The 72,089-nt window shown below is 35.2% G+C and overlaps 3 protein-coding genes across 12 annotated transcripts; 2 read left to right on the top strand and 1 right to left on the bottom strand.

The window, feature by feature from the left end:
- Window positions 1-28,188: 28,188 nt before the first annotated feature.
- Window positions 28,189-32,231, top strand: LOC112284275 (uncharacterized). Of its 7 annotated transcripts, none has more exons than XR_012217783.2 (3): window positions 28,189-28,751; window positions 31,129-31,214; window positions 31,342-32,231. XR_012217783.2 is itself a non-coding variant. In XM_024523951.3 (3 exons), the coding sequence occupies exons 1-3, from the start codon at window positions 28,788-28,790 to the stop codon at window positions 31,410-31,412; spliced, it is 306 nt and encodes a 101-aa protein (XP_024379719.1). In that variant the 5' UTR covers window positions 28,758-28,787; the 3' UTR covers window positions 31,413-32,231. The 7 variants fall into 7 exon arrangements, 1 of the variants encoding a protein (XP_024379719.1); XM_024523951.3 differs by lacking the exon at window positions 28,189-28,751 and adding an exon at window positions 28,758-28,936; XR_002970362.3 differs by lacking the exon at window positions 28,189-28,751 and adding an exon at window positions 28,943-29,463.
- A 1,519-nt stretch (window positions 32,232-33,750) lies between these two features.
- LOC141045650 (protein DOG1-like 3) lies at window positions 33,751-36,824 on the top strand. 4 transcript variants are annotated; one of them, XM_073535496.2, is made up of 4 exons: window positions 33,751-34,359; window positions 34,682-34,898; window positions 35,121-36,340; window positions 36,513-36,824. In XM_073535496.2, exons 2-3 carry the CDS (start codon window positions 34,715-34,717, stop codon window positions 35,408-35,410), a joined length of 474 nt encoding a protein of 157 aa, XP_073391597.1. In that variant the 5' UTR covers window positions 33,751-34,359; window positions 34,682-34,714; the 3' UTR covers window positions 35,411-36,340; window positions 36,513-36,824. The 4 variants fall into 4 exon arrangements, with proteins under 4 accessions (XP_073391597.1, XP_090108194.1, XP_090108195.1 ...); XM_090252068.1 differs by having other exon boundaries at window positions 33,752-34,025; window positions 34,183-34,898; XM_090252069.1 differs by having other exon boundaries at window positions 33,752-34,898; window positions 35,121-35,883; window positions 36,279-36,340.
- A 350-nt stretch (window positions 36,825-37,174) lies between these two features.
- On the bottom strand, window positions 37,175-40,511 carry LOC112284886 (uncharacterized). The gene is made up of 6 exons (XM_024525226.3): window positions 40,063-40,511; window positions 39,710-39,893; window positions 38,962-39,568; window positions 38,374-38,734; window positions 38,095-38,255; window positions 37,175-37,737 (listed from the first exon to the last, which is right to left on the bottom strand). Exons 1-6 carry the CDS (start codon window positions 40,232-40,234, stop codon window positions 37,357-37,359), a joined length of 1,866 nt encoding a protein of 621 aa, XP_024380994.1. The 5' UTR covers window positions 40,235-40,511; the 3' UTR covers window positions 37,175-37,356.
- Window positions 40,512-72,089: the final 31,578 nt, after the last annotated feature.

Here is a 72,089-nt window from a genome sequence, read left to right as displayed (position 1 = left end):
ACAACCCAATCTGTTAATCTCTGATACCGCTTTATACTCACAATCTTGTATCCACTGACTATCTTGTTAGATTAACCCAATAAATTTTATTCACTCCGCATATTTAATCCTATAGACACCTTTTTAATTCTTCAATCACAGACATAACTTTGATTTCACAAAATAGTCAAGAGCAATCAAACCCACTTCATTAAAAATCCCGATTCACCATTACAACACTTCGACTATTCAGTAACAATTGCCTCAGTCTTTCCAAAATCCTATGAAGAAAAAAAACCCAATTCTCTGTCTTTTTTTCCCTCCCGAAGCATAAAGCTCGCTCTCTGATCCTTATTCTCTCAAAACCTCATTCTCTCTGCTCAAAACCTCATTCTCCTCCCCTCAAGACCTTAACCTATCCTCTCCTTTAATCCTAATTCTTCCCTCTCTCAAACCCTAGCCTCTGAATTTCTTCAATCTTCCGTCTTGGATTCGAAATTGGTTCTCACCATCAGAGCTTTCTCCTCTATTTTTACCTTTAAGAGATCCTTTTACCGAAAACAACGTTCCCTGAAACGGCACAGAGAACAGGACAGCTTGAAACAGAATCGAAACCCCGTAATCGGGACCACATTGAGTCGCCCGACCAATTCAAGTCTCATATTGGCTAAGAGGCCCGTAGTAAGACCTGGATGTTCTTGCAATTGGATCGCATTGGGTTGCCCGGCCAATTCAGGTCTCATATTGGGTAAGACCTAGATTGGATGTCTTGAAATTGGATCGCATTGGGTTGCTTGACCAAGTCAAGTCTCATATTGGGTAAGAAGACTTGGATTGGATGTCTTGAAATTAGATCCAATTTGCTCTTTGAACCAGGCTCACCCGTCGTTGAATTAGTCCTTCCCCTTTCTACTGACTCCCGTTATTGGAATCGAACGGAGCATTTCAGTATGCCCCGGCTGACTGTAACGGGGTGACTGAACCTGGCCACTCAGTATTTGCACAGGAATTGGTCATTGCTCCCAATATTCGAAGTAACTGAATATTAATAAAAGTCCCCTTTCTTTATATTTTCATGGTATACTCGTGTTACAACACGACAACGGGCCTCTTAGCCAATATGAGACCTGAATTGGTCGTGCAACTCAATGTGGTCCCGATTACGGGGCTCCGATTCCGTTTCAAGCTGTTCCGTCCTTTGTGCCGTTTCAAGAACGTTCTTTTGATAAAAAGATCTCTTAAAGGTAAAAATGGAGGAAAAAGCTCTAACGTCGGAGCCAATTCCAGATCCAAGATGGAAGATTGAAGAAATTCAGAGGCTAGGGTTTGAAAGAGGGGAGAATTAGAATAAAAGGGGAGGATAGGTTAAGAAATGAAAGGGAGAGAATAAGTTTTTAGAAAGGTCTGAGAGTAAGCTTCATGCTTAAGGGGAGGGGGGAAAAAAGACAGAGATTTGGGGTTTTTTTTCTTCACAGGATTTTGAGAAGAATGAGGCAATCGTTGCTGAATAGTCGATGTATTGTACTGGTGAATTGGGGTTTTAATGAAGTGGGTATGATTACTCTTGACTGTTTTGTGAAATCGAAGTTACGTCTATGATTGAAGGATTAAAAGGGTGTCTATAGGATTGAGTGTGCGGAGTGAATGAAATTTATTGGGTTAATCTAACAAGACAGTCAGTGGATACAAGGTCGTGAGTATAAAGCGGTATCGGAGATTAGCAGATCGGGTTGTTCAGGGTTCTCTGTAACGTCTAGAGACCTACGGACTAAGGCTAAAAGGACTTCGGCGAGTAGTCGAAGGACATCCGTATAGATTTATAGTATATTCTTACAATCTTTTATATTCCAACAGTCAAAAACCAATAGACTGCTTGAATATAAGCGAATCTCCATACTACCTTCTACAGCCAGACGCCCGACGCATTCTTGAGTAGGAAAGCATGTAATATAATACAAGTGGTAAACCCGACATGAAAGCTTGAGGAAGAAGGTATTGGATTTCGTTTGATTTTATTTTTATTTTTATGGAGAACGAAAATAAAAATTTTGAAGGATTTTTGGGAGGAGTTTCTGATGGGGGTTCTTTTAAAGGACAAGGTATGCACATAGATCCATCTATTGCTAGTATGTTTCAAGCCTTCTCATTATCAATGCAGCAACAACAAAGCAATGATCGAAAGGAAGCTTTGGCAACCAAAGCATTGCAAGCAGTGGTCAATAAAATTGATCAATTTGATGGAAGGAATATTTCAAGGTATTTAAGATGTTATGTTCGTGAAATGGAATTAAATCGGATTTCAAGGAAGAAAATGGTTGAGTTATTTGGACTTGCCATGATACCGGAGATAAGAGACCATATTACATCGATTACGAATCATTATGGGAATTCATGGGAGGTTTTTTCACATGCATTGAAAGACAAATATTTCTTGGAAGATGCTGATCGCATTACTAAGAAGCTGTTTCTGGAATGGATTGAACAGCCTAATAAGAATTTGTAAGCAACAGAGCTATTAAGGGAATTTGAGAGGCAGTACTCTCAATTTCCGAAGGTAGAAAAATTGACATTGAAGTCGAACAAAGTTGATCTATTTCTTCAAGCTGCTGATGGAGAATTGCAAGGGAAATTAAAACTCCATCTTGAAGACAAAAAAGAAGATGAAGGATTGACAACAAAGTAGAAGAACGTTAAAGATGCGGTGGGGTTGCTTACAAAAAGAGAAAGGAAGAAGGATAGGAGCAATATTCTGAAAACAATACAAGCACCCAAAGCTCTAGTACGTACAACACCACTAACAATGCCTATAGTTCAACCTTCGACATCCTTATCAAAAAAAGCAGATATAGGGATGGAAGAAATTATATGAGGAATGCAAGATCTTCAAATCAAATTGGCAAGACTTGAAGAGAATACTTCTACAAACAATTTGAAGAATGTTTCAAAACAAGGATATGTACAAAGATGCATTTGGTGTGATGACGCTTGAGACACTATGAAAGATTGTTATGAATTTAATAATATGAAACGACAAGGAATTATTTGCTTAAAAGATGGAAAGATAGCATTAAAAGATAGGGAGGATCTTCTTCAAACCAATTTTGGCAAGGAAAGAATGAGAGCATTGGTTCAAGATTACTTAAAAGAGCATGAAACAGCAGCACGAGAAAGTACAAGTTATGGTGCTAGAGTAGATGATGACCTTGGTGGAAGTACGGAAACTAGTGAGTTTTAGGCTTCTACCATTTCTACAATGCAAGAAGGGAAATTACCTTGAGAAGCGTTATAGAGGACTGCAGGTACAATACGAGGTGCAACAGGTTGGGAGGATCCTGTTGAGTCTCTTTCAGTTCATGCATATATTGCTAAGAGTCCATATGAAGCTTTGATGGAAGAGAAGAGATGAGGAAATTTTGATGATACGAGAGAAAGAAATTCTTCTAAGAGGCAAATTCGAGGAGACAAGGCTCGGGAGGCAGCTTCACAAGAATTGCCTGTAAAGGATACCTCAGCATCATTGGGAGAAAAAACAACGGAGACAAAAGATAAGGGCAAATCAATTGCTTATAAGCTACTTTTTGACATTGAAGTGGCAAAAAATTTGAAAGGGGTGTTGGAAGAATGTATATTAAACGCTAAGGTGGAATTCACATTGAAAGAAGTTTTTGGAATTGCAAAGAAGGAGTTTCATGATGTTATCATTGACAGCATTAAGCGAAAGAGACAATTAATGGGCGAAACTAGATTGAGTCATGCTATTGATGCAAGAATATATAAAAATGAAGAAGAGGTTGATATTGGTTACAAGCAACCAACATATAAAAAGAATGGATATAATCAACGAGTACATTTCGAAGATTATAGTGATAAGGAAATGGAAACTTTGAGCCATTATACTGGAAAGCATTGGGCAAGCACAACTACTGAGGTATTGGTGAAAGTAGGAGATATAAAAGAACCAATTATTGCTTTAGTCGACCATGGTTCTGAAATAAATCTTATGTCTAAAGATCTTTATAAGAAGCAAAAATGGCCAATTGATATGGAACATGGATGGGCAATACAAGCAGCTAATAACACACGAGGCGAATTATATGGAGCTTGTCCAGATGTCAAAATTCGCATTGGAGATGAACAGGACAGCCTGAAACAGAATCGAACCCCGTAATCGGGACCACATTGAGTCGCCCGACCAATTCAGGTCCTATATTGGTAAAGATGCCCGTAGTAACCTGGATGTTTCCGTAATTGGGTCAAATTGGTCCTCGCGTCAGATTGGCTAAGACCCGTAGTAAGACCTGGATTTCCCTTAATTAGACCACATTGGGTTGACCGGACAATTCAGGTCTCATATTGGATAAGAAGACCTGGATTGGATTATCGAAATTGGATCCAATTGGCTCCTTGAACCTGTCTTGTGAATTGGTCCTTCTCTTCCTGCTGACTCCCGTTATTGGGATCGAATGAAGCATTTCAGTATGCCCCGGCTGACTGTAACGGAGTGACTGAACCCGACCACTCAGTATTTGTACTGGAGTTGGTCGATGCTCCCAATATTCGAGGTAACTGAATATTAATAAAATTCCCCTTTCTTTTTATTTTCATTGTATACTCGTGTTACAACACGACATCCACCCCCTCTGAACCTGTGCATCCTCCGGTATGCACCAATTTACCCAATTGCTGTTTGATTCAGAATATATCCCCTACGTCTTTGTCTAGTTCGTCGTCGTCACCTTCATTATCCAAATCACTTTCATCTTCTTGCTGCTGAATCTCTGTACCTTCATTAAGGTCTTCCATATTCATCTCTTCGTGTCTTCGTTTAAATATTTTTACTCGCTTCCCTGCAATTGGTATTTTCAATTTTGTACCATCTAACTCCCGTAATGAGTAAGTCGCATTATCATGAACAGTTGTTACAACATATGGTCCAAACCAACGTTTTGAAAATTTCCGCAAAGTACTATGTTGATTATCTAGACTATTGTCATAAACAAGTACCCAGTCACCTTCCTCGATTGTTTTTGGTCTCAATCGATGTTGCTTATCGAATCGCGCCTTGTTTTGTAACCTTGCTCTTTTTAACCTTTCCAATGCTATCTGGACATCTTCCGTTCTTTGCTCCAATTGTCGAATCCTAATAGCCAGAAGTTCTTCTCTTGTCAATCCATCTTCCCATGGTAGCATAATCCAAGTAAGTACCTTTTCTTCAATCGGCATAATTGGTTTTTGACCTGTCATAAGTTCTACTGGCATATATCCTGTCACCGAACTATGTGTTATTCGATCAGCCCATAATGCAAATGACAAAAGCCGTGGCCACTCTTTAACCTCCCCATTACAAGCTTTAACCAATGCTTTCACAATCGGCGGGTGACCGCGTTCGCTTTTCGCATTCCCTTCCGGATTATAAGCAGTAGTCAGTGATAGTTTAACTCCACATCTTTCAAAGAACTTACGAGCTTCTTGTGCATTTAATTCTCCACGATCTGCAGTGATTTTTCCTATGCACCCGTAATGGCAAATGACATCTTCAAGCAAAAACCTACAAATCCCCTCTATAGATTTTGTCCTCAATGCTCTTCCTTCTACTTGATTTGATAAATCTTCACGAGCTAAAACCAAATATCTCATCTGCCATAACCCAACCGGCATAATAACCAAATCAACAACCCATTTAAAATGAATAGCCAGAGGATACATAGGATGAAGACCATCTCGATGTCGGATATTAGAATACGATTGACAGATTTCACATGACTCTACAAATGAGAGCACATCTCGATACATATTTTTCCACCAATATCGTTCCTTGAGTTTAGCAAAAGTAGCCCAGATTCCTCTATGCCCTTGCCATAAACTATCATGAAACTCCTTTAATAATTTTAGTTTTTCTTTCCTTTTGCCTATCACTCGTTGTGGCATCCCAATTCCTTTCTTCGGTCTCTTCCATAAGAATCCATCTCGAAGTAAAAATCCATATGCTTTTTTTCTTATTTGTTTGAATTTTTCTGTAGACCGATTCCCCTGCTTAATCAAGGTATTCAAATAATGACCAATATCCAATAATTCTCCTTCATAAGATTCTTCAAGAAATAGCTTGCCTTCTCTGTTGAGATTTGATATTGAATAAAATTTCAATCCGACATCATCAATGTCTTCAATCATTTCGTCCTCCCTCTCGTATCTTGCTTGAGATAGCATGTCTGCTACTAAATTGTCCTTTCCAGTGATATGCTTAAATTCTGGATTTAGTGACTTAATATAAGCAATCCATCTCAACATTGCAATATCTGGCGTTGAACAGTTAATAATCATTCCAAGCAATGGCAAGCAATCTGTTTCAATTACTACTACTGCCCCAATCAAATAGTCCTTTTCAGCTTTCATAGCCGAAACGACTCCCCAAAGTTCTCTTTTGTCTTGCGAATATGCACGCTGACGAATACTTAAAACTTTAGCCCCAAATCGAACTGCAAATCTACTCCCATTCGAATCATCTTGACCCATAGCCCATCCAAAGGCAAACGATCTACCTTGTTTAGCCAACATCTTTTTGAAGCAAGTAATTTCCTCCGCCAATAAAGAACCATCAGAACCAATCTTCAATTCTTCAAAAGTTTCTTCAGTAAACTGATGTCTAATACTCATTGGATCTCTTAAACTTGCTTCTTTTGATGCTTCTCCCATTTGTTCTTTAGAATCCTCTGGTAATTGTCCGGCAACAGGCTTTATCTTCTTATCTGCCGTTTTATATCTCGTCTCTACTGTGACTTCTGGTGCTTGAAAAGAATCAAGCATGGTATAAACCTCTCTCGAATGAATCTCAACAATCTTATCATTATCCCCTAACCCAATAGATGTAATCAATTCCAATGAATCTTCCAGCCCATTTTCTTCATAAACACCCAAAATCCTTTCATCATCTTGCAATGTACCTATCTTGTGTAATTGTCCTTCAATATCATATAATCTTTTTCTTTCTTTTCTTTTAAAATCATCAACTTTCTTATACATAATATTTCCATTCTCCAATATACCAATAAAACTCGCATCAAAGGCACCTTCATCTCGCGAGAGTACCTCCTCTTTTGTACCTCCATAATCTCGCTTTACAGTGGTACCTCCCCAAAATCCTTAAATCCTTCAACAATCTTTGGCAATGGTTTCTCCCTCAACCTATCTCGATTCCGTTCATAGTTAGGAGGTACTGTTAGAAATTGTACAGCTTTCCTCCCATCTTCACTCCGTACCCTCGCATAAGCAGAACCATCGTCAAGTACCTTTGTTTCCATCCGTGTTGCCGTGATATAAAGTTGTCCTAAAATCAACGGATAAGACGTTGTATCTTGAACGAAGAAATGTTGCTCCGTCGCAACATCCCCAATCCGAATTTTGACATCTGGACAAGCTCCATATAATTCGCCTCGTGTGTTATTAGCTGGTCGTAATGCCCATCCATGTTCCATATCAATTGGCCATTTTTGCTTCTTATAAAGATCTTTAGACATGAGATTTATTTCAGAACCATGGTCCACCAAAGCAACTATTGGTTCCTCTAAATCTCCTACCTTCACCAATACCTCAGTAGTTGCCCTTGCCCAATGCTTTCGAGTATAATGGCTCAAAGTTTCCATTTCCTTGTCAGTAGAATCTTCGAAACGTACTCGCTGATTATACCCATTCTTTTCATTTGTTGGTTGCTTGTAACCAATATCAACCTCTTCTTCATTTTTATATATTCTTGCATCAATAGCATGACTCATTCCAGTTTTGCTCATTAATTGCCTCTTTCGCTTAATACTGTCAATGATAACATCATGAAACTCCTTCTTTGCAATTCCCAAAACTTCTTTCAATGTGAATTCCAACTTAGCGTTTAATATACGTTCTTCCAACACCCCTTTCAAATTTGTTGCCGCTTCAATGTCAGAAAGTAGCTTATAAGCAATTGATTTGCCTTTATCTTTTGTCTCCGTTGTTTTTTCTCCCAATGATGCTGAGGTATCCTTTACAGGCAATTCTTGTGAAGCTGCCTCCCGAGCCTTGTCTCCTCGAGTTTGCCTCTTAAAAGAATTTCCTTCTCTAGTATCATCAAAATTTCCTCGTCTTTTTTCTTCCATCAAAGCTTCATGTTGGCTCTTAGCAATATATGCATGAACTGAAAGAGACTCAACGGGATCCTCCCAACCTGTTCTTCCTCGTATTGTAGCTGCAGTTCTCAATAACGCTTCTCGAGGTAATTTCCCTTCTTGCATTGTAGAAACGGCAAAAGCCCAAAACTCACTAGTTTCCGTACTTCCACCAATTTCATCATCTACTCTAGCACCATAACTTGCACTTTCTTGTACTACTGTTTCATGCTCTTTTAAGTAATCTTGAACCAATGCTCTCATTCCTCCCTTGCCAAAATTGGTTTGAAGAAGATCCTCCCTATCTTTCAATGCTATCTTCCCATCTTTCCAGCAAATAATTCCCTGCCATATCATATTATTAAATTCATTGCAATCTTTTCTAGTGTGTGAAGCATCATCACACCAAATGCATCTTTGTACATATCCTTGTTTTGAAACATTCTTCGAATTGTTTATAGAAGTATTCTCTTCAAGTCTTGCCAATTTGATTTGAAGATCTCGCATTCCTCGTATAATTTCTTCCATATCCATATCTGCTTTCTTTGACAAGGATGTCGAAGGTTGAACTGTAGGCATTGTCGGTGGTGTAGTACGTACTGGAGCTTTGGGTGCTTGTACCGGTTTTGGAATATTACTCCTATCCTTCCTCCTTTCTTTTTTTGTAAGCATCCCCACCGCATCTTCAACGTTCTTCCACTTCGTTGTCAATCCTTCATCTTCTTCTTTGTCTTCAAGAAGGGGTTCTAATTTCTCTTGCAATTCTCCATCAGCAGCTTGAAGAAATAGATCAACTTTGTTCGGCTCCATTGTCAATTTTTCTACCTTCGATAATTGAGAGTACTGCCTCTCAAATTCCCTTAGTAGCTCTGTTGCTTGCAAATTCTTATTGGGCCGTTCAATCCATCCCAGAAACAGCTTCTTAGTAACGCGATCAGCATCTTCCAAGAAATATTCGTCTTTCAATGCATGCAAAAAATCCTCCCATGAATTCCCCCAACGATCCGTAATCGATGTAATGTGGTCCCTTATCTCCGGTATCGTGGCAAGTCCAAATAGTGCAACCATTTTCTTCTCAGAAACCCGATTTAATTCCATTTCACGAACATAACATCTTAAATACCTTGAAATATTCCTCCCATCAAATTGATCAATTTTATTGACCACTGCTTGCAATGCTTTGGTTGCCAAAGCTTCCTTTCGATCATTGCTTTGCTGTTGCTGCATTGACAATGAGAAGGCTTGAAACAAACTAGCAATAGATGGATCCATGTGCATACCTTGTCCTTTAGAAGACTCCCCACCAAAAACTTCTCCCAAAAATCCTTCAAAATTTTTATTTTTGTTTTCCATAAAAATAAAGATAAAATCAACCGAAATCCAATACCTTCTACCTCAAGCTTTCACGTCGGGTTCACCACTTATGTCGTATTACGTGCTTTCCTGCTCGAGAATGCGCCGGGCGTCTGGCTGTAGAAGGTAGTATGGAGATTTGCCGATAGTCAAGCAGTCTATCAATTTTTGACTGCTGGAATATAAACGACTGCAACAATGTACCGTAACTCCATACGGGTGCTCTATTGAAGTCCTTTTTGCCCCAGCCAGTAGGTCTCTAGACGTTACAGAGAACCCCGTACAACCCAAACTGTTAACCTTCAATACTGCTTTGTACTTACGATCTTGTATCCACTGATTGTCTTGTTAAATTAACCCAATAAATTTCATTCACTCCGCATACTCAATCCTATAGACACCCTTTTAATCCTTCAATCACAGACGTAACTCGATTTCACAAAACAGTCAAGAGTATTCAAACCCACTTCATTTAAAAATCTCGATTCACCTTTACAACACTGACTTCAGCAGCGATTGCCTCAGTCTTCCCTAAAACTCTACGAAGAAGAAAAATCCAAATTCTATGTCTTTCCTCCCCGACCCGAAGCATGAAGCTCCTCTCTCTAATTCCCCTGATCTTCAAAAACCTCCAATGAAAACTGAACTGGTAACCTTGCAAAAGCTTGAAAACTAGCTCCCCCTTCGATTCTCTTGAAAAAAAAACCCCCCCCCTCAAAACTATATCCCTCCTAACCTTATCCTCTGAATTTCTTCAATCTTCCATCTTAGATCCGGAATTGGCTCCCACCTCAAGCTTGGATCCGAAATTGGCTCTTGCCGTCAAGCTTTCTCCTCCGTTTTTACCTTTAAGAAATCCATTTACCGAAAACAACGTTCCCTGAAACGGCACAGAGAACAGGACAGCCTGAAACAGAATCGAACCCCGTAATCGGGACCACATTGAGTCGCCCGACCAATTCAGGTCCTATATTGGGAAAGATGCCCGTAGTAACCTGGATGTTCCCGTAATTGGGTCAAATTGGTCCTCGCATCAGATTGGCTAAGACCCGTAGTAAGACCTGGATTTCCCGTAATTAGACCACATTGGGTTGACCGGCCAATTCAGGTCTCATATTGGATAAGAGGACCCGGATTGGATTATCGAAATTGGATCCAATTGGCTCCTCGAACCCGTCTTGTGAATTGGTCCTTCTCTTCCTGCTGACTCCCGTTATTGGGATCGAATGGAGCATTTCAGTATGCCCCTGCTGACTGTAACGGAGTGACTGAACCCGACCACTCAGTATTTGTACTGGAGTTGGTCGATGCTCCCAATATTCGAGGTAACTGAATATTAATAAAATTCCCCTTTCTTTTTATTTTCACTGTATAATCGTGTTACAACATGACACCGTAAACCATCGACTAGAATACGGCACAAATTAGGGTTCCAATATTTTCATCTTTATCTTTTCTTTTAATAATTCAACCAATTTAGGTAAATGTACCCTCAGTACCAGAATCGATCTTAGATTCCAAGGTACATGTGGTACAGTGAAGATAACCATAGGTGTTATAATATTTGGATCCACACACCGAATTTCATGAGATTTGAAGGCAAACAATCTACCTTGTTTAGCCAACTTCTTTTTGAAAGAAGTAATTTCCTACGGCAATAAAGAACCATCAGAACTAATCTTCAATTTTTCAAAAGTCTCTTTAGTAAACTGATATCTAATACTCATTGAATCTCTTAAACTTGCTTCTTTTGATGCTTCTTCCATTTATTCTTTATAATCTTTTGGTAATGGTCCGGCAACAGGCTTTACCTTCTTATCTGTCGTTTTATATCTCGTCTCTACTGTGGCTTCTAGTGCTTGAAAAGATTCAAGTATGGTATAAACCTCTCTTGAATGAATCTCAACAATCTTATCATTATCCCCTAACCCAATAGATGTAATCAATTCCAATGAATCTTCCAGCCCATTTTCTTCATAAACACCTAAAATCCTCTCATCATCTTCCAATGTATCTAACTTGCATAATTGTCCTTCAATATCATATAATGTTTTTCTTTCTTTTTTTTTAAAATCATTAACTTTCTTATACATAATATTTCCATTCTCCAATATACCAATAAAACTCGTATCAAAGGCACCTTCATCTCGCGAGAGTACCTCCTCTTTTGTACCTCCATAATCTCGCTTTACAGTGGTACCTCCCCAAAATCCTTAAATCCTTGAACAATCTTTGGCAATGGTTTCTCCCTCAACCTATCTCGATTCCGTTCATGGTTAGGAAGTACTGTTAGAAATTATACAACTTTCCTCCCATATTCGCTCCGTACCCTTGCATAAGCAAAACCATCGTCAAGTATTTTTGTTTCCATCCGTGTTGCCGTGATATAAGGTTGTCCTAAAATCAACGGATAAGACGTTGTATCTTGAACGAAGAAATGTTGCTCCGTCGCAACATCTCCAATCCGAATTTTGACATCTGGACAAGCTCCATATAATTCGCCTTGTGTGTTATTAGCTGCTCGTATTGCCCATCCATGTTCCATATCAATTGGCCATTTTTGCTTCTTATAAAGATCTTTAGACATAAGATTTATTTCAGAACCATGGTCGACTAAAGCAATAATTGGTTCTTCTATATCTCCAACTTTCACCAATACCTCAGTAGTTGCGCTTGTCCAATGCTTTCCAGTATAATGGCTCAAAGTTTCTATTTCCTTATCACTATAATCTTCGAAATGTACTCGTTGATTATATCCATTCTTTTTATTTGTTGGTTGCTTGTAACCAATATCAACCTCTTCTTCATTTTTATATATTCTTGCATCAATAGCATGACTCATTCTAGTTTCGCCCATTAATTACCTTTTTCGCTTAATGCTGTCAATGATAACATCATGAAACTCCTTCTTTGCAATTCCCAAAACTTCTTTCAATGTGAATTCCAACTTAGTGTTTAATATACATTCTTCCAACACCCCTTTCAAATTTTTTGCCACTTCAATGTCAGAAAGTAGCTTATAAGCAATTGATTTGCCCTTATCTTTTGTCTCCGTTGTTTTTTCTCCCAATGATGCTGAGGTATCCTTTACAGGCAATTCTTGTGAAGCTGCCTCCCGAGCCTTGTCTCCTCGAGTTTACCTCTTAGAAGAATTTCCTTCTCTCGTATCATCAAAATTTCCTCGTCTCTTCTCTTCCATCAAAGCTTCATATTGACTCTTAGCAATATATGCATGAACTGAAAGAGACTCAACAGGATCCTCCCAACCTGTTGCACCTCGTATTGTACCTGCAGTCCTCTATAACGCTTCTCAAGGTAATTTCCCTTCTTGCATTGTAGAAACGGCAAAAGCCCAAAACTCACTAGTTTCCGTACTTCCACCAATTTCATCATCTACTCTAGCACCATAACTTGCACTTTCTTGTACTACTGTTTCATGCTCTTTTAAGTAATCTTGAACCAATGCTCTCATTCCTCCCTTGCCAAAATTGGTTTGAAGAAGATCCTCCCTATCTTTCAATGCTATCTTCCCATCTTTCCAGCAAATAATTCCCTGCCATATCATATTATTAAATTCATTGCAATCTTTTCTAGTGTGTGAAGCGTCATCACACCAAATGCATCTTTGTATATATCTTTGTTTTGAAACATTCTTCGAATTATTTATAGAAGTATTCTCTTCAAGTCTTGTCAATTTGATTTGAAGATCTTACATTCCTCATATAATTTCTTCCATCCATATATCTGCTTTCTTTGATAAGGATGTCGAAGGTTGAACTGTAGGCATTATTGGTGGTGTTGTACGTATTGGAGCTTTAGGTGCTTGTACTGTTTTCGGAATATTGCTCCTATCCTTCCTCCTTTCTCTTTTTGCAAGCAACCCCACCACATCTTCAATGTTCTTCCACTTTGTTGTCAATCCTTCATCTTCTTCTTTGTCTTCAAGAAGGAGTTCCAATTTCCCTTGCAATTCTCCATCAGCAGCTTGAAGAAATTGATCAACTTTGTTCAGCTCCAATTTCAATTTTTCTACCTTCGATAATTGAAAGTATTACCTCTCAAATTTCCTTAGTAGCTCTGTTGCTTGAAAATTCTTATTGGGCCATTTAATCCATTCCAGAAATAGCTTCTTAGTAATACGATCAGCATCTTCTAAGAAATATTCGTCTTTCAATGCATGTGAAAAAACCTCCCATGAATTCCCATAATGATCTGTAATCGATGTAATATGGTCTCTTATCTCCGGTATCATGGCAAGTCCAAATAGTTCAACCATTTTCTTCTCAAAAACTCGATTTAATTCCATTTCACGAACATAACATCTTAAATACCTTGAAATATTCCTTCCATCAAATTGATCAATTTTATTGACCACTGCTTGCAATGCTTTGGTTGCCAAAGCTTCCTTTCGATCATTGCTTTGTTGTTGCTGCATTGATAATGAGAAGGCTTGAAACATACTAGCAATAGATGGATCCATGTGCATACCTTGTCCTTTAGAAGAACCCCCACCAGAAACTCCTCCCAAAAATCCTTCAAAATTTTTATTTTCATTTTCCATAAAATAAAAATAAAATCAAACGAAATCTAATACCTTCCACCTCAAGCTTTCACGTCGGATTCACTACTTTTTATCGTATTACGTGCTTTCCTGCTCGAGAACGCGCCGAGCGTCTGGCTGTAGAAGGTAGTATGGAGATTCGCTAATATTCAGGCAGTCTATCGGTTTTTGACTATTGGAATATAAACGATTGTTAGAATATATTATAAATCTATATGGATGCCCTTCGACTGCCCGCAGAAGTCCTTTTTGTCCTAGCCGATAGGTCTCTAGACATTACAAAGAACCCCGAACAATCCAAACTGCTAATCTCCGATACCTCTTTATACTCACGATCTTGTATTCCTTGACTGTCTCGTTAGATTAACCCAATAAATTTCATTCACTCCGCATACTCAATCCTATAGACACCCTTTTAATTCTAAATCACAGACGTAACTTGATTTCACAAAACAGTGAAGAGTAATCAAACTCACTTCATTAAAAATCCCGATTCACCATTACAACACTGACTTCAGCAACGATTGCCTCAGTCTTTCCAAAACCCTATGAAGAAAAAAAACCCAATTCTCTGTCTTTTTTCCCCGCCCGAAGCATGAAGCTAGCTCTCTTGATCCTTCAAAAAATCCCCCCAAAAAACTTATTCTCCCTTCCTCTCATTTCTTAACCTTAATTCAAAATTTCTTCAATCCTCCATCTTGGATCCGGAATTGGCTCCCACCGTCAGAGCTTGGATCCAAAATTGGCTCTCGCCGTCAGAGCTTTCTTCTCCATTTTTACCTTTAAGAGATCCTTTTAACGAAAACAATGTTCCCTGAAACGGCACAGAGAACAAGATAGCCTGAAACAGAATCGAAACCGCATAATCAGGACCACATTGAGTCGCCCAACCAATTCAGGTCTCATATTAGCTAAGAGTCCAGTAGTAAGACCCAGATGTTCCCATAATTGGATCAAATTGGTCCTTCGCGTCAGATTGGCTGAGGCCCATAGAAATACGTGGATTTTCTTGTAATTAGACTGCATTGGGTTGCCCGACCAATTCAGGTCTCATATTGGATAAGAAGACCCGGATTGGATTCTTGAAATTGGATCCAATTGGCTCTTCGAACGAGGCTCACCCATCGTGTGAATTGGTCCTTTCTCTTCCTGCTGACTCCCGTTATTGGAATCGAACGGAGCATTTCAGTATGCCCCGGCTGACTGTAACGGGGTGACTGAACCTGGCCACTCAGTATTTGCACTGGAGTTGGTTGTTGCTCCCAATATTCGAGGTAACTGAACATGAATAAAAGTCCACTGTCTTTGTATTTTCACGGTATACTCGTGTTACAACACGACATCGTCATTAAAAGGGATTGTACTTATATTATGGAGAACCTAAGCATACTGCTCAACATTGCCCAAAGAGGCGATGCAACCATAAAATGAGGAGTACAATGATCAAAGAAGATAGCATGTCGAAAAACAAATTTGTCTAGCTACAATAGAGATCGTGCAGCTAGAATCTTGTACAATACCTAATGAAGGTCCTATTCTCTCCTCAAAACCCTCTCTTTATTTTACAATAAATATTATTCTAGGACCTAAATATCACAAAGCCTTTACCTTGCTAGATTCAAGAGCCTCAGTATGTTTCTTAGATGAAGAATTTGCTACAAGACATAGCATATTTTTGGTGAAGAAAACTAAACCTATTCATGTAGAAGTCATAGATGGTTGTCCATTGCCGTTCGGAGATGATATTCATAAAATCCTTTCTATAGAAGTAGCAACTAATGATCATAGTAGCTTTGTAATATTTAATATCGTTAGATCTCCCTCTAATCTAATCATTTTATGTTTATCCTGGCTAAAAAAATATAACCCTAAAATAGATTAGACTTCTTGTAGTCTTGAATTTTCTTAAAGTATAACCAAGAACATAGTTAATCAAGTCGAAAGTCATAAGTCTAGTATAATTAAACTTGTATTTGTAGGTGCAAGAATTTTCTTGTATACTGCAAAAGAAGGATCACCTTGTGTCATTTATGCCACGTCTGTTTCTACTGGTGGAAAGACTTCAAGTAGCATTCCAATCCAATATCAAGATTTTTAAGATGTATTTGAGAAGGAAAATGTGGATACTCTTCTGGAACATCGTTCCTATGACTGTTCAATTCACCTTTAAGAAGGAGCACAACTGCCATTTGGACCAATCTACAATTTATCACAAAATGAGTTGGCTAAACTCAAGGAGTATATTAAAGAAAATCTAGCCAAGAACTTCATACGTCAATCCAAATCTCCAGCAAGAGCTCTAATTTTATTTGTGAAGAAAAAAGATGGATCATTACGGATGTCTGTTAATTATCGAGGACTCAACAAAATCACCATCAAGAACAAGTATCTGCTACCTTTGATATCAAGACTCCTTGATCAGTTGAATGAAGCTAAGATCTATACAAAAATTGATCTACAAGGAGCATACAATCTGGTACGCATCAAAGAAGGAGATGAATGGAAGACTGCGTTTCAAACAAAGTATAGATATTTCGAATACAATGTCATACCTTTTGAACTTACAAATGCACCAATAGCATTCCTGCATCTAATAAATAATATCTTTTAGAAGTTTTTAGATGATTTTATTGTCTATTATGTAGACAACATCTTAATATATTTTAAGAACATAGAAGAACATGAACTTCATGTTCATCATGTATTACAAAAATTAAGAGATGCGGGACTCTATGCCAAGATAGAAAAGTGTGTATTTCATACTACTCAAGTCAACTTCTTAGGCTACATCATTTCAAATGATGAACTTATAATGGATCTTAAGAAAGTTCAAACTATTATGGATTCGAAGATCCCAAAAATGGTAAGAGATGTCCAACACTTTTTGGGATTTGCCAACTACTATCGGATCTTCATCAAAGACTTCTTTCAAGTTGCAGCTCCACTTGCACGTTTGACTTGTAAAGAAAAACTTTAATGGAATCAAGAAGCAAAAGTAGCATTTGAAGCTTTGAAGACAACATTTGTTTCTGCACCAATCTTGTATTGCGTTGATTTTTCTAAGCCATATTTTATGGAAATAGATACATCAAAATTTGCTTTGGGTATTATATTGTCACAAATGGAAACAGTTGATAAACTTCATTCAATAGCTTTTTATTATAGAAAATTTTCAATAGCCAAAATCAACTACGAGATCCATAACAAAGAACCTCTTGCAATCGTGGATTTGTTTTAAGAATAGCACCATTATCTAGAAGGTGCTTTTAGCCCAGTCATCACATTTATCGATTACAAGAATCTTAAATATTTTATGTCAACATGTATTTTGAATCGTTGCCAAGCCTGTTGGAATATGTCTTTGTCAAGATTCAAATTCAAGATCACTTATTGACCAGAAAAACAATAAGGTTTGTCAGATGCACTTTCTAGACAATTTTACCTTGCACCAAAGGAAAGAGATGTTGCTTTTGATCAACAATAGATAATGTTCTTGAAGCTAGAGCATCTTTATCTTCGAGCAATGAAATCAATACTAACTGTTGATTCAACTTTCATTAAGCAAGTTCAGTCAAGTATGTCTTCTGATCCTCTTATTTGTGATATTAAAGAAAATCCTTCAAAGTCTCATGATACTTCCAAGTTTGAATTCAAGAACAATCTACTATATTTTGAGGGATGCCTATATGTTCCAGAAGGTGAAGCTCAATTATATGTTCTTCAAGCTTGTCATGACTTTCTAACAGCAGGAAATTTTGGGTACAATAAAACTTTGGAACTAATATCCAAGGACTTTTGGTGGCTACAAATGTGAGAAGTAGTCAAAGATTTTGTACAATCTTATGATGTTTGCTCAAGATCAAAAACTTCTCGTTATCGAGCTTACGGACTTCTTCAGCCATTATCCATTCCAAAAAAACTATAGTCTTCTATTTCTATGGATTTTATCATGGATCTTTTAATCTCAAGTTCTTATGACTCTATATTTGTGATAGTAGATCATTTTACCAAGATGGCACATTTTGTACCATATACAAAATCCATCACAGGTGAAGAAATAACTAAGCTCTTTCTTCACAATATCTATCGCTATCATCGATTATCCAAGGATATAATATCAAATAAGAGAACTTAGTTTGTATCAAGATTTTGGTAGATACTTTTTAAGATTCTAAAATTAGATGTAAAACTATCTTCGACATTCCATCCTCAAACTCATGGACAAACAGAGCATCTTAATGAAGTTTTGGAGTAGTATTTAAGATATACCATCAACTACCAACAAGATGATTGGACAACTCTTTTGCCATTGGTAGAGTTTGCTTACAATAATATGGTACATTCTTCTACAAAATAAATACCTTTTTTTATAAATTATGGTTATCATCCACGACTTGATACTTTTGACTTTTCAAAAGTTGATAATCTTGCGGCAAAATATTTAGTAATTCATTTGTCAGAGCTACATGCAACGATGAAGGTGCAATTAAAAGAAGCTCACAAACAACAAATAGTCAATGCGGTTGTCTTTTGAAAGGAACAACCACCATTCCACATGGATGACAAGGTGTGGTTACTTTGTCACAATATCAAGACCACTCGTCTTTGTGACAAGTCGAACTATGGAAGGTTTAGACTATTTTCTATTTTTATATAAATCAATCTAGTTACATACTATTTATATCTATCGAAGTTAATAAAAATCCATCCAGTATTCTACGAGTCTCTTCTTGAACCATATAAGACAGTGGACATATCAAGAAAAAGACAAGCTCTACCTCCTTCTATAGTACTAGATAATAATGAAGAGTTTGATGTGGAAGAAGTCTTAGATTTAAGGTGGTGCCAAAATAAATTAAAATATCTTGTCCATTCGTATGGATATGATATTAGTGAATGCACATGGAAGCAAATAAAGATTCTTGTAAATGTAGCAAAGGCGGTGGAGGCTTTTCATCGACAAAATCCATCAAAATCAAGATAAAAATCTTCCTTGTAAAAGAAACAAGATCTAGGCAAGATAACATTGTACTTTCAATCCTTGTTTGTAGCTTCTTTGTAGTTGTGACACTGAAGAGATGGAGAACCAATAACTAGCAGATTCGACTCAAAAGCCTTTGTTTGTTGATCTGTCGGATGAGACATTACGATTGTCACAACCTTCAAGCTAACACAATCAAGATGAAGATCTTTAAAAATGATATGTTCTTCCTCGAATAGATGGCGAGATACAATGCATTTGGTATCACAATTTTGGAAGGGACTCCTAATATTTGGTGATTTTACTAGAGGTAGGAACAACTCCTAATGGTATTCTTAATATTTTATTCGAAGGAAGCTATGAAGGCCTCAACAACTAAGTGGTCTTTCCGCCTTGATAAAGGACACTATCGATGGTTGAAAGGGCCTATCAATCATCTTCAAAGATAACAAAGATCAAAATATGTGGAAAATACAATTCGTTATAGTATAGATTTTTGTAATGTATGATGACCACTCCTCATGGAACTCGTCCCTAGAAGGGAGGATAATGTCATGGACATATGCATCTAAGCCAATAATTACATGTATAAATAGGTAGAAATAAGTAAAAGTAGGTAAAAGTAAGTTAATTCTATAATATTTGCTATGGAAGCTTTCTAGAAGCTTTATAGACATTGCTTTGACTTTATAGGTATCTTTAATTGACTTTTTGGATTAGAAACGTGGTCAATAAGTTGGCCATGTGCCACACATGTTGTTAGCTTGAAGACCAAGTTAACTATGTGGCCTACACATAGAAAAACTTGCCTTGTAAGTCAAGGCCTATGTCCTACAAAGTCAACACTTATTGGAGGTCTTATAGAACATCACCATGTAGCCCTTAATTTGATAGTATTTATAGAGACAAGAATGAAGCCCTCTTCATTCTTATCAATTCCTTTCTTGTTTCTAGTCTAGTTTCAAGGGTTTCTAATTTTCTTGTCTTTTGGCAATAGCCATTCCAGTTTCTTTCTTAATATACATATTTAGTTATTTCTATTTTGTCATCTTTCTTTGAAAGAAGTCTCACTTATTTATTTGTCTTTATCAAGTTCTTCTCCTTAACACCTTCTACTTTATATAATCAAGTGCTTGGTGCATTCTCAAGCAAGGCTTTAAATAATAATTTCAACCTTGTGAATCTCCATCATAAAAATGGATGTAGTGAGCTCTTTGTTATGCATAGGAGTGACTTTCACTAGTATACTTTGTAAGCAAGGGTCTCATACCATTTGATTATATTTGATCCTTAGATTATTTGTATATAAAATTTTATAGAAATGGTGGATGTGGTTGGTTATTTTAGCTTGGATTGTCATACTTTTGCCATCAGGAGTTACCAATTCTTCAATGATAGTTTTTTTGTTTATATTTTTATAGAATTCAAAAAAAAAAAAAAAAAAAAAAAAATGAACAGCTATTATTTACTTAACTCTATAATACTGTTATTTTTATTTTATTTTACTATCTCCAATTTTTTTCTTTTCGCCTCTTCAAAGAAGACTTGGGCTTGGTTGAGGTTTTTTCATGCTTCAAGGTTTAATCAATTTATTTGGAGGCATCATTTTATTGCCTTGATTTCATAGAATTGGTTTACATGAAGTATTTTGATTTGTCTCCTCCAATCCTTATTTAACATGGTGCTTAGTCTTCTTATTTGTTCTAGGTCCATCATAGCCTTCTTTTCTAAGGTACTAAAGTCAATGTTAGTCATTATACCCTTCCATGCTGTTTGTTTTTTTTTTTTTTTTTTTTTTTTTTTGCCTTTGTATCATATATGTGTTTTTAATCAAAATGGACCTTGTATAGTATTTGCCTCCTTTAAATTAGAATTGGCTCATTATACATCAAGATGAATGTAGCAAAGTGATTTGAGATATATGCTACCTATAGCTAGATGTTATATATATGTCAAGGACAAGAACTCGATGAAAAAATAATCCAGACAAGTGAGTCTTCACTCAAAGGAAGGTAAAAAAATATAAATAAATAAGTATGTATATTGAAAGAGAAACTAGAATGGCTATTGCCAAAAGACAAGAAAACTAGAGACCCTTGAAACTAGACTAGAAGCAAGAAAGGAGTTGACAAGAGTGAAGAAGCCTTCACTCTTATCTCTATATATATTATCTAACTAGGGGCTACGTGGCAACGTTCTATAGGATCTCCAATATGTATTAACTTTGTAGGACACATGCCTTGACTTACAAGACAAGTTATTTTACGTGTGGGTTACATAATTAGCTTGATCTTCAAGCTAACAACATGTGTAGCACATGGCCAACTTGTTGACCACGTTTCTAATCCAAAAAGTCAATTAAAGACACCTATGAAGTCAAAGCAACATCTATGAAGCTTCTAGGAAGCTTTCATATTAAATACTATAGAATTAACTTACTTTTACCTAGTTATATATGTAATTACTAGCTTACATGAGTATGTCCGTGACATTACCCCCCCTTCTAGGCACGAGTTCTACGAGAAGTGGTCATTATATGTTGAGAAAATCTATGATGCGACGAATTATATTTGCCACATACTCTAATCTTTCTTCTCTTCGAAGATGATTGATAGGGCCTCTCAACTATCGGTAGTGTCCCATACCATGGCGGGAAGACCACCCAGTTATTTGATCATTGTTGAGGCCTTCATAACTTCCTTCAAATAGAACATTTAGAACACCATCAGAAGTTGTTCCTACCTGTAGCAAAATCACCAAACATCGAGAGTTCCTTCCCAAATTGTGATACCAAACGCGTTGTATCTCGCCATCTATTTGAAGAAGAATATGTCGTTCTTGAAGATCTTCATCTCGATTGTGTCGTCTTGAAGATTGTGACGATCATAATGTCTCATCCGACAAGTCAACAAATGAAGGCTCTTGAGTCGAATCCACTGGTTGTTGGTTCTCCATCTCCTCAATGTCACAACTACAAAGAAGCTACGAACAAGGATTGAAAGTAGAATGTTATCTTGCCTAGATGTTGTTTCTTTTATAAAGAAGGTTTTCATCTTGATTTTGATAGATGTCATTGATGAAAAGCCTCCACAACCTTTGTTGTATTTGCAAAATTCTTTATTGGCTCCCATGTGCATTTACTAATACCATATCCGCGCCAATGGACAAGATATTCCAATTTATTTTGGAGCCGCCTGGAATCTAAAACTTCTTCTACTTCAAATTCTTCATTATTATCCACTTCTATAGGAGGACGTAGAGCTTATCGTCTTCTTGGTATGTCCATAGTCTAGTATGGTTCAAGAAGAGACACGTGGAATACTAGATGGATTTTCATTGACTCTAGTAGATGTAAATGATATGCAACTGGATTGATTTGTGCAGAAATAAAAAATGGTCCCAGCCTTCGATAGTCCAACTTGTCATAAGGACGAGTGGTCTTGATATTGTGACAAAGTAGCCATACCTTATCACCCAAGAGAAATGGTGGTTGTTCCTTTCGATAGACATCCGCATTGACCTTTTGTTGTTCTTGAGCCTCTTTTAACTGCGCCTTCATCGTTGCATGTAGCTCTGATAAATGAATCGCCAAATCTTTCGCAGCAGGATTATCAACTTTTGAAAAGTCAAAAGTATCAAGTCGTGGATGATAACCATAATTAGCAAAGAAAGGTGTTTGTTTTGTAGAAGAATGTATCGTGTTATTGTAAGCAAACTCTGCCAATGGCAAAAGAGTTGTCCAATCATCTTGTTGGTAGTTAATGGTACATCTTAAATATTACTCCAAAACTTGATTAACACGCTCCGTTTGTCCATCAGTTTGAGGATAGAATGTCGAAGATAGTTTTATATCCACTTTTAGAATCTTGAAAAGAGTCCGCCAAAATTTTGATACAAATTGAGTTCCTCTATCTGATATAATATCCTTGGGTAATCCATGATAGCGATAGATATTGTCAAGAAAGAGCTTGGCTATTTCTTCACCTATGATAGATTTTATACATGGTACAAAATGTGCCATCTTTGTAAAACGATCTACTATCACAAATATAGAGTCATAAGAACTTGAGATTAGAAGATCCGTGATGAAGCCCATAGAAACAGAAGACCATGGTTGTTCTGAAATGGGTAATTGCTGAAGAAGTCCAAAAGATCGATGACAAGGAGTTTTTTGTCTTGAGCAAACATCACATGATTATACAAAATCTTTGACTACCTTCCACATTTGAGGCCACCAAAAATCCCTAGATATCAGCTCCAAAGTCTTATTATATCCAAAATGTCTTGCTATTGGAAAGTCTTGATGAGCTTGAAGAACACGTAAACGTGCTTCTCCTTCTCGAACATATAGGCGCCCTTTGAAATAGAGTAGGTTGTTCTTGAATTCAAATTTAGAGGAATCATGAGATTTAGAAGAATTATTCTTGATATCATGAACAAGAGGATCTGAAGACATACTTAACTGGACTTACTTAAAAAAAGTTAAATCAACTGTCAATGTTGATTTTATTGCTCGAAGATGAAATTGCTCCGGCTTCAAGAGAACCGTTCTTTGTTGCTCAAAAGATGCATTTCCTTCTTTTGGTGCAAGATAAGAACGTCTAGATAAGGCATCAAACAAACCTTGTTATTTTCATGGCTGATAAGTGATGATGAATTCGAATCTTGTTAAAGACATGCTCCAACGAGCTTGACGATGATTTAATACACGTGTTGACATAAAATATTTGAGGTTCTTGTAATCCGTATACACGGTGACTAGACTGGAAGTGCCTTCTAGATAATGATGCCATTCTTGAAAAGAATCCACGATTGCAAGAAGTTCTTTGTCGTAGATCTCATAATTGATTTTTGCTACTGAGAATTTTCTTGAATGAAAGGCTACTGGATGAAGTTTGTCATCTATTTCCATTTCTGATAAAACCGCACCCAAAGCAAAGTCTGATGCATTTGTTTCCATAAAGAATGCTTTGGAAAAATCAACTTGATACAAGATTGGTGCAGAAACAAACGTTGTCTTTAAAGATTCAAAAACAACTTCTGCTTCTTGATTCCATTAGAGTTTGTCTTTACAAGTCAAATGTGTAAGTGGATTTGCAACTCGAGAGAAGTCTTTGATGAAGATCTGATAGTAGTTGGCAAAGTCCTAAAAATATTAAACATCCTTTACCGTTTTCAGGATCTTCCAATCTACAATAGTTTGAACTTTCTTAGGATCCATCATAAGTCCATCATTTGAAATGATGTAACCTAAGAAATCGACTTGAGTAGTGTGGAATACACACTTTTCTATCTTGACATAGAGTCGTGCATCTCTTAATTTTTGTAATACACGACGAACATGAAGTTCATATTTTTTTGAATTCTTAGAATAAATCAAGATATCGTCTAGATAACAGACCACAAAATCGTCCAAAAACTCTCAAAAAATATTATTCATTAAATGTTGAAAAGCTGCTGGTGCATTTGTAAGTCCAAAAGGCATGACATCGTATTCAAAATATCCATACCTAGTTTGAAACGCAGTCTTCCATTCATCTCCTTCTTTGATGCATACTAGATTGTATGCTCCTCAAAGATCTATTTTTGTATAGAACTTAGCTTGATTCAGCTGATCAAGAAGTCCAGATATTAAAGGTAGTGGATACCTATTCTTGATGGTAATCTTGTTGAGTCCTTGATAATCAATACACATCTGCAATGATCAATCTTTTTTCTTCACAAATAGAATTAGAGCTCGTGCCGGAGATTTAGAATGGCGTATGAAATTCTTGGCTAGATTTTCTTCAATATACTCTTTGAGCTCTATCAACTCATTTTGTGATAAAGTGTAGATTGGTCCGAATGGTGGTTGTGCTCTTTCTTGAAGGTCAATTGAGCAATCATAGGGATGATGTTTCGGGAGTGTATCCGCATTCTTTTTTTTGAATACATCTTAAAATTCTTGATATTGGCTTGGAATGCCACTTGAAGTCTTTCCACCAGTAGGAACAGGTGTGGCATAAATAATATATGGTGATTCTTTCATAGCAGCATGCAAGAAAGCTTTTGCACCTATAAATACGGGTTTAATTGAACTAGACTTATGACTCTCTAATTGATTAACTACACTGTTAGTTATACTTTTAGAGAAAGTAAGAATTTGGGAGATCCAATCTATTTGAGGATTGTATTTTTTTAACCACAATAAACCTAAAATGACTGGATTAGAGGGAGATCTAATGATATTAAATACTACAAAACTATTATGACCATTGATTATTACTTCTATAGGAAGGGTTTTGTGAATAATATCTCTAGAAGACAATGGACAACCATCTATGACTTCTACATAAATAGGTTTAGTTTTCTTTATTAAAGATATGCTATGTCTTTTAGTAAATTCTTCATGTAAAAAACATGCTGGCTCCCGAATCTAACAAGATAGAGACTTTGTAATGTTTAGGTTCTAAAATAATATTTAATGTAAAACAAGGAGAGGGCTCTGAGGAGAGAATAGGACCTTTACTAGATGTTGTGCAAGGTTCCAGCCGCACAGTCGCTATTGTAGCTGGACAAACTCGTTTTTCGACATATTATCTTCTTTCACAACCATACTCCTTATTTTGTGATTGCGTCGTTTCTTTGGACAATGTTGAGCAGTGTGCTTTGGTTCTCCACAATATAAACATAATCCTTCTTGACGACGACGAGTCTTTTCTTGCTTAGTAAGAGGTTTGAAACGTACTGCATCAATTTGCATATCCTCTACTTCCGAATGTATGTGTTAAAGAGGTGTTGGTGTTGCCATTGAATTATAGTAATGTTGAGGTCCACTTGTACGATTCTCAAATCGGAATTCAAAAAGGTAATTGTCCCACTTCACAGCAAAGTTAATTGCTTGACTCAATGTTTGAGGATCAAGTAAGTTGAGCATTAATTTTTTTACCTCATATTGTAATCCATAGAGAAATTGGCTAATAAGTGCACCATCATCCCACTTGATATCAGTTGCAAGTTGTCAAAATTGTGAAGCATACAACGTTACTAATCGATTGCCTTATCGTAAAATATGGATCTTATTGGTTGCAACACGAATTGCATCATGTTCTCCATACATGGATCGAAACTCTGCCAGAAAAGCCTCTAGATTATCCAATATTGGATCTCGTCGTTCAAGAAAAGATGAAAACCACGATAGTACTGAACCTGAAAAAAACGTACCAATGAATCTAACTTGCGATCCTGGAGTTGGATAGGTTTGGAGTTGAAGTTCAATCATAAGTTGCACTTGATTGATAAATCCTCGAAACTTGGATCTGGTACCAACAAACTTCTCGGGTAGGACAATTCTTGGTTCTCTAACATTGAAAAGACGTTCCACCATAGGAGAAAGGACATGGTTTGGTGCAGATGTTGAAGCAGCTCCAACCATTTCTATATCTTCACTTCCTGCCAATCTGGTTGCTCCTTGTGGTGGTAAATTGAGTTGATGCATTGCAAGCATTAACTCCCTCAATTGCTCTTGCATTTGTGCCATTGCATTCTTCATTTCAACAAGTTCTGCCATGATAACACTTAGAAAAGAGAAGATTTCTAATATCGCTCAAGATAAATAGAAGAGAGGACTTGAGAACAAAGAAAATACTATGGACAATATCAGTTTAGAAGAGGGTAATCCATAACTTCTAATATCCTTATATCTTATCAAGAAAAAGGAGTAATCCACTCTTAATTAAGATTAGACAAAGCTTTGATATTGTAGGTGTACTCTTGTCAATCTGTCCAGGATAAAAAATTGATGAAAAAACAATTCAGACAAGTGAGCCTTCACTCAAAGAGAGGTAACAAAATATATATAAACAAGTATATATATTAAAATAGAAATTAGAATGGCTATTGCCAAAAGACAAGAAAACTAGAGATCCTTGAAACTAGACTAGAAGCAAGAAAGGAGTTGACAAGAGTGAAGAAGCCTTCACTCTTGTCTCTATATATACTATCTAACTAGGGGCTACATGGCGACGTTCTATAGGACCTCCAATATGTGTTGACTTTGTAGGACACATGCCTTGACTTACAAGACAAGTTTTTCTACGTGTGGGCCACATAATTAGCTTGATCTTGAAGCTAACAACATGTGTGGCACATGGCCAACTTGTTGACCACGTTTCTAATCCAAAAAGTCAATTAAAGACACCTATGAAGTCAAAGCAACGTCTACGAAGCTTCTAAAAAGCTTCCATATTAAATATTATAGAATTAACTTATTTTTACCTAGTTATATATGTAATTATTAGCTTATATGAGTATGTCCGTGATAATATATCTATTTAATTATAGAATTCTTAGCCTGTATAAAATCTATCTATTCAAGACTAGTTGGTTGTGGGATTTTGTTTTTACTATGTGAATCATTTCATATTAATTTATTGATACGAATCCATGTGAAATGTGTTAAGGATGTCCAAGTGCATTATGAAGCTAGTCCATATTGCTTGTTTTTTTCGGTCCATGTATGGTATATTAAAGCTCATGCTTCTATTTGTAAGTAGTTCCATCATGTTGAAATCCCCTCCTACAATCTAGGAAATTGGAGGGAATAGATGATGGCTTAGCACGTTCTACAATTGAGCCCTTTATCATGTTGTGTTTGGTACATATATGTTTAGGATTCCAATGGATTTGGCTTTTGATTCTATGACTACAAATTATACTTGAGATTCTATGATGATACCATAGTGCCAAATACATGTGGACTTGTGTGATATCAAAGTGGCTATGTCCTCCAAGTATTTGCCCCCTTCTGTAGAATATGTTATATTATTTTAGAATCTTTTGCCTCCCTTGAATTAGAGTTGGCTCATCCACTACATGCAATCATTGATGTTGTAATGATATTCCTATAGTGGAATGATCTTAGGTTAACCTTCTTCTACAATAGTGTCTTTTTTGTGTCTCAATTGCATTTCTTCCTGCTAATTGATGGATTTGGGTTTTTTTTTTTTTTTTTTTTTTTTGTTTCTTCCTTCTTCTCTCAATCTTGGAAGGAGAGGTTTTCCTTGAACTGATTTTTTTTCAAGAGTGCTTGTGTGGCTGTCTTGGCCAAGGCTGGAAGTGGTCCTAATGTCCCTTTCTGTGTGGTCTACATGAATATGCATTGAGATCCAGATGTGTTGTTCTGGGTATTGAAGTCTAAGTGTGCTGATCGTGACTGGGATGAATGCCACGCATACGCAGTGTGTCACCATGTCTTCATTTTTCTCCCACCAGTATCTCCATATTGCATCCTCTCATTTTTTTTAAAAGATTTTTGGTGTTGTGTGTATTGACAATGACCTTTGAGAGTGCCATCGCTGTTTCCTGGAGGAGTAATGTCGTTGCTTGTGTGCATGCCCATTGTATGTGGTTCTCCAAGATTGATACTTCACTATATGCTATCGGCTAATTTTTGGAGGTGTTGAGGTTGACAAGGACTTTGTAGAATTGTTGGTCCAATATTTTTTCCTTGCTGTCTTGAAAAGTATGGAAAATACCCTACATCTTGCGGTTTGTGTGCTTAGTTGTGGGATGAATGGTATTGCTTCGAAGAATTCTTTTGGTAGTGTCATAGTTTGGTGTCCCCTTTTTTGTGAGTCCATGTCTTCTGTAGGGTCTGCGGGTGCTGGTTTGAGAGGGGGGTGGATTTCCCCCGGTTCTTTCTTCTTCCATACAAATTGGAATCCTTCTATGTGGTGTATGATGAAAGATTGGTCTTGTTGAGGTGGGTCGTCGCCCCTCAACATTGTGGGTGTATCGTATGCTCTGTTTATCAATTGACTTTGTTTATTGGTGGATGATACCTCTTGATCCTGTGATTGGCTTAGTGCTAAGAACTGAACCCAAATTTGATATGCAAGGAACTTGTACGTTTCTCTATTCTGTACTGAAAAGAATGGAGTTCAAGAGGTGAAGAGATTTCCTTACCTTCGTAGCTAACTGGAGTGTTGAAAGTGTACTGAATGCCCTCTAGGCTTGAGAATGTGACTTTGGAGAAGGTGCTGCCTACTATAGTACAGGTCTCCATTGTTTCGTGGAGCACAGAGGCCGCTCATTGTTTTAGGGCTAGTTGTGTTGGGCTTTTGCCTGTGACATAACCGATGACTGTAAGCTGCATTGCCTTGTTGCGAATCGCTTTGATGATTTGAAGCTCCTCAATAGAAAAGATAATCTGTAGAGTATCAAGGTTGTACTTTGACTGAGGTGCAATGTTCACCAATGGGTGATTGAATTGCGCGAGCGACGGGCTAGTGGTACTTACTTCGGGGCTATACCTAAATGAAAACAGGGCTCTTAGCTGTTCAAGGTTACTACTCGAGTGGGCGTTGGTTGGTTATTCAAGCGATGTTTCCCTTGTGAGGGTGCAGCGCCCTTGTCCTTTGCCATTAGGCCTTCCGTTTTAGTATCCTAATATTGTATTAGCCATGTTTTAGTGGGTAAGTAACTTGTGGAAATTAACCGATTAAAAGTCTTTGGGACTGTTAATCTTTGTTGTAAACGGGGTGCACCGTAGTATTTGTGCAAGTTTCCTTGCATGTTTTGTGATGTCCTAATTTTTCTCCTCGACTCGGAGATTCCAGGGTTTTGTTAATCTATGATTCTATAGCTAATGCTAAATTATGTTCCGGTTTCTACATACTGATTTTCGTTGCTTTTGTGAGTATCTGTGCTATGGGAGTCTTCTGTAGCTAAGCGTTCTCCCCATTCATGTCTGCTTACATAAGTGTTCTCTATTGATCTAAAGAGGTCTTCATCTGTAATATCAGTGTCAGCCACTACGGCAAAGATGTGTAGGTATAGGTCGAGTGCTGTGTTGGTATGATGATGCCTGGCGTAGTGGAGTAGTCATTGTTCGAGGGAGAGGGTTTCATTGTAGAAGTGTGGTGCGATCGTGGGTGTATCTGCGATTAGTCCTTTGGCACTTTCTTGTTCGATTTCTGCAAAGAGATGGTATATATCCTGTTGGAGTTCTTCATCAATGTTGGTAGCTGAATTCATATCTGGGGTATTGAAAACTTGTTGAGGTGGCTTTGTGGAGCTGTTGGTGATGTGGCGTGGTGGAAGTCGTGATTTGTCGCCTGGATGTCGTGCCAATTCTTCGGGAAGCAAGTGTAGTGGGAGAATTATTTGCTAGGTAATGTCCATGTTCTGTGTTGTTGCGAAGATAGCTCTAATTGTCCATATTTCGGTGAACTTTCGATTTCTGTCTGCTTGTAGTTTTGCTGATTGGGTGTGTCATTGTAGCTCCTTCCAAGCATCCATATCGATGTGGATTGTGGTCTTCCACTCTTTGTAGAAAACTAGTCCTGTGTGATAGGGCCCTTGGTCCACGTCAAACGAGCATTTGTTATACCTTATGTTCCATAGTATTAGTTTCCGTAATATCATCCAAAGGGTGTCCGAGGAGACCTTGACGGAATGTGAAAGCTCTATCGTATTTGTTATGTCGAGGTTGAGAGGGCCACAAAGCACGTCACTCCAGCTAGTAAGGAAGTTGAGTCGCGCTGTATCTTGGAGAGTGTTGTATCTATTCCAAGCCTTGCTTATATGTGGGCATTCCCAGAATGCATGGGTGATAATTTTCATAGTGTTATTATTGTAGAGGGAGCAATTTCCATCTTTTTGCATCACGTGATGCAAGGCACCTACTGAGATGCCCCCAACAAAAACTAGCAACCTCATTGAGGAGACTTTTTTAGGAAGCCAGGGGTGTCATAAGTTGTTGTAGAACTTTTTGATGAAATTATGAGCCCTTAGGATGGCTTTGCCTTTTTGAGGAGTGGTATTCCTTTGGTTTTGAAGCCGGTATTCCAATTTGGTTGTGTAGTTGAATAAATTGGTGATGGACGACGTCTCGTGTTGTTTCCAGTTCTATTCTGCAGGATCTAGTTTAAGTTTTTGGATTGGAGTATCTTCAACTAGCCACATTGTGGTGTTAGTGTCTGGTTGTCTTAGTGGATTGTATGTTGTGAAAACTCTGTTTGAGTCTCTCCTGGTTATGACCCGTGCTCTCTTAACTTCTTTGTCTCCTATGAGAATTGGGCCCGAACTGACGAGGGTTAACTCTTCGGATTCGGTTACTGTATATTGTCTCTGTGTAGGATCTCGTCAACAATGCTAAGAACGTGGAAGATCTCTATTATGGGGCTTCCTATGCCGTCGTCCACCATTCTACTGCAGCATAGGGGTGAGCTTCTCTTGGGCGCCAAGGGATGCACTTTAACATTTTAGCTCGTTGTACTTTTACTAATCTTCCACATGTTACTCATCTGAGGATGTCTATGTTGTGCCACTCTTATGTATTTGTGTTCCAGAGGTCCCCACATGTGCGGATTCCGTGGTTTGTCCAAAGGTGGTAGCAATCAGTCGTATGGTGGCCCTATGAGTTTCCCTCAAGGGCTCAAATCAATCTGTTCTAGAATAATGGTTGCCGCATGATTTCATCTCTAAACCTTGGAGGAGTTTGTTATAGTCCAGGTTGCAGTTCTTGCCAAGCGTGCCTTGTGCTAATCCATAAATGAGAGCCTTGTTGTACAACCAACAGTTTGTGATCCATGAGACAATGCGGGCTTTGATACCATTCTCCATCCTTGGGATATTTTGTTTCTATAATTTTGTGGCGGAATATAATCTTCTACGGTTTGGCGCCGGGAGCCAAACCACATGATTAATTTGGTTAAGAGTGCTCTAGCTTGCATCTCTAAATCAAGCACCTTGAGTCCTCTTTGTGTTAGGGGTTGTATTACTGTTGACCATCGGACCTTGGCGCGTATAGAACCCATTGTGATGCCTGACCATAGGTAATTTTGCACTAAGGATCTTATTTGCTTGAAGATCTTACTCTCTATTCTTGCACTATGTGGAAGCTAAGATAACTTGGTTTATGATCATAACCCTTCCTACTAGTGAGAGTTTTTTGGAGCCCCATCTAATGAGCTGGGATGTGACTTGGCACAAGATCTTTGCTTCAGTTTCTGCTGGGGGCATATGAAATCTTATCAGGAATCCGAGGTATTGTACTGATGCTCCTGTTCTTACCCAATTGAGTCCTTGTTGTTCCCCCCCATTCACAGTTGCGGCTGTTTTGAGAGGCCCATATGTCTGATGTTTTATGCCAGTCGGTTTTGGCTCCTGCCCCCACCTAAGCTTGATAATTGCACATACTGTATGAGTTCAATAAAGGTACAAACCCTCATGTTTTAAAGTGTTCTCTGAATTAGTAATTTGTTTTCTTCTTATTACTTGTATGTGATATGTCTAATTCAAGCATATTTTACTTTATAGAGCTACTGTTGTGCATCATCAAAAACAAATTGTGAACAGTGAGCCTCCAATTGTATAAATACTTTAGCATTCATGTTTTGACTTTCTTTTTCCCTTATCATGACAATAATGCTTTTAATTGAGATCAGCAACTTATTCATTCATTTCTGTGTGTGTGCGTGTATATACATGTATATATATATATAATATATATATATATGTAAATATACTTTTGATATTATATAATTATTATAAAATACATTAATTTAAATTATAACACTATAAATTATTTATTAATTTGAATTTATAATATTATTTGATATTATTTTAACATATGCAAATAATGTTATTTGATTATTTGTTAAAAAAATCGAATAGGTTCTTATGATCACATAGATAACCCCATTCCAATTTAATCCTAGCTTAAAATACACAAAACATATCAACAATATGTGTACAAAAAAAGATCCTTACTGAACTGGAATAATACACATTTGATAAAGAATTATTTATATATACATATATACACACACACTCACAAATTACACAATAATTGATAATTTCTGATAATTATAATTATTGGATAATTTAAAATTTAAATAATATTTTCAATATTAAAATTAATTATCTAATTTATTTATAATATTGATAATATTATTTAAATTTTTTTAGAATAATATCAAATAATATTATATTTGATATCATTTGATTATTATTTGGTTGGAGTTCCTCCCATTATACATATGTCAAATATAAATATCAAATTACACATTTTACTGATAATGTAAATATACAATAAAATTTTGGTGCTTAAAAAAATCGAAAATATATGTAAAAAAAAATCAATTTTGTTTCAAAAATATTTTTAAAATACTCATTAAATGAAATTGCATTTTTTCAACCAAATCATAAATTTTTACATAAGCACATCACAGTTTAATGTATTGCATCTGTTATTTCAATGCATACATAGTTATACTTAAGTATACAAATATGTATTTCAAAATTTGATGTGTAAAATCTTAATAAAGAAAAATTGAATAAAATAAAGATAAAAAATATTAATATTAATCCAAATTCATGATTCCAAGGAAAATCATACTTATATGTATGTATATATATATATATATATCTTCATCATTTAGTTAATGAATAGATGAATGAATGAAAAGCCAGCCAGCAAGGCAGGCAGCCAGACCGCCAGTCAGCATCCCATCCACCTACCCAACAAACAAACAAAATGGAGCTCCAAAAGACAACAAAATATCTCCCGCCCCTTTCCGCGCTTTTCATCGGTATCTCCACGACGACCCCTCCCAAATATCACCACGTGTCCCTCACCCAGCCACGTGATACCGTCCAGCCCCGGAGGGGTCCTGTTCCCACCGGCTCCCCAGTTGTGTTCCCTCTCCGTTCCCTTGCGTTCTCTCCCACTCTCTTGCTTGTCTCGTCTCAAGGCTTACTGTTGTTGTTGTTGAATTTTGCTGCCCGTGATATTGCATTTTCCGATCTCGTAATGCTCGAAGAATCGCCCACCTTCTCCCCTTCTCTGCACCAATTTCGCCTCTCATCGTGTCCTCTCGGAATCAAGCTCTCTCGCTGAGCTGAGCTGAACGCATTGAATTGGAGTTGTGAGATTGGTGGGGGCGTTGCTAACTATTCGAGCTGTTTGCCGCTTCAAGGAGTGACGCCCTTACGTGATCATCTCTCTAGGATGGGCTCGGTTCTTGACCTGGTCGGTGCTTGAGCGGTGGTTTTCCAAGTGTTTCTGAATCGGTGTTTAGCGGATTTAGTTTTATTATTATCATTATTATTATTATTTATTAATTATATATATATATATATATATATATAGGATGTAGTGTTAATTTTTGAGGGAATTTCGTTGGCAGGGGATTGGATAGGAGATCTTTTTCTGAGTAGAGGTGATTGATTTTGCTCCTGGCGGATTTCGAGAAGGAAAGAGTATGATCGGTGCGACATTTCGTGGCGTCTGTTTCGGTTTGCGTTGTGGGGTTTAGCTGGAGTGTGATACGGAGTTTTGAATTGTACCGCGCCCTTCGCTACTAGTACACCTTCGCAGTCCTCTGTTCCATGGTTTGTTTGGTCTGTTTTCAGTGTGGGAATTTCTCATGGTCTGGTGGTTAGGTCCGGTGGCGCAGGTTGTTCTCGAAATTTTCCATGGTTGTCTCTGTGAGTGGTACTCTGATGATTCCCTTTAGCTTCATTTGCTGCCACATTTGGTTTTGACTCTATCTTTGTGAGGACGGCCCTTAGTTTTAGGAAGTACTGTACGCTCAAGCTTCTCATACAAGTGCACACGTCGTGTAATCGATTTGTGTGTTAAAATCAAGTTGGCAGTTTGTGAAATTTCAATTTTCATTGTAAAAGGTGGAGCATACTTGAATCGTATTTTTAGTTAATATGGACGAAGGTCGCTGGTGGATGGCCTGTGAACCACACGTTCGTGTTGTACGGGATTTGGTGCGTTCCAAGGTTGAAGAGAGAGACGTCGAAGAGCCCTTGCACAAATGTGTTTCTTTATATATGGCTGACATCCACGATCATTCTCTTTTAGAGAACGCGAACGTTTTTCTTACCATTTCAGGTGATTTGCCTGTTTCATCGTGACCCATTACTTGCGTGTATCGAATGAAAGAGTGTCATCATTAGTATACTAGAGTATTGTACAATGCTTGTGATTCTGGATACACTTTGCAGGAGATCAAATTGAAAGCGCATTTTAAGTCTTGTGTTAAACGAGTGATTAATTGTAAAATACAAAAATTATGAATTCATAATTTTGGCTTTCAAAATTTTTAAATTTCAGGTGCAAGAGTCACAGGTATGGAGGCATCTTTCATGTGGCTGGGTGGATGGAGGCCATCATGCGCTTTGATGTTGGTGTATTCTCTAATGGGAGTGCAGCTACATGACCAGATTCGGAGTTTTAGAAACGGAATTAGCAAATTGGGGCGTTCAGAATCAGTGTTATCCGACAAGCAGATAGTCAACCTACGGAATGTTCAGAAACATGCTCGTGAAGAAGAGAAAAAACTGACCAAGAAATTAGCGACTATACAGATGAGCTTTTGGCGCCTCTTTCGTTGTTGCAGTTGAAAACACCTAGTATTGTGGCATCCTGGTCCCCTCGAGTGGCGACTCAAGTACTAGAAACTAGCCCGGTCAAGGAATGGTTGCCTCAAGGATCAGAATGACTTTGTTTATACTGAAGTGCCGTGCCGGATATCTTGCAGATGCTTGTTAGCGACAAAGATGTGCTTGCGGCAGTATTGCAGTTAGGGTCCTCAAGTAGGTCCAACAAGAGTGACTTACGAACTGTTCTTAAGCGTCGAATGTCTCGACTAAAGAAACTTCTGATTCAGGCCGACCAGCTTCGTTTACAAATACTTCATCAACTCTTTTTGGTACGACCCCTGTTCAATTTGCTCATTGCGCCATAGCTGCATTCGAATTGGCCTTCTCTATGCACGCAATGGGATTTTCAGATGAGAAAAGAAAACTTAAGGTGGCCTCCTCAAGCCTGTGTGTGAAGCCTTTGACTGGAAGGTCTTTACCTCCCAGATTATCTGGTAATTCTATGGCCTCTGATTCCTCTGTCACACCAGATGATATCCTTCCCAGAGAGTCAAGCTGTTTACGCAGTGCAGGGCCTGTGCAGTCCTCCAAAAACTCGCTTATTTGGTATCATCGAAGTACTTGCCAAATTTAACGTCAAATTTTTGGTTGAGATGCAGTGTCAGTTCTTTGTAGTCTTTAAGATCTCTACCAAAGCCTTGTAGGTGTAGAGGATTTTTTTCCACTTGAGAGTCGAATATGCCAATACGTACCAGCCAAATTGGGACAGGGAGAGTTGTCTCTTTCACCAGCTTCAGGGAGAAATCCTATAACAGTAGAGTAGGGATTTAAAAGAGGATCATGTCCGATTCTCTGGACTAACGTGAAGACAATTACACATCATGGACAGCTGCTTGAAGGGTTATGCTTCTAGTGCCAACAACCTCAATGCAACGTATCAGAATAAGTCTGGTGAGTGAGCTATGCACAGGATTCATGCTTTTTCTCAGAATAATCATGTTGATGAATTTGCGCCTACGGAATGAATAATTTAGTTGCTGAGAAGCAAGTTAAAAATGAAGACATGTTCAGGGCATGAGTATTACAATAGTGTTTAAAATCCCTTCCTTTGTCATGAATGTAGATTCCATCGTTCAGCGGATGATTTGAGAAATTGTTTGACGAAGTTGCACCTTGCGATAAGGTGGGTTCTTGTATCAAGAGATGCACTTTGAGAAGGGTTAGATTACCTCGCAACAAGAGGTTAATTCGGGATGAGATTAGATTAGCTTTCCGTCTATTTTCTCCCAACAGTTTTTACTGTGGGGTTTTGAGACCGTGAGGTTAAGCTTATATTTCACAAATTATTTGGGTTCTTGTTTTTGAGGTGGAGGATGTTGCAAAATTGCATCTGCTCACTGATCATTTGACGAAATAAATAAAAGAAATTTTTTCATCGCCTCGTCATTCTACAATTTCTGCGAGTGCTTTTTATATCCTTCTAAATCCGGAATACCCATGCCTCTCAACCGCAGTTGGCAACAACTCACTGAACTCAGGATTCTAACGGAAAGCTTAAACAGGAAGCATGATGATATTTGAGAATGCTACACCACTATAAAGAATGACAAAACATGTAATTTAATATTCACACTTTTATGTCGCTGAAAACTCACAAATTATACGCGGCAGTTCGGTACGACTGGGAATCGCGAATCCATTCTCATCTACCGCTTAAGCGCACACGAAAAACCGCACGATCTGATGCTCAGGGTATTAATTCAACAAACAATCAACTCGCCAGAATTTTGCCAGAATTAAGAAAATATTGACTAAAAAATTCTTATTCTACAATACTAAATATCTCACATATTACAGCTACCATCCCTCATGCTTCACAACACCTCTCTGCAAGCCCATAGGACTGGAGAGATTCTTAAGCATCTCGGCTGTAAAACTACTCTACACTGTAGAACCTGAGTAACTTGCTACTTACTCCTAATACTACACTGAGTCACAGACACTGAGGCTACCTGGGCAGGCGTCTTTAAACCACCTACGTCTGCACCAGGGAGTGCTTTTGTCCGCCAGCAGAAGCAGCAGGCAAATCGAGACTTCACTGCTTGCTTGAACTTCTTGTTGCTTCCATAGTAACAGTTTCCGCACGCCCACACTAGAAGAAACACTCCGATCGATCCCCCCACAAAAATAAGCAAAATCTTCCACCATGCAAATGGAGGTGGAGGAGGAGGTACGCAGTTACCACAGCAAACACGTTCAGCAAGATTCCTGGTGTCTGTTTTCGGGCATGTCACACCATCGGATGGCAGCGAGCTCGACGGGCAGACCGCTGCCACGGTCGACTGATTCTGCACCAACGAAATAAAGACAAGCTTAGACTACATAATTTCACGGCATGAATCCATGTATGTTAGCGACAGATTTTGAGCTATCCTGAAACACATAATGTAGTTCATGTACGTTTGTCAAGCCGATTCTCGTATGATCACGTTATCAAAACCGGTTACTGACGAACTTCAATTAGGTAGACGTGATAGAAATAATGATAAAACTGATGACATGGAGGTCATGATTGAAGAGGACTTCGAATGATATTTGAAGATTATTTTTATGATAGTAGCGGAATTGTTCAATTCTACCCGCATATCTCCACCTTCCAATTCCTCATATCCTTGTGAATGGCTATTTTATGAGAAGCCAAGTACCTGATAGCTGCAAACCAGGGTGAGGTTATTAGGAGGTTGAATGGTCCCTCGTCTTCTACTTGCAAGATCTGAAACCACCAATGCTCGCAACTGACCCTCCAGCTGGTTCAGGTACACATCGATTCCAGAAACTCCAACCAACCTTCCGTCCTTGTCAATCGCTAAAAAAAACACCACCACAGCCACGATTTAAGTCAACCTTTCCGTCGAACTTTGCTCCAGAAGACCATGAGACTGGAAGGTGGTGTTTGGAGAGAAGAGTTATGAATCCTATTTTACCTGGTGCAGTCACGGTAACGGCGTCAAGTGATTGCGCCACGCTCCTGTAAACATTGCTCCACGTCGGTTTCGAGTTGACAGCATCCTGGTGTGTCTGAGCCAAGAAGGAGAAATAACCTCTCAAGGCGTACAGAGGGTTCGCGGTAGCTGGTGCTTCCAAGACCTCAAATGATCCTTGCACACCGCACAAAACTGAGGGGAGGGTGGTGTTGATCAAGAACGGATCTGAGGTTGGATCTGAATCGGAGTTTACGGGGAGTTTGTACACAAGCAACTTAGTCTTGTTCTGCCTTATGACTGCGGTTGGAAATGTTGTTGTGTTCAACGGAATAAAATTGCCATTGCTGATGACAACCACCAACTGCAAGAGCAAGGATGTGATCATCAGGGCATATGAATGTTTCTACTTATCTACGGCCGTGGATTGAGGAAAACTGTGACATCTCCACTATGCAAGCATCAGATTTCTCAAATGAAGTTGACGAAGAACTTGACCACTTCCTCTCACGGGGATTGATGGTAGATGGATCACAAAACAGTGTCCCTTTTAAAAGAAATGATATGCTCTCGGCAAATAATCTTAAGTACCTTCAAAGAATTAGATCCGGTAGTTTTAAAACTGGAAACTGCCTTGATCACTCCGTCGTTGAGGTCCGATGGCCGTGGGTCGTCTGACCGTTTCAATCGTTTCACGCTATCCTTCAAGGGCATCAACTCCGAACGGGCACCGGAATCATCGTAATTCCCTACGTTTATAGCGGGCCCCAGAGGGCTAGCGCCGCTGCTGTTGAAAGGCCATACCTGCACGAAATCTCCTGGCGACAGAGTCTGGATCAGAGAAACCGCTAAGTCGATTCCAATGTCCAAGTAGGTAGTTCCGAGAGGCCGTTGGAATTCCCCGGTTACACTCGTGCCCATCATATTTCCAGTGTCCACGAGGATCATCAGCTGCTTCGATACCGAAATGGCATCCAAGAACCAAGGCCTCCAGCGGCTGTCAAAGGAGTTGCATCGCTCCTCTGTAGAGTCTCTTCCAGGAAATGCTCTCCAAGCGCCTGATACGGATCCAAAGTACACATAGGAGAAGTTGTCGGGGAAGGATATGGTCTTGAATGTGGAGTCCAGAGCCCGCTGTAGGCAAACGTCTCGGGTGATCTCGGTGGGAAGATTTTGGAAGTCCGTGTTCGGAGGAAGCCTGCACATGCAACATCATTAAGATTCGAATTTGGCCCATAGCTTTCGGACTGGAGATATTCAAAGAGTGGGCATCGACGCAGTTATTTTGTTCTCAGCCAGACCACTTAATGCAAAGGAGTCAAGCTGCTACATGACTCACGTTATGTAGGACTTCTTGTAATTCAGCATCATCTGCTGACAGCCTTGGCTGGCGTTGGATACTGAGTTGGATAGCGGACAATACTCATTGTTGTCCACTTTTGTGCAAAGGGAGTCTTGAAGATCTTCCTTCTGCGGACGGCACACCGCTCGGCTACAATCCGACTTACAAGAGCCAACCAAAACTGCAGTACGTGCCAAAACACATTTTAATCAACTGCACTACACCTGAAACATTCTTCGATCATGATCACTTCCATCGACAACAGAACGCATCTACAAGGTTAGTGCAACACTTCCTCGCCTTGCTGTTATGCCAGGCGTAGGGCATTGAAAGAAGGGGAAAACACTTACAGCAGTTGCCCTGGTTTGCCAGAGCAGCAGCAGCGATCGCCATGACCTCCTGTTCTTTCTGATCATTATACTTTGCACCATCGCCAACCGCGCAGACCATCACCAGCGGGCCTTTCGGGGTACAAACTAGACTAAAAATCGCTACGAGAAGCCAGACTAGCCGGGTCCTCATCGTAATAGGTAACTGGAACCTTGCTGCAAGTGTGTGTTACCGCCAAGTACAATTATCTGTCACTTCTTGCCAGGTGCCTGAGGGATTATCTTTGTTGTGATTTATACAAGGACTTGGGCCAGAGTAAGGTCAAATTGTCCACCTAACTTGAGACCCACGACAACGTTGGAATCATTCAGTTCAGCTGAGATTGAATCGTCAAACACAGCTTATTGAAAAGCCCAAATCATCGCCGACATCATCGCCCAAATCATCGTGTCCTGGGGATAGTCACTGCTGCCGACTACAAGTGTTGTTCCCGTTTGCTGCGATTGGCTCCGATGAACACTCGGCTCACTCATAAGCCACCTAAGTTTAGACTGGCGAGTCAGCTGGCTCAGTCGGCCTAGACAGTCGGTAGATACGTGGATAGTCAATGTCTGCAGAGGCCAATGCAGCTGCCTCTGAGAGGGTTCGGATGAAGATGGCCTGGAGCTTCTGTTTGTTGTTGTTGTTGTTGTTGTTGTTGTTGTGTGTGTGTTTTGTTTTAACATATCCGCGGTACACCCGATGCTTTGATTAGTGGGGGGCAAGTAGATGGCGTTCAAGGACCTGAGACCCAGAAATACGTTCTTTTTTGTTGTTTTTGAAGCAACTGGGGTGTGCTCGTCGCATTGGTAGATGAAGAATGAGGAATTGGACAGGAGCTGGTTGTCGTGGGGTCCACGATACTGTTTGGGGGAGTATGTCGGCAAACGACGAGCGGGGAGGCGTGGACTTGCAAAAGTCGGCATCGCAGGTCAACCCCGCGCCACGTCTCGGAGGAACATCTGTCCGACACTGTTAACACCCAACCTTTAAGGGTGTTAGGGTATCGAAGTTGAGCTGAGATGAAGTGATGGTTTATTGTTGCATGCCACAGTTTTTTTGAATTGAGTAGTAGTTCATGTTTTGACTAAGTTTATGAGGGAATTGTGAAACATGTGTTCAAAACTTACGTTTTTATTGCTACAAGAGACTCTGAAAAGGGTTTTTATCATACTCCATGAAGTCAAAAAAGGAAAAAAGATAATATAAATGTATAATGCTTAACACTTTAAAGGATGTATTTCTTGATTTTTTTTTCATCAAAGGCATTACTTTGTGATAAAAGAATAAGAATCCTACCCAATTCACATATTGTGCATGATTTTTTATTCTTGTATATAATGTGATAGAATTAGGTTTCTTTAAACTAACTAGAAATGGCTATTGAATATATTCTATTGTATGGATAATAGTGTTTGCATCAAAATATGATTATTTGAGCAAGATGATAGAATTCTGTAAAAAAAATACAATTATCAACATATGAATTATAAAAAAAATAAAAATTAAAGATATTAAATAAAAAATAATTAAGTAAAAATAATTATTCTACAATAGTTGATTAAATATTTTTTATATTTGATTATATACATTTTAGATTTGATTAAATAAAAAAATATTGGTATTATTTATAATTAATATTAATAAATAATAAAATAAAATCTAATCACCACTTAAAGGTCTTTATTGGAGTAAGTTGTTTGTAATTAAATAACAACAATAATTAAAGTCAAATAGTTTAGCTAAAAATTAAGAATTTTTGTAGTAAGTTAAATTGATGGTTCTTGGGATTTAAAAATATCAATCTAAAGGCATCTATTGTTAAATGTAAGAATCTTATAAAAGACCAATCACAAGAAAATATACTTATCTAGATAAGTCCTTACAACTAAAAACAATGCACACCATCTTATGTTGTTTATCTATAAGTATTAGATATTATAAGTAATATCTTATCTTATTTTATACTTCTATTTTTATAATATTATTTTTTTTAAATATATGGCTTTTAAAAAACTAATAAAATAAATTATTGACCACATATATCTATCTTCAAAAAGGTTTAATAATCATTTTTAGCATCACTATTGTATTTTATTTAAATTAGATTACATATTTATTTATTGATATAAGATTTTAAGATTAATAGTCTAGGGTGTTAGACATGATTTTTATCTATTTTGTTAAAAATTATTAATTCTATTTTTTTTATAAATCAAAGATTTTAATATTATTGCATTTTTTTTTTATTATTATTTTTTTTTTGTATAAGAGTGTCTATATCATAGATATACATAGGTATTCTAGTAAATACCTATATGATTAGATAGAAGTAAGTAAGAATAGATAAAAATAGATTAATTTCATAATACCTTCTAAAGAAGCTTCCTAGAAGTCTAAAAGACGGTGCTTTGATTCTATATATATTTGTAATTGATTAGCAGGTTAGAAACTTAATCAATAAGTTAACCACATATTGATAGCTTGCAGAATAAGCTAATTATGTGGCGCACATATAGAAAACTTGCCTTGCAAGTTAAGATACATATCTTGCAAAGTCAACATATTTTGGATGTCCTATAAGACATTGCCACGTAGCTCCTAGTTAAGAGCATATATGGAGACAAGAGTGAAGCCTTCTTCACTCTTTTCAATACCTTTGTAGTCCTCAGTCTTCTTTCAAGCCTTTTTAGTCTTTTTGTTTTTGGAAATAATTATTCTAGTTTAATATTATATCATCTTTGAGTGACTTTCTAGTTCTTTTCAATGACACAAGAGTGTATTGAGGATTTTCTTTCTTTGAGATTCATATCCTTAATAGTTTGATAAGAGTGCTAACTTATTATTTTTGTCTTATTTTAGAAGTGAGTAGATTATTCTACTTTTATTGTTGTATTTTGAAGGTTGCGGACTACCCACCTTTAAACAAAAAATCTTATTTTCTAACACTTATCTTTTCCTTCAAGAGAATAGATTATCTTTTTTTGTAGAAATTTTCATTAGAGGTTGTTAATTACCTTCTTCTAATTTAACTTTTGAATTTTTTTTGAGTTTTCTATGAAATGAAAGATTATGGATACTACTCTCAATGGAAGTGGGAATAGATTTGTATCTAATTTAGATCTTCATGAGCTTCTCAGCACTCTAAAAGTAGAAATATCACATATTTGTAATGTGAATTATGGAAGTCTAAGTTTCATAGAAAAAAATTTGCAATTCCCCAACGATTAGAATTCATTCCTAAAAGTATTTACGGCCACATTTGGAGAAAGTGATCAAAAAAGAGTAGTATAAATCAAGCTCCTATCTTTACAGCAAGGATCACGATTAGCTACCATATGTGTTGCTGAATTCCAAAACTTTGCTTGGAATGGGGATTGGAATGACAAAGCCTTTATCAATCAATTTTGATATGGATTGAAGGATAATGTCAAAGATTTATTACTAACAATACCAAAGGTAGAATATTTATAATAATTTATTACTCAAGCCATTGCATGTGACAATGAATTATTTAAAAGATGTCAAGAAGAAAGATTTGGCTAGAAAAGTATAAATCAAATAACAACAATGACTTCCAAGTTTTTAAAAACTTATTTATCGAGGCCAAAACCAATGCAAATTAATATGATACATTTTAAATTTCTCATAGATCAAGAATAAACTTGAAAACATCATGACACCTTATGCTTATATTATGGAGAAGCTAAACACATTGCTCAACATTATCCAAGAAAATAATACAATCACATAATGAAAAGCATGGTTGCTAAAGAGGACAATGTCATAATACATGGCATTTGGCTAGAGATTGTACTGGACACTTGGCTATGTGTCAAGGACATGAATCTTGAAAATAGAGAATCCTCAATACACTCTTCTATCACTTAAGAGAACTACAAAATTACTCAAAAGGTGAGGTAATATTAACTAGAATGGCTATTGCGAAAAACAAAAAGACTAGAAAGTCTTGAAACAAGACTAAGACTAAAAACACATTGACAAGAGTGAAGAAGGCTTCACTCTTGCCTCCACATATACTATCTAACTAAGAACTATGTGGTGATGTCCTATAGGACCTCCAATATGTATTGACTTTACTAGCCACATGTCTTATCTTGCAAGGCAAGTTATCTATGTATGTGCCACGTAGTTGGCTTGTTCCACAAGCTATTATATGGAGATAACTTTTTCCACAAGCTACTAATACATGGTTAGCTTTTTGGCCAAGTTTCTAACCTACAAACACATCTAAAGTCAAAATTGCATCTATGAAGCTTTTAGGAAGCTTCTCTAGAAGACTTTATGAAATTATTCTATATTTACCTACTTTTACTTAATCATATAAGTAACTATTGAGGTAAATGTATATGTTCTTGACATTATTCCCTCTTCTAGGGACGAGTTCCATAAAGAGCGGTCTTCATATGTTAAGGAAGTCAAAGATGTGACAAATTATATTTGCTACATACTCCGATCTTTGCTCTCTTCGAAGATGGTTGATAGGTCCTTTCAACCATCTATAGTGTCTTATATCAGGGCAAGAAGACCACCTTATTATTTGGTCATTGTTGAGGCCTTTATAACTTCCTTCAAATAAAATATTTGGAACACTGTCAAGAGTTGTTTCTACCTCTAATAAAATCACTAAACATCGAGAGTCTCTTCCAAAGTCGTGATTCCAAACACGTTATATCTCGCCATCTATTCGAGAAAGGACATGTCATACTTGAGGATCTTCATCTCAATTTTATCATCTTGAAGGTTGTAACAATCGCAATGTCTCATCTAGTAAGTCTGCAAATGAAAGCACTTGAGTTGAATCTGCTAGTTGTTGGTGCTCCATTTCATCACAAGTACACAGAAGCTGCAATGAAAGATAGAAGGTAGAATGTTATTTTTCTTTGATCTTGTTTCTTTTATAGCAAAGGTTTGCTATTCTTTATCTTGGTTTTGATGGATGTCGTCGATGAAAGACTTGAACTTTCTTTGCTACATTTACAAGATTCTTTAATGGCTCCCATGTATGTTCACTAATATCATATCCGTGCCAATGAATAAGATATTCCAACCTATTTTGGTGCCACCTTGAGTCTAAGACTTCTTCTACCTCAAACTCTTGGTTATTATCTACTTCTATAGGAGGAGGTGGCATTTGTATTCTTTCCAAGATATTCACTGTCTTATATGGCTCGAGAAGAGACACGTGAAATATAGGGTGGATCTCCATCGACTCCGATGTCATGATGTAACATGACTAATAGGTGAAAGAATGTGGAAACTATTATAATGTAAGAGATCTTAGTTTAAAGTATTAGAGTAAGTTATCTTAGAAATATAGTTAATAGTAAAAAGGATAGTAAAACTAAAAGGTATCAATATTGTCTTTTTAAAAAGGTGACTTCTACTTACTTTGTAGGACCATAAATAAGACAAAATAAAGTAGATTGGAAAAATAAATGATATAGGCATCTTTAGAAAGAAGTTAAAATTGAATTCTAACAAAATTTACTTAGAAAATATGCGGTGTTGTATGGCATGATTTGCTATATGGGAATATACTAGGTATCTAGCTGTAAAAAGTGTACTAATAAGCAATATGTAAAAAATATAGTCGCAAAAGTGCTCTCTCCAATTGTGGTCGCAGATCCTCAATTTCTATCCATACGTGTGTGTTATGTGTAAAAGAGTGACAATAGCTTCCAATTCAGTACATTAAGTTTGAGCGCTTGTATCTTCTTTATATTAACTCCAAACGACACAAAACTTACACCAAAACCATAGCCAAAAACCTAAAACTTTTGATCCTAGCCTTCAAAACTCGAATGGCCTCGAGAAACTAACACTAATCCCTTATATGGCCTCACGCAGCCTCCTCAAAGTCCATTGGTCATTATTTTTGATGAATAGGAATGGAGATTTTCATTATTCATCTCCATTCATCTATATTGGTGCCCTAATTACTCCCTTTTGCTGCTAAAATCCTTCTTCAATCCTTTTTTCTTATAAGATTTACATAATTTATGCTCTAAACATCAAATAAAAGAACCAAAAGAAGTTTTCAAAGGTCACCAATGTCTAACAAAGGTGATTTTAAATATTTAGAAGTTACTATCAACCAAAACCAATCTTAAAAGTCACTATCAAAAGAAAATTAAAATTATACAAATTCTATAGTAATCTTTTTAAACAACCTCTTCTCAAGGTAATAATCAAATTATATTCTACAACCAATTAAAATCTACTAATATGGCTCTCACCATGTTACTTAATAAATTATATATTAAGTATATAATTCCATTATTTTCATAAAGTAGCCAAAGTGCAACATGACATCCACGCCTTCTAAACTTGTGCATCCTCTGGTATGTACCAAAAAGAACCAAAGTTTTGGTCGGCATCATATCTCATTCCCTACATTGTTTTTTGTTTTTTTGTTTTTTTGTTTTTTTGTTTTTTTGTTTTTTTGTTTTTTTTTTGATTCATGTCTTCTACTTCTTTTTTTTGTAAAGAAATATATGTCTCCTCTAATACCTTCATAAATTCCTTGTTGCTTTAATCAATGTTGCATATCAATTTTTTCCTTGTATTTTGAGCTTATTTCTTCCAAAAATCTTTCGAATATGTCTCCATATACTTACTATTAAAGCATTTTTATCAAGCACATCTACTCTTTTTAGATCTTTTTTCAATTTTTACATACCTCTTTACTCCTATTTCTGTAAGCCATTAAGTTGTGTATGTAAAACATATCCATTCTTATATAATTTTGCAACATCTGTATGAAAAATATTATTCTTTCCATGCAAAAGTACCTTCTTTGATGTACCACTATATTGCCGCTCTATAGTGGTACCCTGCAAAAATCCGTAAACTCTTAACTAATCCTTGGTAATAAATCACTTCATAAATAATCCTAATTGAGCTCATGGTTTGTAGGTACAGTTAGAAATTACACTGTCCTTTTCCATCTTGACTTCTGATACGGGCACATGTTGATCCATCATCCAAAATTTTAGTCTCAATCCTCAGAACTGTAATATATGGTTGACCAAGAATCACTGGATATGTAGTAGTGTCATGAAACAAAAGAAATTTTATTCTATGGTAATATCTTCAACTTTTATCTTCACATTAGAGCAAGCACCATAAAGATCTCCTCGTGTATTATTTGTTGTCCAAATCAACCATCCACGGTTAATATCAATGGACCACCTTTGAAGTGTATAGACTTCTTTTGATATAATATTAATTTCAGATCCATGGTCAATGAGAGCAATTACTGGTTCTACTAAGTCTTCCATTTTTACTAAAGTCTCTGTAGTGGCTCTTGCCCAATGTCCCATGGTATAGTGTCCAAGGCCCTTGTCATCATCCTTATATTCATCCAAATTAAATTATCCCTTTTTATTGATATAACATTGTGCCAATTCATATTCCTCTTTTTCAGTCAAGATTGTATCCAAAGCATTAGATACAACAGATTTTCTTATCAACTACCTCTTTCACTTAATGGTGTCTATGATGACTTCATGAAACTCTCTCTTTGCAATGCCTAAAATTTCTCATAGAGTAAATTCAATTTTGGCATTCAATACTCTTTCTTCCAACACTCCTTTGAAATTTGTGGCTGCCTCAATCTCTGATTGAAGCTTATAAGTAACATGCTTACTCTTCCCTTTTGTCTTTATCAACTTCTATGCTTTCTTCCCATTTCTCTTTTGGCATTGGTACTTTTCCAGGGTGCGATGTCGATGGCCCATCTTTAGATGGTCTATTAGCCTATGGTATAGGTATTTCTTTATTTTGTGTTGTTTTTGCATGCCTTTGAGATCTCTTCTTGTTAGTTGGCTCTTCAAAATTATCTTCTATTTTATTTCTTCCTCTTTTTACCTCCATTAAAGCTTCATATTGGGACTTTGCCAAATAAGCATGTATAGATATAGTATCAACAGGGTCATCCCATCCTGTAATATTTCTAATTATTGTGGCTGTATTAAGTAATTTCTGCCTTATTATTTTTTTTTTTTATTCATACTGATAATAGCATGATTTCATAAATCCCTTTTGTTTACATGCTTGTCAAAAACATCCTCCTTCTCCATTACAGCCTCAATGCCATAGGTAATAGCTTCTCTTGATGCCATAGCCTGTTGAGATAAATGCTCTTCCAAAACCTTTTTCATCCCTCTTTTTCTTAAATTATTTTTGAGAAACCTACTTGAATCTCACAATGCAATTTTTCCATCCTTCCATATAATTACTCTCTATCACAAAATATCTACAAAATCTCTATATTTCCTTCAAAGATGCTCCATACTATCACACCAAATATATCATTGTATATATCTTGACTTTGATACAGATTTGCTCTCAGGTAATCCTTCTTTCTCCTCTAGCTTTGTCAGTTTGATTTGTAAGTCTTTCATTCTTTTTACCAACTCATCAATTACATCTTTTTGTAGTACAACTATAGACATAGGAATTGGAATAGTACTTACTGATATAGCAGGTTCTGGTATTTACCTACGAGATATTATAGTTGGTAGAGGTCTCGTTTGTTGCCTTAGTACCACTTTTCTCCTCCGATACTCTCTTTTAGCAAGTATGCCCACAACTTCAGAGACTTTCTTCCAATCAGTAGTAAGTCCATTGTCCTCTCTATTATCCTCCAATAATAATTCCAATTCTCTTTGTAAATCATTGCCAGCTGATTGAAGAAATAACTCCATCTTATCATTTTCAAGTGTAAGCTTTTCCACTCGAGACAATTGAAGGAACTATCTTTCAAATTCTTGGAATAACTTTGTTGCAACCAAACTCTTGTTGGATTTATTAACCCATTCCATAAACGATTTTCTTGTTATCCTTTCTGTATCTTCTAAAGAATACTCTTCTTTTAGCTGAAGGATAAAATCCTCCCATTTCTCTCCATGAATTTTAATAATGTCTTTTATATAGACACGAAGCTCTGGTACAACTACAAGCTCAAATGTAAGGATCATATCTTTCTCCAGCACTTTATTGAGCTCCATCTCTCAAAAATAATACTTAAGATATTTGAAAATATTTCTTCCATCAAATTGATCCAAAAATCCAACAATAGATTGGAAGGCTTTAGTAGCCATTGCCTCCTTGCATTCCACTGCTTGCTGTTGTTGCATAAAAAGTACAAATACTTGAAATATTTGAGTTGTAGCATGATCAAGTTCCAATGGAGATTCCTTAGTGCAATTCCTACTACCACTTCCTTGCCTCCCTTCCATAATAGAAAACAAAAAATATTTCTTCAAAACTCTCTACCACAGAAATATTCACGTCGGGTTCACTAGGTTTGTCGTATGGCATGATTTGCTATCTGGAAATATACTAGGTATTTAGTTGTAGAGAGTGTAGCTTAAACCTTTATATGATTCTTATCTTAGCTTCCAAAACTCCTTTGTTTTTGTATAAAATTCCAAATATAATAACATCCCTTCAAAACATATTTTTTCCGTGAAGGATTTTCTTGCCGTAAACTTTAGAAAATCATAACTATTGATGTAATTATTCAATTTTTTTTAAATTTATAAGATAAGTAGAATTAATCCTTAACTTTTATCTTAAAAAAACCAACTACAAATTCACTCCCGAAATTTTGACATCTAAGAAACCCCAGCAGGCACTCTAAACCCTAATTTACAAGCATCCAAACAACTGTTTTCTTTATATCTCAAAAATCCAAACTCCAAATGTCATAAAACTTATGCACAAAGTTTATTGACATGAAATAACACATTCTTTGAAATTTTAAGCCAAAAATCTTATCAAATTGCTCAAGCTATAGCTCAAGAGACAACCACTTAGCAAATCAGGTTACTTATTATCCTTAGATTGCATATACTGACTTCAAAATCCAATAACTCCTTCATGCCAACTTAGAATCCAATAAGTAATATATAAAAAGTATAGTCACAAAAGTACTCTCTCCAGTCACAATCGCCGATCCTCAATTTCTATCTATACGCGTGCGTTATGTCCAAAAGAGTGACAATAGCTTCCAATTCAATACCTTAACTTTGAGCACTTCTATCTCCTTCATATAAACTCCAAACGACACAAAACTTGCACCAAAACCATAGCCAAAAACCTAAAATTTTTGATCCTAGCCTTCAAAACTCGAATGACCTTGAGAAACTAATACTAATCCCTAATATGGCCTTGGGCAGCCTCCTCAAAGCCCATTGGTCATTATTTTTGATCAATAGGAATGGAGATTTTCATTATTCATCTCCATTCATCTATATTGGTGCCCTAATTACTCCCTTTTGCTACCAAAATCCTTCTTCAATCCTTTTTTCTTATAAGATTTACATAATTTATGCTCTAAATATCAAATAAAAGAACCAAAAGAAGTTTTCAAAGGTCACCAATGTCTAACATAGGTGATTCTAAATATTTAGAAGTTACTATTAACCAAAACCAATCTTAAAAGCCACTATCAAAAGGAAATTAAAATTATACAAATTTTATAGTAATCTTTTTAAACAACCTCTTCTCAAGGTAATAATCAAATTATATTCTACAACTAACTAAAATCTACTAATATGGCTCTCACCATGTTACTTAATAAATTATATATTAAGTACATAATTACATTATTTTCATATAGTAGCCGAACCACAACAGGATTGCAGACTATCCACCTTTAAAGAAAAAATCTTATTTTCTAATATTAATCTTTTCTTTAAAGAAAATAGATTATTATTCTTTGTAGAAATTTTCATTAGAAGATGTTAATTATCTTCTTCTAATTTAACTTTTGAAATTTGTTTGAGTTCTCTATGAAATTAAAGATTATGGATATTACTCTCAGTGGAAGTGAGAATAGATTTGCATCTATTTTAGATCTTCATGAGCTTCTCAGCACTCTAAAAGTAGAAATATCACGTATTTTTAATGTGAATTATGGAAGTACTATGCATATGCCTATGGAAGAAGATTAGACTTTGTGGCAAGAAGTTATGCAGCTGAAGGAAGTAAATAGATCGACCTTACAACCAAATCCAAAGAGTTTTGCTTCAACAAGTATGATAGGGATAAAGATTAATATACTTGAGAAGTTTGATGAAACAAGATCAAAATTTCAAGGATTTTTACAATAAATCAAGCTCTATCTAAGATTGCATCCTTTCCAATATCTTAAGAGATTTATTCAAGTCGGATTCATAAATACACTTCTATCTAGAAGTTTTCTCTCTTGGTTTGTAACTTTCATAGAAAAAGATTCGCAACTCCCTAACGATTTGAATTCATTCCTAAAAGTATTTACAGCCACATTTGAAAAAAGTGATCAAAAAAGAGTAGCAAAAATCAAGCTCCTATCTTTACAGCAAGGATCACGATTAGCTACAATATGTGTTGCTGAATTCCAAAACTTTGCTTATAATGTGGACTAGAATGACAAAGCCTTTATCAATCAATTTTGATATGGATTGAAGGATAATATCAAAGATTTATTACTGACAATATCATAGGTAGAATCTTTAGAATAATTTATTGTTTAAGCCATTGCATGTGATAATCGATTATTTAAAAGATGTCAAGAAGAAAGATTTGGCTAAAAAAGTATAAATCAAATAATAACAGCGACTTCCAAGTTTTCAAAAACTTATTCATCGAGGCCAAAACCAATGCAAATTAATATGATACATTTTAAATTTCTCATAGAACAAAAACAAACTTGAAAACAGCATGACGACTTATGCTTATATTATGCAGAAGCTAAACTTATTGCTCAACATTATCCAAGAAAACAATGCAATCACATAATGAGAAGCATGGTTGCTAAAGAGGACGGGGTATTAGAAAATAAGTTTTTTTAACTATAATAGGGAATGTTGTCGTACTATAATTGCTTATAATATGGAAAAATTAGTTAGATTATATAATATGTTCATAAGTCTTGGTGTATGTTGGAATGATTAATAGATTAATTTGATGACAGTGGATATAAAAAAACTTTATTTTGAATTTTATCTATTTTGATTAAAATATTTTAAAAAATTATAGGACCTAAAATGTTTAGTATGAGGCCTTGAGAGGAGATTAGAGCCTAAAGAAGAAAATCTTAACTAGTAGGAAGCTTATTAGAAGGGATGAAAGCAAGGCATGGTTGGATGAAGGCAAGGAATGGGGATCTTCATTCCTATTGGTCAAAGGCCATGCCCAATGGACTTCATGGAGGCTGCCCGAGGCCTTATTAGGGATAAGGGTTTCTCTTTTGAAGTTATTTGAGCTTTGGAGGCTAGGATCATCAAATTTAGGTTTTTGGATATAGATTGGGTACAAATTTTATGTGATTTGGAGTTTTTATGAAGGAGTTATTGGTGCTCAAAGTTAAGGTATCAATTTCATACCTACTGTTACTCTTTGGGGCATAACAAACGTTTAAAGAAAGCAAAAAAAGATCGGCTACTTGCATTGGAGAGAACACATTCTTCACTTTACTTTTAATATATTATTTGATAAATTTAGAATTTTAATAAAGAAGTTATAGAGGGTTGAAGTCAGCACATCCAAATCAAAGGCAGTAAGTAAGTGATTTTGTTCATAGTAATGGTTTGAGCCATATCTTGAATTTTTGGACAAATTATTGGCTAAAATCTTTTGGAGAAGGTAGATTATTGTGTTAAGAAGCTATAAATACAAATTTTGTGGAATTTTAGTGCTTAATTTGTGAGATATAAAGAAAGTTGCATAGAGATGTATAAAGACTAGGGTTTGAAGCTACTGTTAGGATTTTGGTGATATCTTAAGATCCGCAAAGAATTTGTGATTTAAATTTGTTGTGGTAGTTGTTAGAAGTACATCACTACTTCGTGTAAAATTAAAGTGTGTTTGAACGGTTCAATTGGAAGATATGAATTTTTGAAGTTTAGGAATAATATCCCATAAGGATATTTAAGAATTTAGAGGTTTTATCATATTTTGGATGTTTTTGGAAACTTGAGACTTATATATTTAGTGTAGTAGCACCTAATTTTTTTTTTTTTTTATATATATATATAAAAAATTGGTCTTTCTTATCTCAAGACTTGATTGAGCAATTAGTGGCAGCCAGGAGCTCAATGCTTTTTTGAGGGAAATTCTGTCTATGCAGACATCGTGCAGCTCGAATCTTACATAAATCCTAATAAAGGTCCTATTCTCTCCTCAAATCCTTCACCTTATTTTATAATAGAAGTTTATTTAGGACCAAAAAATCACAAAGTCTTAGCACTGTTAGATTCAACAACCTGAGCCTATTTTATAGACAAAGTTTTTGTCAAAAAATAAGAGATATTATTAGTCAAAAAAATTAAACTTACACATGTGGAAGTCATAGATGGTTGTTTGCTATCTTTTAGAGATGTTATGCATAAGACTATTTCTTTTGATATAGCACTTAAAGATCATAATAATATAGTAATATTTAATATAATAAGATCTCGATTCAATCTAGTTATCTTATGATTATTTTAATTAATAAAATATAATCCTCAAATAGATTAGATTTCTTATAACTTTAATTTTTTTAATAGTTTAATCCAAAATTCCATTAGTCAAGTAGAAATACATAAGTCCAATACATCCAAATTCTTACTCGTAGGTATGAAAGCTTTTATGCATGCCACAAAAGAAAGATTATCTTTTTCTTTATATGCCATATCTATTTTTGATGGTGAAAAGACATCAAGTGATATTCTTACCTAATATTAAGATTTTTAAGATATTTTTGAAAAAAATAATATATATATTCTTCTAAAGCATCGTCGTTATGATTGTTCCATCAATCTTCACAAAAGAGCTCAACCACCATTTGGACCAATCTATAGTCTATTACAAAATGATTTGGTTGCATTTAAGAAATATATTAATGAGAACTTAGCTAAAATTTTTATACGTTATTTTAAATATCTAATTGGGGCTCCTATCTTATTTGAAGAAAAATAACGAATCTCTATAGATGTCTGTAGATTATCGAGGACTCAACAAGATCACCATCAAAAATAAGTATCTTTTATCTTTGATTTTAAGATTTTTTAATCAATTCAATCAAGCAAAGATCTATACAAAAATAGATCTACTAGGAACATATAATTTGGTATATATTAAAGAAAGAGATGAATGAAATATTATGTTTTAGTAATATTCATTTCAAACAAATTAGATGGAAGGCTTATAACTACCTCTTACAAGGTAGTTACCTATAGAAGCGATGCAAACGGAGTACTGGAATGCTACAAAGAGTAGTTTACAAAAAAGAGATGCAAGAACAATTAATCCATGAATTTCATGATAGTTTGTAGGCTGGACATAGAGGTATTTATGCCACCTTTAACAAACTCAAAGAAAAATATTCGTGGCATAATATATATAGAAGTATAGTGAAGTTTGTAGAATCATGCCAAACTTGTCAGATATACTTGGAGATTCGACATAGAGATGGATTGCATCCTACATATCCACTTACAATACATTATAAATGGATTGTAAACCTAGTTACTATACCTATGGAGATATGGCAAATGCGATACTTAGCTCTGGCACGAGAAGATTTATCTAATCAAGTAGAAAGAAGAGCTCTACGAACAAAATCCATTGAAGGAGTTTGTAGTTTTTTATTGAAAAATATCATTTATAGATATGGATGTATTAGAAAAATTACTGCTCATCGTGGGAAATTGGATGCACATGAAGCTGGATAGTTCTTCGAGAGATGTAGAATCAAGCTAGTACTTACAACATCTTATAATCCAGAAGGCAATGCTAAGAGTGAGAGAGGTCATCCTCCTATTATAAAGGCCATTGTTAAAGCTTGCAAAGGAAGAGTAAGAGAATGGCCAAGATTATTACTATTTGCTCTTTGAACTGATCGTACTATTCACAGTTCAGTAACAGGATATATGCCGGCAGAGTTAATGTAAGGACAGAAGCCCATTATGCCTATTGAAGAGTAAATACCTACTCGGAGTATCTTGCCTTGGCAAGATAATATATCTAAAAAAGAACTTCTTGTACTTCAAATTTGTCAACTAGAAAGAAGACTTGAAGATGAAGAAAAAGCAATTATAAGACTGAGAGAGTCGCCCTTGAAGAATAAAGATAGATTTGATAAGCGACATAAGTTGAAGCCAAAAGATATTCAAAAAGATGATTGGATTCTGGTATATGAAAACAACTTAGATAACCAACATAGTGCTCTTAAAAAATTCTCTAAGCGTTGGTTTGGGCCTTATGTGGTTGTACATGTTTTGAATAATCCTACATATGTATTAAGGGAATTAGATGGAACAAGACTCAAAATTCTAATTGCAGGAAAATGTATAAAACTTTTCAAACAATGGAATCAAGAACTAGTCCTCAAAGATGTTGAAGAAGAATTTGATCTATCTAATTATGAGGAAGAAGAATTGGATTTTGAAGAAAACATTACTGAGGAGGTAATATGATGCCGACCACAACTTTGGTTCTTTTGGTGCATACCGGAGGATGCACAAGTTTAGAAGGGGTGGATGTTGTGTTGTGGTTTGGCTACTATATAAAAATAATGTAATTATGTACTTAATATATAATTTATTAAGTAACATGGTAAGAGCCATGTTAGTAGATTTTAGTTGGTTGTAGGATATAATTTGATTATTACTTTGAGAAGAGGTTGTTTAAAAAGATTACTATAGAATTTGTATAACTTTAATTTCTTTTTGATAGTGGCTTTTAAGATTGGTTTTGGTTGATAGTAACTTCTAAATATTTAGAGTCACCTTTGTTAGACATTGGTGACATTTAAAAACTTATTTTGGTTCTTTTATTTGATATTTAGAGCATACATTATGTAAATCTTATAAGAAAAAGGATTGAAGAAGGATTTTGGTAGCAAAGGAAGTAATTAGGGCACCAATATAGATGAATGGAGATGAATGATGAAAATCTCCATTCCTATTGGTCAAAAATCATGACCAATGGGCTTTGAGGAGGCTGCGCAAGGCCATATTAGAGATTAGGGTTAGTTTCTCGAGGCCATTCGAACTTTGAAGGCTAGGGTCAGAAGGTTTAGATTTTTGATTAAGGTTTTGGCATAAGTTTTGTATTATTTGGAATTTTTATAAAGAAGTTATAGGCGCTCAAAGTTAAGGTGTTACTTTTGGTCCTACTATCACTCATTTGAACATAACGCACACATACGGACGAAAATTGAGGATCAACAACCACGATTGGAGAGAGCACTTTTGTGGCTTTATTTTTTTTAGACTACTCATTGAATTTCAAGTTGGCATAAAGGAGTTATTGGATTTTGAAGTCAGTGCATGCAATCTAAGGGTAATAAGTAAACCAATTTGCTAAGTGGTTGTCTCTTGAGCTATATCTTGAGCAATTTGAAGAGGTTTTGGTTCAAAATTGCAAGAAATGTATAATTTCATATTAATAAACTTTATGCATATGTTTTATAATATTTGGAATTTGGATTTTTGAGATATAAGCAAAATAGTTTTTTGGGTGCTTATAAATTAGGATTTAGAGTGCTTGCTAGGATTTCTTAGATGCCAGAAGATCGGGAGTGAGTTTGTAGTTGATTTTTTTTGTGGTAAAAGTTAAGAGTAAATTCTACCTATTTTAAAAATTTAAAATAAACTAAATAATTATATTAATAGTTATAATTTTCTAAAATTTGGGGCAAGAAAACCCTTCGTGGAAAAAATATGTTTTGAAGGGATTTTATTATATTTGGAGTTTTATACAAAAATAAAGGAGTTTTGGAAGTTAAGACAAGAATCATATAAAGGTTTAAGATACACTCTCTATAAATAGATATCCAATATATTTCTAGATAGCAAATCATGCCATACGATACCGTTCTCTATACTATTTTAGAAAAAACGTCCTTTCGATGGAAAGATCCTCTTAGAGATAGGAATTTTGGGGAAGCGCCATTGGCTGTTCTAATTTCAAGTCCATGATGGAAAATAAGGGGACCACACAGAGTTAAAAGGGAGGAGAGGATAAGGAAAGAGGCATTCGGAGATTAGGATTTTTGAGGTCGGAGAGCTAGCTTCAAGCTCCTTCAAAAGGTGTAGAATTGAGTTTCATAGGATTTGAAAGAACTTTGGCAATCGTTGCTGAAAGTCAGTGTTTGTATTGGTGAATTGGGTTTTTTTTTTTTTTGTAATAAAGTAACAACTGGCATTCTTTACTGTTTTGTGAATTTGAAAAAACTTCTACGATTGAAATTTAGAGGTATCTAGAAGGTTGAGTATGCCAAGTGCATGCAAAAGTTTGTGTTAATCTGACAAAAAAAATAGAGGATATTTGACCATTAGTGTAAAGAGGTATCAAAAGTTAACAGATTGAGGTTGTTTAGGATTTCTGTAATATCTGGAGATCTATCAATTGGAATAAGGTGACTTTTGGCATGGTAAGTTGAGGACTTCTAGGTGGCAGTCAAGATACATCAATGTGGATTAACGACATTTTTTTGCATCTTGTAAGTTAGATTGGATTGAAACTTGAACATTTAGAAGGCTTGCAAAGATAATAATGGTAGAAATTTACAACAATCGGATGGTCAAATTGAAAATTACAGCTTACTGAAGCTCACTGTCTAGAGTTAGGATTAAAAATAAAATAAAATAAAAATAAAAATAAAAATAAAATGATAAAATAAAATAAAATAAAATAAAAAATAAAAACTAACAAACAACAAAAGACTTTGTACTTATAATATCTTGAAGTTATTAAAAATAATATTTTTAAGCACTTTATATTGGGATGAAGCTTTTACATTGAAATCCAAAATAATTTGTATTTAGATGTTTGAAACCCATTAGCCTACCTAGATATTTACAAACATTATTTTATCTTCTACAGCCAGACGTCCAGTGTGTTCTCAAGCAAGATAGCATGTAATATGACATAAGTGGTGAACCCAACATGAAAGCTTGATGTGAAAGATATTGGATTTCATTTATTTTTATTTTATTTTATGGAGAATGAGAATGAAAATTTTGAAGGATCTTTGGAAGGAGCTTCAAGTGGAGCTTCTTCTAAAGGACAGGGTATGTACATGGATCTATCTATTATTAGTATTTTTTAAGCCTTATCATTATCTATACATCAATAACAAAGCAATGATCACAAGGAAGCTTTAGCAACCAAAGCTTTTTAAGTAGTGGTTAATAAAAGTGACCAGTTTGATGGAAGAGATATTTCAAAGTATTTAAGATGTTATCTTCGGGAAATGGAATTAAATTGGATTTCTGAGAAGAAGATGGTTGAATTATTTGGACTAGCCATGATACTGGAGATAAGAGAGCATATTACCTCAATTATGGAGCATTATGGAAATTCATGGGAGATTTTTTCACATGCATTAAAAGACGAATATTTCTTAGAGGACACTGATTGTGTTACTAAGAAACTATTTCTAGAATGGATTGAGCGGCCTAATAAGAATTTACAATGAACAGAGCTACTAAGGAAATTTGAGAGGTAATATTCTCAATTATTTAAGGTAGAAAAATTGACATTAGAGCCAAACAAGGTTGAATTATTTCTTCAAGTTGTTGATGGAAAATTACAAGGAAAATTGGAGTTGCTTCTTGAAGACAAAGAAGAAGATGAAGGATTGACAACAAAGTAGAAAAATGTTGAAAATGTGGTGGGATTGCTTACAAAAAGAGAAAGGAGGAAGGATAGGAGTAATATTCCAAAAGCAGTTCAAGCACCTAAAATTCTAGTATATACAACATGACCGACAATACATACTGTTCAATCTTTGACATCTTTATCAAAAAAAGGAGACATAGAGATTGAAGAAATTATACGTGGAATGTGAGATCTTCAAATCAAATTGACAAGACTCAAAGAAAATACTTCTACAAAATAATTTGAAGAATGTTTCAAAACAAGGATATGTACAAAGATGTATCTGGTGTGATGACGTTTTACATACTAGAAAGCATTGTAATGAATTTAATAATATGGTGTAAGAAGGAGTTATTTACTGGAAAGATGGAAAGATAGCATGAAAGGATACAAAGGATCTCTTTCAAATCAATTTTGGCAAAGGAGGTATGAGAGCATTGGTTCAAGATTACTTAATAAAACATGGAGTAGCATCACAAGAGAGTGCAAGTTATGGTACTAGAATAAATGATGACTTTGGTGGAAGTATGGAAACTAGTGAATTTTGGGCTTCTGCCATTTCTACAATGCAAAGAGGGAAAATGCTCCGGAAAGCATTATTGAAGACTGCAGCTACAATACGAGGTGCAATAGGTTGGGAAGATCCTGTTGACTTTCTTTCAGTTCATGCATATATTGCTAAGAGCCAACATGAAGCCCTGATAGAAGAAAAGAGACAAGAAAATTTTGATGATATAAGAGAAGGAAATTCTTCTAAGAGGCAAACTCGAGGAAATGAAGCTTGTGAGGCGGTTTCACAAGAATTGTCTATAAAAGATACTTCAATATCATTGGAAAAAAAAACAAAGGAACTAAAAGATAATGGTAAATCAATTGCTTATAAGCTACTTTTTGATATTGAAGCAACAACAAATTTAAAAGGGGTGCTGGACAAACGTATATTAAATGCTAAGGTGGAATTCACATTGAAAGAGATTTTGGAAATTATAAAGGAGGAGTTTCATGATGTTTTTATTGACAGCATTAAGCAAAAGAGGTAATTAATGGGCGAAGCTGGAATGAGTCATGCTAATGATGCAGGATTATATAAAGATGAAGAAGAGGTTGATAATGGTTACAAGCAATCAACAAATGAAAAGAATGGATATAATCAATGAATACATTTCAAAGATTATAGTAATAAGAAAATGGAAGCTTTAAGCCATTATACTCGAAAACATTGGACAAGAGCAACTACTGAAATATTGATGAAAGTAAGAGATATATAATAACCAATAGTTGCTTTAGTTGACCATGGTTTTGAAATAAATCTTATGTCTAAGGATCTTTATAAGAAACAAAAATGGCCAATTGATATGGAACATGGATGGGCATTACAAGCAGCTTATAATACATGAGACAAATTATATGGAGCTTGTCCAGATATCAAAATTCGAATTAGAGATGTTGTGACAGATCAAGATTTCTTTGTTCAAGCTACAACGTCTTATCCATTGATTTTAGGACCTTATATTACGGCAATACGGATGGAAACAAAAGTACTTGACGATGGTTCTATTTATGCAAGGATACATAGTGAAGATGGAAGAAAAGATGTATAATTTCTGACAGTACCTCCTAATCATGAATGGAATCGAGATAGGTTGAGGGAGAAACCATTGCCAAGGATTATTGAAGGATTTAAGGATTTTGGGAAAGTACCACTATAAAGCAAGATCATGGAGGTAAAAAAGAGGAGGTACTCTTGCGAGATGAAGGTGCTTTTGATGCAAATTTTATTGATATTTTTAGAAATGGAAATATTATATATAAGAAAGTTGATGATTTTAAAAGAAAAGAAAGGAAAAGATTATATAGTATCGAAAAGGAATTATGCAAGTTAGAGACATTAGAAGATGATGAAAAGATTTTAGGTGTTAATGAAGAAAATAGATTGGAGGATTCTTTAGAATTAATTACATCTATTGGATTAGGAGATAATGATAAGATTGTGGAAATCCATTCGATGGAGGTTTATTCTATACTTGAATCTTTTCAAGCACCAAAAGTTATTGTGGAGACAAAATATAAAATAGTAGATAAAAAGGTAAAATCTGTTGCCAGACCTTTATCAGAAGATTCTAAGGAACAGATGGAAGAAGCATCAAAAGAAGAGAGTTTAAGAGATCCAAAGAAGATTGGACATCAGTTTACAAAGGAGACTTTTGAAGAATTGAAGATTGGATGTGATGGTTCCTTATTTCCAACAAAAATTGAATATTTTAAAAAAATACTTGCAAAACGAGGTAAATCATTTATCTTTGGATTTTGTGAGATAGGATGTGTAGATCCTAATGTTGTTGCTCCTATAGTTATCTTTACAGTACCTCATGTGCCTTGGAACTTAAGGCCAATTTCCATGTCGAGGGCACATTTACCTAAATTGGTGGAATTAATGAAAGAAAAGATGCGAATGAAAATTTTGGAGCCTTTTTTTGCTCCATATTCTAGTCATTGGTTTACGGTGCCTAAGAAAAATGGATCGTTATATTTTATTCAAGATATGCAGCCAATAAATATAGTAACTATAAGAAATGTAAGTATAGGACCTTTAGTAGACGAGTTTGCAGAAGCGTTTGTGAGAAGGGCAATTTATTCAATGGGTGATTTATATTCGGGTTATGATCAATTTCAACTTGCGCATGAGAGTAAAGATCTAACAATTATGAGAACGCCACTTGGATTACTTAAAATGTGTATTCTTCCTCAGGGTGCTACTAACTCAATTACACATATGATGAATGGAATGAACAAGGTATTAAGAGACTTCATTCCTGAAAAAACTATGCTCTTTTTAGATGATGTTCCTATCAAGGGATGTAAAAAAGGAGAAAAAGATGAAACTTTAGATGAGAGGGGGTGTCACAAACATGTTGTTGATCATATACAAGATTGTGAGAAGATTTTAACTCAACTTGAAGAGGTTCATCTTACACTTTCAGGAAAAAAATCTACATTTGGAGTGCATGAAGTTCTTATTGTTGGATATTTGTGTGGATTTTATGGGAGAAAGCCAGATCCAAGTAAAGTTGATGTAATTGAAAGGACGAAGTATTCATGTGACTCTTTAATAGAAATACGCAGATTTTTAGGAGCTTGTGTATTTTATAGTATATGAATTTCTCATTATGCTCATGTAGCAGATCCATTGTATGAATTATTACGTAAGGATTATCGATTGAAATGGAAAAGAAAGCATACGAAAGCAATGCAAAAATTAGAGGTGTTATTAGTGACACCTCTAATTTTAAGAAAAATTGATTATGACTGTAATAGACAAGTAATTCTTATTGTGGATACCAGTCCTATTGCTATTGGATGGGCTATGGGTCAATATGACTCAAGTGGAAATAGATTTGCAGTTTGATTTGGAACTAAAGTTTTAAGTACTCGTCAACGTGTATATTTGCAAGTCAAAAGAGAACTTTTGGAAGTTGTTTCGGCTATGAAAGCTGAAAGAAATTATTTGATTGGTATAGCAGTAGTAATTGAAACAAATTGCTTGCCATTTCTTGGAAAGATTATTAATTGTTCAACGTCAGATATTGCAATGTTAAGATGGATTGCTTATATTAAGTCATTAAATCTAGAATTTAATCATATTACTGGAAAGAACAATTTAATAGCAGACATGCTATCTCGAGCAAGATATGAAAGAGAAGATGAAATAGTTAAAAACATTGATGATGTTGGATCAAAATTCTATTCAATATCAAATCTTAACAAAGAAGACAAGCTATTTCTTGAAGAAAATTATGAAGGAGAATTATCGAATATTGGTCATTACTTGAATACCTTGACTAAGCAAGAAAATTGGTCTACAAAAAAATTTAAAAAAATAAGAAAAAAAACATATGGATTTTTGCTTGAAGAAGGATTCTTATCGAAGAGACTAAAGAAAGGAATTGGAATGCCACAAAGAGTGATAGGCAATAAGGAAGAGAAACAAAAATTATTAAAGGAGTTTCATGATAGTTTATGGGCAGAACATAAAGGAATTTGGGCTACTTTTGCTAAGCTTAAGGAATGACATTGATGAAAAAATATGTATTGAGATGTGTTCTTATTTGTAGAATTATGTGAAATTTATCAAGCATATTCTAATATACGACATCGAGATGGTCTTCGTCCTACATATCCTCTAGCTATTCATTTTAAATCGATTATTGATTTGGTTATTATGCCAATCGGGTTATGACAAATGAGATATTTGGTCTTAGCTCGTGAAGATTTATCAAAACAAGTAGAAAGAAGAGCATTGAGAATAAAAACTACAGAAAGAATTTATAGATTTTTGCTTGAAGATGTTATTTGCCACTTCAGATGTGTAAGAAAAATCACCGCAGATTGTAGAGAATTAAATGCACAAGAAGTTCATGATTTCTTTAAAAGATGTGGAATTAACCTATCACTGACTACTACTTATAATCCTGAAGGAAATGCAAAAAGTGAACATGGTCACCCACCTATTGTGAAAGCATTAATTAAAGCTTGTAATAGAAAGGTTAAAAAATGGCCACGACTTTTGTTATTTGTATTATGGGCCAATCGAACAACCAATAGCTCAGTAACGAGATATATACCTATTGACCTTATAACAGGCCAAAAACCAATTATGCCAATTGAAGAAAAAGTACTTACTTGGAGTGTGCTACCATGGGAAGATGGATTGATAAGAGAAGAACTTCTAGCTATTAGAATTCAATAATTAGAGCAAAGATCAGAAGATGTGCAAATAGCATTAGAAAGGTTAAAAAGAGCAAGGTTACAAAATAAGACATGATTTGATAAGCAGCATCGATTGAGGCCTAAAGCAATTGAAGAAGGTGATTGGATTTTGGTCTATGATAGTAGCTTAAACAATCAACATAGTACTTTAAGGAAGTTTTTTAAACGATGGTTTGATCTGTATGTGGTAACAATTGTTCATGATAATGCAACTTACTCGTTGCGGGAGTTAGATGGAACAAGGTTAAATATACTAATTACAAGGAAGCGAGTAAAAATATTTAAACAAAGATACATAGAAATAAATATAGAAGAACTTGGTGAAGATATAGATATTCTTCAACAGAAAGATGAATTTGACATGGATAGCAAAAATGATGTAGAAGATTTGGATGAAGACTTGAAGAATATATTATGAATCAAACAACAACTGGATTATTTGGTGCATATCAAAAGATGCACAGGTTTAGAGGGGGTGGATGTTGTGTTGTAACACAACTATATGGTGAAAATATAATTGAAAAAGATATTATTAATATTTAGTCATCTTAGATGTTAGAAATAGTGGCCAATTCCAGTGCCAATATTCAGGGTCAGTTAATATCATCCCACTAGTGTTATTGAACCAAGTATCCTCTATACCAATGGGACAACCAGAATCATTCCCTAATCCTACATGGAACAAGCTTAGTAGGTATATACCAATGGAGACACCCAATATGCATGATGGGGGTGCAGGAAACTTTCTTCGTCGTTTTTGTTGTAGACAGATTGGTCATTATATCAGTGAATATTTCAATCCCAAAGCGAGTGATGATTAGACACCAGTGTGAAGGAATTGTAAGCAATCGAGGCATACTTATCAGCAATGTAATGTTCTATCCAATTTCAATAAACGGGATCAGCAGATCCAAAACCAAGGAAAAATGGAGGAGATAAATTAAGGTCCTCGAGATTCTTCGGTAAATTGGGTGGAATGAAACCGTGCCATTCTTACTAGGAGTCAAAAAAAGGACAAAGAATCAATTCAATATTTGGATGAGTCTGATGTGAAGGGCCAATTTGACCCAATTACGGGGACATCCAATCTAGGTCCTGATACGAGCCTCTAACCCAGTATGAGACCTGATTTGGTTGGGCAACCCAATGAGGTCCCGAATATGGAGGCTTTGGTTCCATTTCAAGCTGTTTCATTCTCTATATCATTTTGGAAAAAACATCCTTTCAGTGGAAAGATTCTCTTAGAGACAGGAATTTCAGGGAAGCGCCATTGGTTGTTCTAATTTGGAGTCCACGGTGGGAGAAAAGGGGACTACATGGAGTTAAAAAGGAAGAGAGGATAAGGAAAGAGGCATTCGAAGATCAGGATTTTTGAAGTCGAAGAGCTAGCTTCAAGCTCCTTCGAAAGGTGTAGAATTGAGTTTCCTAGGCTTTGGAAGAACTTTGGCAATCATTGTTGAAAGTCAGTGTTTGTATTGGTAAATTGGATTTTTTTTTTGCAATAAAGTAATAGTTGGTACTCTTTATTGTTTTGTGAAATTGGAGAAACTTCTATGGTTGAAACTTAGAGGTGTCTAGAAGGTTGAGTATGCCGAGTACATGCAAAAGTTTTTGTTAATCTGATGAAACAAATAGAAGATATTTGACCATTAGTGTAAAAAGGTATCGAAAGTTAGAAGATTGGGGTTGTTTAGGATTTCTGTAACATCTGGAGATCTACCAGCTAGAATAAGGTGACTTTTGGCATGGTAAGTCGAGGACTTCTAGGCAGCGGTCAAGATACATCAGTATAGATTAACGGCGTTCTCCTGCAATATATAAGTTAAATTGAATTGAAACTTCTTGAACATTTAGAAGGCTTGCAAAGATATTAATGGTAGAAATTTACAACAATCGGATGGTCACATTGAGAATTACAGCTTGCTGAAGCTTACTATCTAGAATAAGGGTTAAAAATGAAATAAAATAAAAATAAAAATAAAATAATAAAATAAAATAAAATAAAATAAAAAATAAAAACTAACAAATAAAAAAAGACTTTGTGCTTATAATATCTTGAAGTTATTAAAAATAGTATTTCTAAGTACTTTGTATTGGAATTAAGCTTTTATATTGAAATCCGAAATAGTTTGTATTTAGATGTTTGAAACCTACTAGCCTACTTGGATACTTACAAACATTATTTTATCTTCTACAGCCAGACATTCGGTACATTCTCAAGCAAGATAGCATGTAATACAACACCGTTTTGTTTGTGCATCAATTTGAAGATAAAAAGCTGAAGAAAGCTTTATATCCACATTTAGAATCTTGAATAGGATTCTTTAAAATCTTGATACAAATTGAGTCCCCTTATCCAATATAATATCCTTTGACAATCCATGATAGCAATAGATATTATTAATAAAATGCTTAGTAGTTTCTTCAACTATGATAGATTTTATACATAGTACAAAATGTGCCATCTTGATAAAACGATCTACTATCATGAATATAGAGTCATAAGAACCTGAGATTGTAAGATCCATGATGAAATCCATAGAAATAGAAGATGTGAGTCATCAGATTGACTCACTAGTTGTTTTAGGACAAAAGAATATATGTAGAGTACCAAAATTACAATTATTAGGTAAATATGTGCTTAGAAGATGTTAGAGAAAGAAGAATAGTATTAATGGAGAAGAAATGGAATCTTAGTAAGTCTTGGAGGCAATTATTTTAGTTGGTTTAGTATTTTTATTTATTATTGAGGAGTAAAGATAAGTTACTAAAATCAATATTTATATTGATCTTATATCTATATATATTACTTATACAAAAACTATAAATGTTAGTTAGTAGTTAAAAGAAGCATGAGAAAGAACATCATGTCTTTTTAGTTATTTATATAGAAAGTAGAATTTATAGTAGATTTAAATTGATTCTATTACTATAAATAATCAATAATATAGGAAATTATATCCTTAAATTACTATTAGCATTATAGAAACATTACAGAAATTTTTAGAATTTATTTAGAAATTATTTAGAATTTTTAATAGATTCAAATTGATTTTTATCAATATAAAAAATCTTCAATATAGGAAATTATATCTTTAAATGGATATTAGAATTATAAAAATATTATAGTAATTTTTAGAATTTATTTAAAATTTATTTAGAATTTATTTAGAATTTTCTATGAATTTTTAGGGTAATTTTTAAGACCTTGGTAAAATTGAGTTTTACCAGTTGGGGAGCCATTATGAAGAAATGGAGCAAGGTTTGAAGGCCACCCAAATTTTTAGGCTAATTGGGTGTTTTTGAACACCATGGTAAAGTCGAAAATGAAAAAATATTAATTCTACTATTAGAAAACAGGAGGACCAGCAATTAGTATAGTCCTTACAAGAAAGGAGGTGCACAAGTACCAAATGGGTTGTAGCACCTTGGATGTAGGTAGGAAGATAAGACTAAGGCCTCAAGGCCTCTTTAGGCAACCGATATACACTACATGTGAGCCTTGGTGAGGCTCGAATCCTTGATCTATAAGCAAGTTACCCTTGAGGTAAGATATTTTCACTTTTTTTTTTTTATTATTTACTTTCTATTTTTTAAAACTTCATAACTTACTAATAGTAATTCGATAATAAGGAGTTTTTGATCTTAAGCAAACATCACAAGATTATAAAAAATCTTTGAGTGCCTTCCACATTTGCAACCACTAAAAATCTCTAGATATTAGATCCAAAGTTTTATTTTATCCAAAATATCCTATTATTGGAAAGTCATGATGAGCTTGAAGAACACATAATTGAGCTTCATCTTTTGGAACATATAGGCATCCTTCAAAATATAATAGATTATTCTTAAATTCAAACTAAGAAGTATCATGAGATTTAGAGGAAGTATCTTTGATATCCTGAATAAGAGGATCAGAGGACATGCTTGATTGAATTTGCTTCACAAATGTTGAATCAACAATCAATGTTGATTTTATAGCTCGAAGATGAAAATGCTTAAGCTTCAAGAGAATTGAACTTTTTTCATCAAAAGATGCATCTCCTTCTTTTGGTACAAGATAAGAACATCTAGAAAGATCGTCTGATAGACCTTGCTATTTTTCAGATCAATAAATGATCTTGAAATTGAATCTAGATAAAGACATGTTCCAAGGAGCTTGACAATAATTCAAGATACGTGTTGATATGGAGTATTTGAGATTCTATTGGTCTACATACATGGTAACTCGACTTGAGGTGCCTTCTAAATAATGACTCCATTCTTGAAATGAATTCACGATTGCAAAGAGCTCTTTGTCATGGATTTTATAATTAATCTTGACTGTTGAAAATTTCCTCGAATGGAAAGCTATTGGGTGGAATTTGTCATCTATTCCCATTTGTGACAACACGACATCTATAGCAATATCTGATGCATCTATTTCTATAAAAAAATACCTTGAAAAAGTTAATACAATATAAGATTGATGTAAAAATAAACTCCATCTTTAAAGAATCAAATGATACTTTTGCTTCTTTATTCTACTTAAGTTTGTCTTTATTAGTCAAACATGTAAGTGGAGTTACAACTTGAGAAAAAAATTTAATAAAGATTTCATAGTAATTATCAAAGCCCATAAAGTATTACACATCTCATACTGTTTTTGAAATCTTCCAATCTATGATAGTTTGAACCTTCTTGGAATCCATTATAAAATCTTTGTTGGAAATGATATACCCTAAAAAGTCAACTTTAGTAGTATGGAATATACACTTTTCTAACTTGGCATGTAAACCTACATCTCTAAGTTTCTGTAACATGTGACAAACATGAAGCTCATGTTCTTCTGTATTCTTAGAGTAGATTAGAATGTTGTCTAAATAGCAAACAATAAAATCATCTAAAAATTCATAAAAAATATCATTCATAAGATGTTGAAAAGTGGCCGGTGTATTTGTGAGTCCAAAAGGCATGACATTATATTCAAAATATCCATACTTAATTTGAAAAGTAGTCTTCTATTCACCTCTTTCTTTGATACAAATTAAATTGTATGCTCTTTGTAGATCTATTTTGGTATAGATCTTTGTTTGATTGAGTTGGTCAAGAAGTCCTGAAATCAAAGGCAAAGGATACCTATTTTTGATGGTGAATTTGTTGAGTCTTTGATAATCCATACACATTCGCAAAGATTTGACTTTCTTCTGCACAAATAAGATAGAAGCCACGATTGGAGATTTAGAATGGCGTATGAAGTTCTTTGCCAAATTCTCATCAATGTACTCCTTTAATGTAGCCAATTTATTTTGTGATAAACTATAGATTGATCTAAATGGTAGTTGAGCTCTTTCTTGTAGATCAATTGCATAATCATAAGGTCGATGCTCGAAAAGAATATCTACATTCTTCTTTTCAAAAATTTCTTAGAATTCTTGATATTGATTAAGAATACCACTCGACGTTGTTTCACTATTAGAAATATGTGTAGTATATATAGCAAAAGATGATCTTTCTTTTGCAGCATGCATGAAAGCTTTTATACCTACTTATAAAGGTTTGGACATACTAGACTTATGTACTTTTACTTTACTAATGCGATCTTAGATTATACTATCAAAAAAATTAAGGTTACGAGAAATCCAATCTATTTGAGGATTATATTTTTCTAGCAATGATAATCCTAAAATAATTGGATTAGAGGGAGATTTTATTATGTTAAATACTACTACTGGTTTTAGTTGATAGTAACTTCTAAATATTTAGAATTACCTTTATTAGACATTGGTGACATTTGAAAACTTATTTTGATTCTTTTATTTGGTGTTTAGAGCATAAATTATGCAAATCTTATAAGAAAAAGGATTGAAGAAGGGTTTTGGTAGCAAAAAGAGTAATTAGGGCACTAATATAGATGAATGGAGATGGATGATAAAAATCTCCATTCTTATTGGTCAAAAATCATGTCCAATGGGCTTTGAGGAGGCTGCCTGAAGCCATATTAGAGATTAGGGTTATTTTTTCGGAACATTCAAGCTTTGGAGGATAGGATCAGCAAGTTTACATGTTCTTTGAAATTTTGAGCCAAAACCTCACAAAATTGCTCAAGATATAGCTCAAGAGACAACCACTAATAAATCAGTTTACTTACTACCCTTAGATTGCATGTGCTGACTTCAAAATCCAATAACTTCTTCATCCCAACTTAGAATCTAGTAAACAGTATGTGAAAAGTATAGCCGCAAAAGTGCTCTCTCCAGTCGCGGTCGCCGATCCTCAATTGCCATCCGTACGCGTGCGTTATGCCCAAAAGAGTGACAGTAGGTCCAAAACTAACACCTTAACTTTGAGCGCCTATAACTTCTTCATAAAAACCCCAAATGACACAAAAATTGTACCAAAACCTTAACCAAAAACCTAAACCTTCTGATCCTAGCCTTCAAAGTTCGAATGGCCTCGAGAAACTAACCCTAATCTCTAATATGGCCTCGGGCAGCCTCCTCAAAGCCCATTGGTCATGATTTTTGACCAATAGGAATGGAGATTTTCATCATTCATCTCCATTCATCTATATTGGTGCCCTAATTACTCCCTTTGCTTCCAAAATCCTTCTTCAATCCTTTTTCTTATAAGATTTACATAATGTATGCTCTAAACACCAAATAAAAGAACCAAAATAAGTTTTCAAATGTCACCAATGTCTAACAAAGGTGACTCTAAATATTTAGAAGTTACTATCAACCAAAACCAATCTTAAAAGCCACTATCAAAAAGAAATTAAAGTTATACAAATTCTATAGTAATCTTTTTAAACAACCTCTTCTCAAAGTAATAATCAAATTATATCCTACAACCAACTAAAATCTACTAACATGGCTCTTACCATGTTACTTAATAAATTATATATTAAGTACATAATTACATTATTTTTATATAGTAGCCGAACCACAACACGACAGCGCCATGTAGTTGGCTTCTTCCACAAGCTACTACATGGAGATAATTTGTTCCACAAGCTACTACACGGAGATAATTTGTTGTACAAGCTACTACATGGAGATAACTTGTTCTACAAGCTACCAATACATGGTTAGCTTTTTGGCCAAGTTTCTAACCTACAAACACATCTAAAGTCAAAATCATGTCTATGAAGCTTCTGGAAAGCTTCTCTAGAAGACATTATGAAATTATTCTATATTTAACTACTTCTACTTAATCATATAAGTAACTATTGAGATAAATGTATATGTCCATGACACTACGGAAGATAAAAAAAAAATTGCAACAAGTCCTAACAACTCTTATAGATTTTTAAACAAATTACAATTAAAGATTAGCAAGTATAATCAGACATTAATCAAATTCAATCAAAATTTTAAAAGAATTATATAAAAAATACAAAGTATTTTTAAAGACCTTTTAAAAAAATCATAAAGAAATAATAGAAGAATTAAAAAAATAATTTTAAATAGAAATCTTAATAAAATATTAAAATAGAAATATTAATTAAATCCTAATTAAATCTTAATCAAATCTTAAATAAATCTTAGTCAAATCCTAATAAAATCTTAATCAAATCTTAATTAAATCATAACTAAATCCTAATCAAATCTTGATCAAATCCAAACCTAATCTTAATTAAATCCTAACCAAATCCTAATCAATCCTAAATAAATTCTAGTCAAATTCTAAATAAATTCTAACTAAATCCTAAATAAATCCTAATAAATCTTAATGAAAACCTAAAAAAATCTTAAATAAACCTAAATCAAATCCTAGCCAAATCCTAAATGTATGCTAACCAAACCCAAAATAATCCCAAATAATTCATACAAATAGATTTAAACCTCAATAACTAATAAATAAACCATTGATTTTAACTCAAATTTTGTACACCTCTTTACAATCAAGTTGAAAATAAGTAATTTTTTTTTGAAGAAGATCGAATTCACCAAAATGAAGATCAATCCTAATATTTGCTCAAATATTGGCCGGCCTCCCTCTCCAATCTCAATGTTGAATTTTCAACATCAATATCTTCTTATCAAACCATTCGATAGATCTCAAATTTTTCATATATATAGGAAATAAGTCTATTATTCACATACATAATTTTCACTTCAATTCAATTGATAGATTTCAAGAAATCTTAAAAATCTTCATAAGACCTAAAACTCTACTTCCTGAGATCTTGACTCACTTATAAGTAACATCCTTACTCTTCCCTTTTGTCTTTATCAACTTCCATCATTTCTTCCCATTTCTCTTTTGGCAGTGGGACTTTTCCAAGGTGTGATGGTGATGGTCCAACCTTGGATGGTCTATTAGCTTGTGGTATAGGTATTTTTTTATTTTGTGTCGTTTCTGCATGCCTTTGAGATCTCCTCTTGTTGATTGGCCCTTCAAAATTGTCTTCTATTTCACTTCTTTTCTTTTTTACCTCCATTAAAGCTTTATATTGGGACTTTGCAAAATAAGCATGTACAGACATAGTATCTACAGGGTCATCCCATCTTGTAACATTTCTAATTATTGTGGCTGTATTAAGTAATTTTTTCCTTGTTATTTTTTCTTTATGCATGTTGATAATAGCATGATT

Source organism: Physcomitrium patens, chromosome 7, assembly GCF_059467195.1.
Source record: "Physcomitrium patens ecotype Gransden chromosome 7, ASM5946719v1, whole genome shotgun sequence".
Classification (NCBI taxonomy): Eukaryota; Viridiplantae; Streptophyta; class Bryopsida; order Funariales; family Funariaceae; genus Physcomitrium; species Physcomitrium patens.
The sequence above is the reverse complement of the archived record's forward strand: the minus strand, read 5'-3'. Positions and strand labels throughout refer to the sequence as shown.

Coding starts and splice junctions, on each gene's coding strand:
- LOC112284275 (XM_024523951.3), top strand. CDS start 28,788: ATGCTCTGTTTATCAATTGACTTTGTTTATTGGTGGATGATACCTCTT. Junction 28,937..31,128: donor AAAAGAATGGAGTTCAAGAG/GTGAAGAGATTT, acceptor GTCTCTGTGTAG/GATCTCGTCAACAATGCTAA. Junction 31,215..31,341: donor CATTCTACTGCAGCATAGGG/GTGAGCTTCTCT, acceptor TTTGTGTTCCAG/AGGTCCCCACATGTGCGGAT.
- LOC141045650 (XM_073535496.2), top strand. CDS start 34,715: ATGGACGAAGGTCGCTGGTGGATGGCCTGTGAACCACACGTTCGTGTT. Junction 34,899..35,120: donor CGTTTTTCTTACCATTTCAG/GTGATTTGCCTG, acceptor TTTAAATTTCAG/GTGCAAGAGTCACAGGTATG.
- LOC112284886 (XM_024525226.3), bottom strand. CDS start 40,234: ATGAGGACCCGGCTAGTCTGGCTTCTCGTAGCGATTTTTAGTCTAGTT. Junction 38,256..38,373: donor CGTTACCGTGACTGCACCAG/GTAAAATAGGAT, acceptor TGTTTTTTTTAG/CGATTGACAAGGACGGAAGG. Junction 37,738..38,094: donor CCCTGGTTTGCAGCTATCAG/GTACTTGGCTTC, acceptor TCGTTGGTGCAG/AATCAGTCGACCGTGGCAGC.